The following is a 72,089-nucleotide window of genomic DNA, read 5'->3' on the forward strand; positions in this document are numbered from 1 at the left end:
TATGTTGCAAAGGATTATGGTGAAGATTCTGGCAGAAGTGGAATTTTTCCTATCGATTTAGCGCATTAGAGTTGTAGGTCTATTTCTGATGCACTAAATCTTGAGTTAGAATTCAAGAGGTTTCATTTGAAAACCTTTGTAATAAGAGATAATTTTGACAGTAAAGGTTTTATTGCCCAGTATGTGAAAAAGATAATGCCTGATCAACATGTGCCCCAGTTGGAGGATTATTGGGAAGATTGCCCAGATGAGTTTGAAGTGAGAAAAAGGAGTTGGTCTAGGTTAACTTTGAAACAGATTCTTGACATGAAATTACAAATGGATACCTCTGTTCTCACTATTGATAATGAAGATGTACTGGATCCAAAATTCATGAGACGGGTACATAATGAACCTCTTCTAGAAGTTGACTGGAGTAGAAAGATTGAATATAGCATACAGGCATGCACTTTTCATATAACTCAAAGAACAAAGAATTGGCGTAGGAGTTGTATATTTCATCCGGTGAAGGCAACCTATTCAAGAAGCAAAAATTGAAAAAGGAAGATTGTAAGAAAAACCAATGTTTTAACTAACATCCCTATTTCTATTGCAGGAAAGAAGCAGCCTAAGATTAAAGAAGAAAAATCTGACTCTGAAGCTGCACATTCCATTGGTGCCCAAGTGACCAGGTCAAGATACAAGAAGAATTTTCAGCCACCTGCCGCCCATCTCATTCTTGATTTGGACGCTGAGGAAGTACATGGCAATATGGCAACCCCTATTTCTGATGCTAACAAGGTCTCAATCGATTCAAGTGCTTCATATCCGATCTAACAAAAACAATGCTATGCTATCGCGTTCAGGAGAGCCTTCCCCATGCAATCTAAGGAACTGACTATGGCTCCTAAATGGTTAAGTGATTCTATTACCAAGAAAAGAAATGTGGTGCCTATTTCAGTGTCGATGGAAGATGTTGTGAGTAAATGTTTGGGAAGATCCATGAAGCCTAAGCAGCTAAAAATGGAGACCATGATCAGTTATGATGAAGGCACAAAATATTGGACCGTAAACATTGCCAAACCTACATCTGATAAGGATGCTACCACTACCTTAGAGGTTGATTATTCTATTGAGCGAGTTGATTTGGGGGTAGGAACCAGAGAAGTTGATGTGAAACATTTGCGGACTTCAACCAAAAGGATTATCTCCCACACTTGCAAGGACGAAAAGGATAAAGCAGAGTTCAAGCAGAATTTAATACAAATGGCTCAATACATTCATGCTCTATAGAGAATTCCACTGCCATTGTCCCAAAGCTCTGTTCCCTTTAGTTCAAAATCCCCTGGTAATTAGAAGTTCTTTGATGATGTTCAACGAAACAAGATGATTGTAGAGATTTTATCTAAGTGGCTTACATTGATTGTGCATCAAGGAACTAATTATATATCTAATTTAGTTCAAATTTTCAAAGATGCTAATGAAGTGATTTGAAAGAAAATGCACAATATTCACCGCTATGGCTTGATGAATTTTCTTGCTGAAAGACAAGTGCCAGGGTTAAATGAAGATATAATGTTTATATGCAAAGAAAGCATAGAGTGGCATAACCAAATCATCGAATAAGGTCATAGTGAATCTGCCATTCTGTGAGGCAAACTAACAACCCTGAGAACAACCATGTAAAAGGATTTGCGCTACGTAGATGTCTAGTTGCTTAAGGAAGATAGCCAGACTTTGGAAGATACAACATAAATGATCAATAAATTTAGCAGCCACATTAAACAAATTAAAGTGGAGAAATCCCTAGCTATGGAAGATTTTACAAAGATTTCCAAAGTGGAGTCAATGCTCACAGTTTGCCTAGATCACTTGGATTCACATAGGGACAAAATATAGATGGTGAAGAGGAAGAAAGAACTCTAGAAGAAAAGGGTAATACACATCAACCTGCAACATGTAACAATAATTCAAGAGTTCTCAAAGGTTCATCGAGAGTGGAGTGCAGAAAAAGAGGTTATGGTGTCTGTCCAGAATAACAACCCGAACAATCTGATTGAGACAGAATCGACAACATGACTAGGTCTGTTGGGAGTTGTTTGCCAGCGAGTCTAGTTGTTTCTTATTTTTCAGTTATACAGTTAGGGTAGTCTCTCATTAACTCTTTTGAGTTAATTTTACCTTTGGTTAAAACTATTGGTCTGACAACCTATTTATAAGTTTTGTAATGACTTTGATGGGGTTCACTAAGTTTTTGAAAAACTATCTTTTTAATTCTTAGCTGAAAGACTCTGTGTATGTGGAAGGTTGATTATAATCTATGAATGAAAATCAAATGATAGTTATCTTTGACTTCAAATCTCTATATTTGATGTTTCAAATTTGATTTCTGTGAGAATCTATTTCAAGAAAGTATCTGTTATAGCTTTCTATGTGTGTAAAAAATTATCAGTGGAATTTATCTTTTAAGCTTTTCATTTTGTTTTAGTGTACATGTGAAGTCTGTTGGCTTTATACAAAGAGTTATATATGAATCAGCGCTTGCATTCATTTGGTGTTGACTCGTGAATGCAATTACCTTTCTGTGCTTTTTGGTGAAAAGTATAATATTGGTTGTGTGTAATTTGGAGCTGATTGAATATCTATTATAGGGAGTTGTACCTTAATTCAGAGGTTAATCAATATAATGATTTTCCAACTATTTGGTAAAGTTTGTCTTTCATTTTTTGAGCTAAAAGAGTATAAAAATTAAATAAATTGTGAGAGACAAATCTGTTTACCAACAAACACATACCTCATGCAAGTGACAGGAAGTAAAATCATGAGTTAAGTAAGAAAGTGGGAAAGTTGTCTTTTCCTTATTTTGATGCTTCCGGGAAGACTACAACAAGAGCTTGGGTTGAAAAGGTGGACACTTATCTATAGTTGAATCCTATGAATAAGGAGGAATCCATTAAATGTGTTTCCATACACGTTGATGGAGTTTCTCATGAGTGGTTTCATCACGGTATGGTTACTATGGGACATGGGCAGATTACTTCTTATGTAGAGTTTACAGTGTTGTTGATTGAGAGGTTTGACACAAAGGATCCTGAGTTGCATTTCAAATAATTAGCACAACTTAGACAGTGGGGATAAGTTGATGTTTAGATTTTAAAATTTTAGTGCTTAGCGGTGCTAGTGATAGACATTTTAGAAAGGAGATTTGTTGTCTTATTTGTGGATGGACTATCAAATCCTTTATGGTGTTGGGGCAAGGGTCATAATCTTTTGATATTGTAGGGGGCCATCAAAAAGGTAAAAGATTTAGCTCCTTCCTCTTACAAGTGAAAATTAAATCTAAGGACTCCCACTACAAAAGAGATAAAGTTAAGAAAATATATCATAAGGATTCACATTAGCCACATGAAGGTAATAAGAAAATTGACAATGATTAGTTGAATGAACTTAGAAGGAAGAAATTATGTTCCCATTGTAGGGAGCCTTGGGATCCTTCACACAAATGTCCCCTTAAGGCTAAGGCTAAGCAGATTGAGTATTTTTCAGCTAAGGAGACAACCTCTAAGATTTTAGATAGTTCATCATCTACATGAGACAATGATAATAAATTAGCTTCTACTGAGAATAGAAATGATGATAGGGTGATTGCATGCTTATTTGAAAATCATAATCCAATTACCTTTAAGGTGCGAGCTGTAATTTAGGAGTAGCGAGTTATATCTTTGACCCATACTGGTGCAACTAATAATTTTATTGATGCTCAGGTCATGGAGAAATAGGGATTATAGACAAAGGATCATGATGGGTTCAGAATGGTTGTGGCTAGTGGACATAAGATCCTATGTACACTAGAAAATTTGTAATTTTCATATTAGGATTCTTGATTACGAGTTGGTTGAAGATTTCTATGTTGTAGACATGGTAGACTATGATGTCATACTAGGCATGACTTGGATGACTTCTTTGGTTGAGTTTACATTTAATTTGGAGAAGGTTGAAATGAGATTTGAGCATCAAGGCAGGAAAGTGGTACTTCTTGGTTTGTCAAATGGTGGTCTTAGGATAGTATTGTTGGTAATAGACACTTAGTTGGTTGGTTTCATTGATGACAACATGGTATTGTGTTTTGGCTTCATGTTTTGGTTCATTTGTGTACTAGCAGGGACTTTAGAGACACTACATTGGCATCGACACTGGCAGGACAAAAGGATTTCTTTGGTTATCAACAATGCAAGCCGACATAGTTTAGAATATGGTTATCGATATTGGAGGCCTGCATCTCCTGGATCTGGTCCATTAGAAATTGTTTTTAATATTTATGCATTCATGTTATCTAGCCAACATGTAATTTGATATTGTAATTATCTATGTAAGTCAACATAAGGCATGATAAGTTATATAGGGTATATAGGTCAGTTTGATAGATCATTTTGTGATCATCATCATACAAATATTTAATTGGAAGGAAATAATATAGGATATGGAAAATATATCAGAGAGATCATGTATGTGAGGATATTTATGTAAGGGTTATTCTGGTACAGGTTTAGGGTTTTAGATAGAAACAAACAAATATTAAACTGGAACTGTATTCTGGCATAGAAGATGCTACCTTAGTAGTTCAACACTTCTCCAAATTATAGTCTGGACTTATATGTAGTTAGTGAGGCTCCATTTGTGATTGAGCAGTGTGCTCTAGGTTGTAAGCCTTTTTGCAAGTGCAGGCTCCTTATATTTTGTAATATCTCATCATATGGCTAGTGGATTGATATTGCGGGTCACAAATCCCATCGTGGTTTTCCCTCTTTGAGGTTTTCTATGTATAAATCTATGTGTTATGATTCTTATTTATGTGATTGGCCTATTGGTTGCATTAGTTCTTTAAATTTTGTATTTACCGGTATACCGGTTGGTGTATGAATGTTTTAATAAGGCAAAAATTGCTCATTCCGGTATAAAACAGATTCAACTCCCCACTCTCAGTGTTACTGGATTCCAATAATTTGTATTAGAGCCTTGTGCCTTAGAGGAAGTTTATGAGCTTGAGGAAGATCCCGAATCTAGAATCCATGGACATGGCTTTGGAGAAGAAACTTGAGATGACACTTGAAGATTATGATGTTGAAAGGTTGAAGAACTTAAAGGTACAAGATGAATTGAATTCTGCTAAGGAATTCATTCTTGTCCTATAAGAGAGGTTATCTCTTATTAAGGCTAGGAGGAAGGAACTTTTGCAAAGTTAGGATGATGAAGAGAAAGATGCACTTAAGGAACAATGTTAGAAATTGAGTCAGGAGAACATGGTTATGAATATGAAAAATGAAATGCAATCTATAACTATGAGGATGTCTAAGGAGATTGAGGACCGAAAGAAAAAGGAAGAAAATCTTGTTGTATCCTTGAAGAACAAATTTAAAGAATGTGATAGGTTGGTTCATGAGAATGATATGTTGAGAACTAATTTAGTATAATCCCAGAGTAATGAACAAGAAATTGAGAGACAAATAATAATTCTTAGAGAATATTTAACTACTACAAGTGAGTACAAAGAAAAATTCAAGATTATCTCAACACAATTAGATGAGTTATTGAAGAGACAAAGGCAAATTGGAGATTCCAGTTGACTTGGATTTGAGAAAGGATAGAGTTCTGATACTGCTAATGAATATCAACACCATAAGGCACCGGTAAGGCAATTTAATGTTTACAAATTTAATGGTCGATGTTTTGTTTATAATAGCTTTGGTCAAATGGCTAGACAATGTAGAAATCGAGAAAATAAAAACCCTAATTCTACTCCCAGTAAATGTTCTAAATGCAATACGTAGGTTCATAAGATAGAAGATTACAAAATGAATATTGAATGATATGCATGTGGAAAGTTTGGACATATGGCTAATCAGTGTAGCTCAAGCAATTTCACCAGTTTTAGTAAAGGTACAATGTAACATGTTATACATGTAATGAGGTTGGACATATTACGAAATTCTGTAGAAGAAGAAATCCACCGGTTGGTAATGGAGGATCAAATGAGAAAGGGAAAGAGAAGGTTAGTAAAATCCAACAAAATAATACTTAGAGATGGGTTAGGAAGAGTGAAGACCAATCATCGGATGGAAATGCACTAGTTACTTATTTGGCATAGGAGGTTGCTCCTACACTGGTAGGTAGCTCACCTGATAACTGAGGTAGATGCCTTAGGGGTAGGCAAAATTCATGAAGATGCTGCATATGCCCCGAGAAGAGGTTTTGGAAGATGTTCCAGACATTGGATATTTTTATCTTGCATGGATATGTTATGTTCAAGATCTCGTATCTTTCACCAACAGTCATTTATGTCACTAGAAGATTAGGGTTTTTCATGGAGGATAAAAGGTCGAATTCATTTCATTATTGATCACCTTGCATTCAACGCGATTTTAGAGATTAAAAGCGACTAAGAGTGATCAAAGTCATTTCAGAGAAATCAAATTTCTTCTTGAGAAATTTCACCGACGACTGGAAGAATTTGTTAAGGATTTTTACTGAAAGCAATCAACAGGTATTTATTTTAAAATATGGAAGTGGGATCATCATCTATTCCTATCTTTGTTGCTAACCGGACTATAGTAGAGGTCAAGGATCGCCCTAGGCCAATTTTCAAGCAATATCCGCATGTAGCTACCCTGGAGGATTTGGTTAGAGCATTTTTCCATGTTTCAGAGGGAGTTGTCTATGTTGAAGATGTTAGGGCATACTTACACTATCAAATTGAGGACTTGGGAACATCTGAAATAAAGGGCATGTACATGAGTGAGCTGATGAGAGAATCTTGAAAGATCAAATCAACATACAAGAACCTTGAATACTTAGGGTTTACCAACATTCTGGACATTCTAGAATTTGAAGATGAGATAATCAAGTATGTTTTGAGCATAGTACGTGGGGAGTTTATCTAGTTAGATAGACCTTACAAGATCACCAAGGATGTCTTCAGGGAAATCACTGGTTTAACATCAGTTTGGAAACATCTAGACAAGAAGGTTTTGAATTATTATTTCAACACAATCACCAACACAGCATATGACATGAGATCTATGAGAATAAGAACTATTACCAACATGGACATCAGATTTGGTAGCATGATCATCAGGTATAAGGTAACTCAGTCAAACCGACTGAACTCTATTTCTAGTTCCTACATTTTAGCTGCACACAAAATGATGAGAGAGAATGTGAAATTGGATATATGTAGTTGGATGTTAGATGAGTTATTAATAAACCTAGGAAAGATTAAGGGAGAAAAGAAGGGAACCTTCCAATATGGCAACTTAATAGTCTGATTAATGTAATTTTTTATGAATGATACACCCGGTTTTGGTAAAAGACAATGGGAATTTGACATCCCAGGTAGGGAGACAATTGAAACAGTCAATTGCTACTTTAGGAAGTCAAAGAGATGATAAAGTATGGGGATATTTTAAGGGATTTCAGAAATCTATGAAGTCTAGGCAAAGGGTTCCTAAGCATATTGTAGAAAAATATTCAATTGACATATGCTTCATGGTGAAGAAGAATGAAACACTTATGGAAGCGGTTAAGCCCCAAAATATTTGGATTGAAGAAATGGGCTATGAAGTGGATGCATAGATTCTTGAGGCTTATGCAAAAATGTTTATTGATGCACCTATTGATGAGGCAGAGAAGCCCTGTGGTACTGCAAAGTAAAAATCACAAGAGGTTGAAACATAGTTCAACCAGAAGAAGAGAGAGAAGCAGGAAGGAAAAGAAAGAAAATATGTTGAGAAAGTCTCATAGGACATCAAAGCATTAATTGATGTTGTCTCGAAGAAAGGAAGGAAGAGGAAGAATCCAGAAGTACACATTGAGCCTATTACAGTAGAGTCTGAATTTGAGGATGACACACCCTTGGAATTCAAGAGGGTTGTAAGGAAGAAAAAAGAGGAATGAAAAGTAAAAGCTAAAAAGAAACCGGTTAGGAAGGTTACATTCAAAATAATGGCACAAAAGAAAGCACCAAAGGAAACACCTTCAGCTACATCCGATACTGTAAAGAGGAAGAAAAAGAGTGACATCGATCTGGTAAATCAATTTGGTAATGTTACTATCATTCCACCTAGAACTTGTGTAGAGTTAGTAGATGAAATCACTAAGGATGGCATGTTAAAGGATGTATAGTTTTTTTATGAAAAATTAGAGGATGATGAACAAAGAGAGGTAGAGGAAGCAGTCTTATTATATTTGGATATTTATAAGAAAGCCTTAATAGAAATTGAAAACCAAATATTGACAGAATTGTATAATGTGTTAGGTGCTAGAAGACTGTCAACAATGCAAGAAGACAAGCATATTAAAATTTGAGAGTTATTATCTGTTTGTGTTACTATTGCTCTAGAGGAAATGGAAAGGACACTTGAGGTGTTAGACATAAAAGTCTTTAATAGAAAACACAGAATAGCCAGTTTGATTCTAGGAAAGGTAAATGAAATAATAAAGGACACTCAAAAGGTATGGGTTAAGTTATTTGGAGAGAACAGAGGTTTCTTTACTTCACCAGAATCAAAGATAGACACTGTAAACACCCCTGTTGAAGGAAACAGAAAGCTGATTATGGGTACTTCACCCTCAGTTTTGAAAAATATTAAGATAGTAGAAATCAAGTCCCCGATTGATATGAATGTATAGAAAAATATTGAGATACGGGCTAACACAAACAGTGAAAAAGTTGATGATGTATAGGATACTAATATTAAGGATAACAGTCCTCTGAATACAAATGTACAAATTGAGGTTACAATTCCTATAGAGGAATTGTAAGGATAGTAGTGCATGGAAAACTCTCTCCTAAAGTCAATTCTAAGGGGATTTGCAAGCAATGAAGTATTTTAATTTTAGTTTGCAATACATTAAGATAAAACATCAATAGAAGATTAAGATTAACCAGACAAAATAGCACTAGAGAAAGATATCAGATATACATGGGAAAACCCTCATGAGTAAAAAATCCACCACCAAAAAAGAGATCCCTTTATTCAGTAAACAACACGGTTATAATAAAGTACTCAGATCCTTTTTCATGGACTCTATTCTCACCACATGTAGACACCTCTACTCGCCCAGGCTTCTACAACTTCCCTCTTTTCTCTTCGGCTACTACCACAGTATTTATGCACACCCATCTTCTCGTCGGTTACATCTCTGACAACCACCATCTGCCAAACCAATCGGCCTTAGAGCATAACTATCCAATAATAGCCTATTCATTCATGAATTCGTGGAAAACATATTATCCCACACTCATCCAGAAGACTGGTCGGTTCATATTCAAATACAACCAACATAAACATTCCAAGTGTCTGCCTACTATTCTTCGGTCTAGGCAATATCAACCCAATCACCGAAGGCAATTCCATCGGGTATCGAGAAGCCAAACAATCAGCTATCCCAAACGTCTGATCTTTCTCTCTGTACTCTACCATGTGGAACCCCCTTATTGGTTCTAGGTCCCTACTCTGAAATCTTAGCATGACCTCACTATCCACCCAGAATTCTTCTTTGTTACTAGGTCATGATGGATATTCTAATGAGCAATTTCCCATCACGACCTAGAGACCACCGTCAGATCTTCTGCGATCATCATCCAATAATCTACAATCTACTCGACCTTTAACTCACCTAATATGTTCACCTGTTGAGTCCCACCACTTGGTTGCCACGTTGAGAGGGATATTCCAATGAGAAGTTTCCTATCGTGACCTAGTGATCACCGTTGGATCAACCTTGATTACCATCCGATCATCCTGGACTTACTCACCAGTTAACTTCGCTTGAGTTCTCTCTTCCTGGGACCCATCACTTAGTTGCCATGTCTCAAGGGATATTCCAATGAGTAGTTTCCCATCATGGTATAGCGATAGGTGTTAGATCTTTTTGTCCGACCATTAGATCTACTCAACTTGCTCACTTGCTAGTCGATCACAAGAAGAGGATTCTACCAGTCCATTTGCAAGAGCCAAACCGACAACTATTATAATGGGATAGGTTACGCCGATCAACCTAAACATTGGTCAGGATAATTTGAGGCATATTTCTAACAATCTCCCACTTGCCAAGAAATTTATTAGACTTGTCAACCATGTCAAATACTTACAAATTTCACTCAGAACCATGGACTATAGAACCCATCAATGCTTATATACCATTTGATGAGAAATAGTCAAAAAAAAAAAAAAAACATGTGCACCTATGTAGAGCAGTCTCATCTCTTTCATAAATGCTTCCACCTTCTACCATGCCACTACGATAGGACATACATAGAAGCTATCCATTGAGAAAATTACAACTCTATCTCCCGAGCACACAAAACTCATGATCCAAAAACTAACCGAATGGACGAACATTTGTCACAAACATAGCTAGAATATCACTCACAGCAAGTGCTAGCACATCCAGCTACACATAGCCTTAAGATATACCAAACTGAATTTTAGAACATTAACATGTACAACCTATTACTCAACCTTCACATGCAATAGACACCAAGAAGCTTCCACTGCACAAATAATGTCAAAGTTGAAAAATAATCGTTTACAACATCACATAAAAGTGAATAAATCTTTGTACCAAGAGCTTCCCCAATACTATTGCAAACAAGTCTTCACAACACCCTCTATCATGCCCTTCTATAACCACCTCTTAAGTGTCAACTATGTTATAACAGACAAATGCATCTCAATATCACCTATTAAATATTCAAACACATACATCTCTAGCCACAAGAGAAATATAGCATCATCTATTGTTTGCATGTATCCATGAGCACCTGTAACTGATCAACATTTGTCAACCTCCAAATGCATAACCACATTATCATGAAGTATTAAAAAGTATGATCAATGTACTCAAAATTACAAAAACAAAAACTAGATCATTGTCAAACTTTCCAACTATAGAATCAAGAATCTAAACATGACAAACATGATCTAAAACATATCTTTCAAAGCAATTACATGCTTTGTATGAACATAACCATATTATGTCACAACTCTAAATACATCTCAAGAGTGTACCCAAACATAATATAACACATCCTAACTAAGGAAAACAACATCTCTACCACGACTTATGAATCCTCAAGAAGTTAGCATCTTTAGTCACATGAAGATCATCTACTATAAAATGATGAATTTGCATCACTGCCAAAGACCCATGGTACCTAGTCTTACATGGCATCATGACAGAACTAGACACCACCAGATGTCTATCTTGCCAAAACAACTCAGAAGGCATCTCCATCCTCATTTTGTGAAGATGCACAAGATGAAGAATGCAAAGAACTCTTGTTTCCTTTCTTCTTCTTCTCTTTGCAATCCTTCCAAATGTGACCAACCTTCCCATAGTTCTAGCACTTCGCTTTGGACTTCTTTCCAGGAGTAGAACTCTTCTCTAACTTGGATGATTTAGACTTCTTGTTCTCTATCTTGCCATGAATAGCAAGGGCCTCCTTGACCATCTCAGAAGATTTCCTTTGTGTTTCTTCAGACAACAATGAAGCAACCACTTCTTCCATCTTGGAAGTGGTTGTTGTACTCCCAATGGCCATTACTAGATGATCCCATGTTTCAGGCAGAGAACATAACAGAAGCACACATCGATCCTTGTCATCAATCTTAACTCCTATGAAGGTTAGCTGAGCAACCATCATGTTGAAAACTTATAGATGATCTACAACAGATGTGCCCTCATCCATCTTCAAAGAATACAACTTCTTCCTCAAGAACAACTTGTTTACCAAAGATTTCCCCTGATAAATATCTCCAAGTTTCTTCCACAGAAAATGTCTAGTCTTTTCGTCATGAAAATTTAATAAAATAGAGTCTGCCAAATAGAGTCTAATCAATCCACTAGCTTTTCTATCTGCAATATCCTAGTCTTCTTGCCTCATTCCTAAAGATTTTTGTCTAGACACAACAAACCATAGATTTCGATCAACTAGAAAATCTTCCATCTTGAGTTTCCACAACTCAAAGTTTGAACCGTTGAACTTTTCAATCTCCACTCATCTAGAGTTGTTTGCCATCTCAATCTGCAAACAAAATACTTTGCTAGACTCACACTCAAAACAAAATTGACACCAAACAGCCCTACCTGACAAGGATAGCACAACTAAATGATTCTGATACCACTTGTAAGGAAAGAAGTGCATGGAAAATGCTCTCCTAACATCAATCTAAGGGGATTTGCAAGCAAGGAAGTATTTTAATTTCAGTTTGCAATACATTAAGATAAAAAATAGACATAAGATTAAGATTAACCAGACAAAATAGCACTAGAGAAAGACATTAGATATACGTGGGAAAACCCTTATGGGTAAAAAACCCACCACCAAAAAAGAGATCCCTTTATTCAGTAAACAACACAATTACAATAAAGTACTCAGATCCTCTTTTATGGACTCTATTCTCAGAACTCTATTCTCACCACATGCAGACACCTCTACTTGGCCAGGCTTCTACAAATTCCCTCTTTTCTCTTCGGCTACCACCATAGTATTTATGCACACCCATCTCCTTGTCGGTTACATCTTTGGCAACCGCCATCTGCCAAACCAATCAGCCTTGGAGCATAACCGTCTGGTAACAACCTATTAATTCATGAATTCGTGGAAAACATATTATCCCACATTCATTTGGAAGATGGGTCAGTTCGTATTCAAATACAACTAACATAAATATTCCAAGTGTCTACCTACTATTCTTCAGTCTAGGTGACATCAACCCGATCACCCAAGGCGATTCCATCGGGTATTGGGAAGACAAACAATCAGCTATCCTGAATGTTTGATCTTTCTCTCTGCACTCTGCCACGTGGCACCCCCTGATTGGTTCTAGGTTCCTACTTTGATATCTTAGTATGACCTCACTATCCACCAAAAATTCTTCTTTGTCACTAGGTCGTGATGGATATTCTAACGAGCAATTTCCCATTGCAACCTAGCAACCACCATCAGATCTTCTGCAATCATCGTCCGATCATCTATGATATGCTCAACCTTTAACTCACCAGAGTCGTTCACTTCCTGGGTCTCACCACTTGGTCGCTATGTCACGAGGGATATTCCAATGAGCAGTTTCCCATTGTGACCTAGCGATCACCATTGGATCAACCTTGATCATTGTCCGATCATCCTGGACTTGCTCACTAGTTAACTTTGCTTGAGTGCTCTCTTGTTGGGACCCATCACTTAGTCACCACATCATGAGGGATATTTGAATGAGCAGTTTCCCATTGTAGTATAGCGAGAACTTTTGGATCTGAACACTAGTTACGATAATTTGAGGCATATTTCCAATAGGAACCGACAATTACAAAGACTGCACCAAGTGGCAAAGCCACTGGTGCAAATGAGGAAGCTATAAAGGACAAATCATCATAGGAAAAGGAAAGGGAAACCGGTAGGGAATAGGTAGTTGGTCCATCATTGTTGACAATTGACACCTCACACGTTTAAAAGAAAAACATAATCGAGATGAGTCCTACTGGACTCATGATGAATGCAACACAAAAACTAATGAAGGGGGGATCTACAAATAAAGAGATTATTGATCAATCAATCATTATCTTACACAGACTAGTCCCAGAGTGAAAGATTGAAAATGAAGGGAGTCCATCTGGCAAGCTTAAGATAATCACTGAGCATATTTAAAGGATTTTCAATCCTTATAACAAATTTTAAACGAAAAAGCACTAGAGCAGTTCACTCAGGCTAAGAGAGTTTTCTTTGATTAGGTGATTGAATCTGAGAAGAAGAAGATTGATGAAAAGTTGAAACTGATAGATAATTCTTTGAAGCAATGTATGAATCTTTATAGGGTATGTTGTAACACTGATATACTTACAATCAATGTGGATAAGAAGATGAAAGAATTTCAAAAAAAATTTGCAATATATAGCTAATTCTTTTGATGGATTGACATCATTGACTACATCTGTTGATGGTCAAATTTTTATTTTGGAAAACTGAATTTCTGTTCTTGAGAAGGAAAGAGACAAAATTATAAGAAGATCCAAAAGTCTAAGAGGTTTGGTGAGTCCCCGGTTGGATACACTTAGTGTACATAAGAAAGAATGTACTGATATGGTGGGAAAGCCCACACCAACAGAGATAAATGAGAAAGAGTCATTTGCACATATATTAAGTGGACTTGTATCCATTTTCTAACACTTTCAAAACTGGTTGGGATACTTATCTTGAGCTATTGGAGAAGGCTTATCCAGAAAATTTGAAATTCGTTAAGCTTTGGTAAGATGTTTTTGGTATATTCATTGTATAGTTTTTTGGATCTTTGACATCTTTTTTAGAATTTTTTATGGAATTGATGTCAAAGGGGGAGTGATATAGATATGAAAAAAAATAGGAGTTGTATACATTAGGGGGAGATACGGAGATATGGGAGCATGGAGTATTTTTCATTAATGAATATTCAACTCAGAGGGACCAAGCAGGATGACACCGATAGATGAAACCTTGACTAATTTTCACATGAGTGTTGCCATCAATGCCAAACGGGGAGATTATTGGCAATTGACACTAAATTGGTTGGTTTCACTATGTTGTCATTGATGGAAACATTGTATTATGTTTCGGCTTCATGTTTTGGTTCAAATGTGTACCGATAGGCACTTCATAGACACTACACCAACCATGACAGGTTATAAGGATTTCATTGGTTACCGACAATGTAGGCCGACATGGTTTAGAATATGGTTATCAGTATTGGAGGCAGACATCTCTTTGATCTAGCATCGGCAATTGTTTTTAATATTTATGCATTCATGTTATCTAGCCAACATGTAATTTTATATTGTAATTATCTTTGTAAACCGACATAAGGCATGATATGTTGTATAGGGTATATAGCGCAGTTTGATAGATCATTTTTTGATCATCATCATGTGAATATATAATTAGAAGGAGATAATATAGGAGATGTGAAATATATTAGAGAGATCATATATGTGAGGATGTTTATGTAAGGGTTATTTTGGTAAAGGGTTTAGCGTTTCAGACTGGAACAGACAGAGCTTAAACTAGAACTATATTCTGGCATAGAAGATGCTACCTTAGCAGTTCAACACTTCTTCAGATTGTAGTTTGGACTTATATGTAGTCAGTGAGGCTCCATTTGTGATTGAGCAGTGTTCTCTAGGCTGTAAGTTTTCCTACAGGTGCATGCCCCTTATATTTTGTTATATCTCTTCATATGGCCAGTGGATTGATATTGTGGGTCATAAATCTGAACATGGTTTTTCCCCTTTGAGGTTTACCATGTATAAATATTTGTTTTATAATTCTCATTTATGTGATTGGCTTATTGGTTGCTTTACTTCTTTCAATTCTATATGTATCGATATACCGTTTGGTGTATGCATATTTTAATAAGGCTAAAATTGATCATTTTGGTATAACACTGATTCACCCCCCCCCTCTCAGTGTTATTAGAGTCTAACAAGTATCACTTCAACAAATGGAGAGGTTGATTCATCATGATCTGGTGTAGTAGGGGGCTAAGGTTTTAGTGATGCCAAAGGGAACAGGACAACAAAAGCAAGATTATCCACCGTAGGTTCAGTCACTATTAACCAAGCACTCCAAAGTGTTTGGTGATAAACCTCCAGGTAGACCTTTTGATAGGAGCATTAAGTATGTTATATAGTTAGAGGAGGGTACCAAGCCTATTATCACTATACCCTATAGGCATCCAAAAAGGTATAAGTATGAGATCAAGAAGGCTATCAAAGAGATTCTTGAGATGGGGCACATCAGACCTAGCAAGAGTCTGTTTGCTTCTTCAGTGGTGTTGGTTAAAAAGAAAGTCAAAACTTTCAGGATGTGAATTGATTACAAGGAATTAAACAAGAAAATGATTAAAAAGAAATATCAGATTCCCTATATCGATAAACTTATAAATGATTTGCATGGTGCTTGGTACTTCTCCAAAATAGATTTGAGATCTTATTATCATCAAAGTTGGGTTAGGTAGGATGATGTGAAGAAGACAACTTTCAGGTGTCACTATGGACACTTCGAGTTCTTGGTCATGCCCTTTGGCTTGACTCATGCACCAACTACCTTCCAATTGTTAGATACTTAAACAGTCCCAAAGACACGTTAGACACTGATTCACCATCAATGCACATCATAACACATATATTTTTGGTGAGGATACCCAGTAGGGGAAAAACCTCGGTGGGATTTGTGACTCACAATATTTACTCACTGGCCAATATGAATAAATATTACTTATACAATAGGTGCTTGCACATGCAGGAAGGCCAATAGCCTAGAGCTCATTTCTCAATTACAAAAATGAGTCACACTAACTATGAAATTGGATGATTAAATCTAATGACAATGTACTGCTCAAAATAGCATCTGCAATGTTGGACTCATTACCGGTTTAAGCTCTATCTAATACCTCTGCCATAAACCTTTCTTCACACTTCTCTGCTCTTATTTGCTCATAAAATAATTACATCATAAGGCATATACATATATTCGCTCTCATATATTGCTCATATTCATTACCTAATTACATTTTACTTACTTACAAAATGACCTATAAGATCTCATACATATATGAGTCTTTACAATACATCATGTCGGCTATACAATATAATTACAATACAAAACAATATAATTTCCATGTCCGCTCAGACTGCCGGTAAGATCTTCTGTCAGTGTGGAATGGATGCCAGTGAGAATAAGTTTGGTTGTGCCAACCATTGCTGGTGGATGATGTTTATTGCCAGTGTAGCCTGTGAACCATGTCACTAGTTGGTTGCCATCAATGACAACATCAACTATTCTCATCTGAGTGTATAATGCCAACAATCTCCCCCTTTGGCATTGATGGAAAAACTCATGAGAAAAATTCAAAAACTGATATCCAAAAATGAAGTCCAAACCTGATCTAAAAATAAGAGTTCTCCTCATGAGAAAATGACCCCTTCTGTACATTTTGCTCCACAATACTACTCCCCCTTTGACATCAATGACAAAGGATGTCAAAAAGAATAAAAAAATTTAAAATTCTACCTCATAGCTTGTAACCGGTTGTGTACAATCTAAAAGAAATCTGCCAAAATCAGATTAAGACTGCATAAATTTAGTGTTGTCAGAAATAATGGTTTCAGTCTGTTGGATCATCCCGGTTAGATAATGCATTTGTTTCTTCAAATATCTTCTCCTTGAATTGTTTCTCTAGACAGCTCAATCTGCTGAGTTAAAAGGTTGTCCAATCTAAGACCAAGTTTATTTTTCAGCTCCCAGGCCTTCATTCTTATCCTTGCCTTTTCCTTTTCTAATTTCCCAATCTTTTCTTCAAAAACTGCCATTTCTTGATCAAAACCTAAAGTAAGTTCCGAAGAACCTATCATTTTATCTTCTATATCATCAATCTATTTTTGTGTTTTCTTTATCTCTTCATCAATGTCCTCTATTAGGTGGTGGGGCTTGCATGCTTCCTTATACAATTCTTTATATTCCAAAATAGTGGAATTAAGTGTCGGTAACAAAGAATCAATATGCTCAGTACAATCCATAATAGTCTAATCAAAGAATTCACCTTTCTCCTTATTCACCCTTTCCTTCACAGTCTCTTAATTAATTTTATCTATAGTTAGAATATTTAAAGCAATGAATTTGGACAATGTGTCCAATTTACCTAAAGCTCCATCAATATGATCAACTTTACATGTCGATGCAATCATTTTCAAAATAGGTAAAGTATCATCAATGACCTTAAATGCTAAGGTGTTGCAATCTATGATCCTCTTTATGGAATCCAAAAGTACATCTGTCACATTAGCAGGTTTGTAATCCATAGTGGAAGTGCTAGGCAGAGTGTGAGGTTTTGTAGTTGGTTTCTTCTCATCTCCGGATTCCTGCACATTAATCTCTACTGCTATCTTGTTTCCATTATTGACCTTTTCTTTATCCATAGTTTCTTCTTTTTGTTCAATCTGTGTTTCAACTTTGTTTTCATCCTTATCATCAACCTTACTTATTGTCTTGCTAACTACCAGTTCAGCTACACTCCGTTCTTGTCCTTTTTCTACTTTAGTTTGTGCTTTTATTTCTTCTTCTACTGGTTTCTCAATGTTAAGCTGAGTATCATTGGGGATGGTATCTGTTTTCTTAACTTCAGCTGGTATCTCAATGTTCTAAGAGTCAACAGTGTTAACTGGTAACTCAGAGACCTCAACATTTGTAGCTTCAGTTGTCTTAACCTTTGTAGTTTCCTTATCCATGACAATGTTAAAATCCTATGTGTCAACATTCATGGTAAAAAGAATTTCAGATTTTGGATTAGTTTCATCTTGTGTTATTTCTTCTTCCTTCTCTTCTAGTTGACTATTAGTTTGTGTCAGTGCCTCTACAATTATTGGTGGGGTGTCCTGTGTCAGTGGAGGAAGGTTATCCTTGATCGTTATATCAGGTACACTACCAATTTTTCCTTTACCCTTATCCTTCTGATAAACCTTGGTAAATGACTTGTCCATTTTTTATCTATCCTTCTTTTCTTTCTTCTCTCTTTCCACCAAAAATATATCCCATTTATCTATCATTTCATCTGCTATTTCTTTCACTATACCTGCCATAAGGCTAACCTGTCGGTGACCACTCACAAAAACTTTTCTATTTGCTTCTGATATTAAGTCATCAATTTACTATTTGGAATTAACATGATGCACAACAAGTAGAGCATCTACTTTCAATTTCTTATCTAATTCCATAACCGACATTCTTTTAGCTTCTAAGCTTAAGTATAAATTATTTGGCAGATCATTTATAACTTCAATAAGAACTTTCTTGTAGATATCAAGGTGCAAAATAATGCTTTCCTCTATGGTTTCCTTATCTGAATCCTTGAAAGAATTATAAATTTTATTCATATTACTAAGGTTACCTTCTTGTGTGATTTCATTGATCAATGTTTTTGGTGTAAGAGTATCTGGTGCCTTAGGCTCTTGTTTCTTCTTTGGTGTCACTTTCTTCTTCTGACCAATGGGCTCTCTTATAGCGTGTTGTTTCTTCCTTTATGTCCTTGACTTCTTGGGAGATGGAGCAAGTGCCGGTGAGGGTTTTTTTTTCTTCCTATCCACTCTCTTGAATTTAGCTGCCTGGTCACTGTCAGAATCAGAAGAAGTAGCCATAGGGGAAACGTGAGCTACCAGTGTCTTCTCTGATTGACTTTCTGTCACACTAGCAGCAATACCGCTAAGATTCATCAAACCTTTTGTAACATATCTTACCATTTTAGAAGCATCTTTCATAAATTTATCTCTTTTCTTTCTCTACTTCATCATAGCAACATCACTTTCAATGGTTTCAGCATTACCAAATATTTTCTCTATTGGTTCCGGTGAAGCATCGAGGAGTATTTTAGCATATGAGTCCAAGATGTGAGAGTCCACCTCATATCCCATTTCAATAATCCGGACAGTTCTGGGTCTAACTGCCTCCATCCAAATTTCATCTCTCTTCACTACAAAGCATATTTGTTTGTCATATTTATCTACGATGCTCTATGGAATCCTTTCCCTCTATTTTATTCTAGTTTGGAAATTCTTGAAGTAGTCTTTCACCAACTCAACACTGTTAGCTCCCATACCAGTAATTGCCTCCTTTATCTATTTTCCAATAGAAATATCATAGGCAAAATCCTTGTGACCTATACTGGGGATCTCTTTTGAAAAGTAAAGCATTAAACATACTATCAGATTTCCAAATTTGAAGGTTCCTTTCTTATCACCTTTGATCTTATGAAAATTCTCTAAGAGTTCATCCTTTAACCATTCACAAATATCAATCTTTGCATTGTTCAATATCATCTCATGTGCACTATGAATGCATGAACTAGATATCGAATTCAACCTATTTGTATGACCAACTTTATATCCAATGACCATGCTAGCAAATTTAACATTTTTATCCTTTATATCATTGACCCTAAGTGACTGGTTGTCAAATGTAGCTCCAGTTAAGCTCATAACCTCTTTGTTAGGTATTTTCTTCTTCTTGTCAGGTCTAGAACTGATGGAGGGTAAACCAGTAACAGCCCTGATAGCTTCCTTGGTAATCTTAAATACTAAGTCCAACCACATAAATTCTCCTTGAACCCTGCTAAGGACATAGCAGATGGCTTCATCTGAGAATTATCGCATATGGAGGATGTTTATGAAATCTAAATCCTCAACTACCATATGTTCCAGTTTCACTATCCCATTCTTGTTAGTGATTACATTCATATACATGTTTATCAGATCTTCAGACCCTAAATTTTCTATGTAACAATATATGTATGCTCGAGGGTCTTCAACAAACGCGACTCCCTTCGCGATTTTAGAAAATGCACCAATAGAATCATCCAGTTTTTCTATCTTAGGAATGATATTGAAAATGGGTCTAGGTCATTTAATGTTATCCACAATGGTAGGGTTTACTATGAATTTGGTAACAGAAGATGAAGATGCCATTGTGAAAGATAAATACCTTTTAACTATGAAATCCTTGAATTCTCTGAAAAGACCTTTGTTGCTTCACCTTTAGAATGTGTTTGCTCAATTTCACTCTCTTGAATGCTTGGATGCTTGGTGAATTGAAATGAAAGGTTACAATACCTTTATAACCAAAAATTGACTTACAACCACAATAAATGCTTCGCCGGTGAAGTGAAAACTGCACATATCTATCAATAAAGAAGAAATATAACTTCTTACCACCAACCGAGGGTAAATACATGATTTTGAATTTGTTGCCTTACCTGTAAGGATTATTCCTTAGTTAGATGAAGAATCTCTTGCTGGTGCATCATTACCCTATTCTACCGGTGCAGAGACAAATTCATCACTTCTCTGATCTCTCTTCCTAATCCATTGTTTAGAAAATTCTTTCTTGATTTAAGTTACCTTTTCTTTGCCTTTGTTATTGATTCCTTTATTGTTCGCCCGTACATTCTTACTTCTACAAAAAATTTCAATATGCACAATCTTGTTACATGCATAACAAGTTACATTGTTTCTCTAAATAGCCTTTCAATAACCTTGACCGGTTTGAGTTCTGCATTGATTAGATAAATGTCCAAATCTACCACAAACATAGCATTTCACATTAATTCTACAATTGTGTGAGTTATGACCATTTTTATTGCATTTGGAACATTGACCAATGGGTAAGATTGTATTCTAGTTATTCCTAAATCTACAGTGATTTGCTCTATGACCAAATTTGATGCAATTAAAATATTTTCCATTAAATTTATAAGCATTAGGTTGCCTTACCGGTTTGCTATGATCATGATTGTTTGCAGTCCTGGAACTTTCTCCATGTTCAAATCCAAGTCCAATTGTTTCTCCATCAGGTTTCTAACTTTTCAGCATATCATCAAGATTATTTGAACTCTTCTGGAATTTGTCTTAGGATTCATTTGCAGTGGCCAACTCACTTTCCAAAGTGCTAACTTGTCTCAAAAGTTCCTCTCTGTCATGTTGGATGTGAATCAAATTAGTTTTAAGCATATCATTTTCATAACTAATCCTTTGAGATTCATCTAATCTTTCATTTAGTCTTCTAGACAAATCTTCCTCATTCCTCTTTGTATCTTCAATATCCTTGCATAGTCTCATGGTTAAAACTTGCATATCATTCTTCATGTTACTATTCTCTTCTCTCAATTTGCCTGCAATATCTCTAAGAGTTTCTTTTTCTTCATCATCTTGATTTTGCAATTACACATGTAGTTATTTTCTCTTATTCTTTGCTATAACCACATTATCTTGAAGTGCTTTGATAAATTTGTTAATTCCATCAAGTTTCAGACTGTCCTTCCTAAAAAATTTAGTTGCGACAGAATCTCCTCAAGTTGTTAAACTTCTGCAAAAAGAGAACTTAGTTCTGATACCAATTGTTAGGACCGAGAGGCAACTAAGGGGGGGGGGGGGCGGTGAATCAGTTATCTATTTATTTCAACCCAAATATAACTTAATCAAACTTGATACATAATACCGGTAAAACAAACTTAATACCGCTTAATAGATTAACAATTAATATCAATATTGGTGAAACTTAATGTGTGTAACAGAAAGAGAAACAACATCCACAACACAACACAAAGATTTATGCGTGAAAACCCTATAAGAGGAAAAACCACGGTGGGAAACCTTACCCACAATCAGATAATACTATTGTAGATAGTATGTGTATACAAATGGGGTCTGCACATGCAAAAAGGCCAACCGCCTAGAGCTCATTGCTCAATCACAAAATAGGAGTCACACTGACTACAATTGGATGATTAAATACAATGATAATTTATTGCTCAAAGTAGCATCTCCAATGCTGGATTTAGTACTAGTAAAGCTCTGATTATCTCCTTCTCTATGGTCTGCTCATATGATCTTCAATATTCGCACATACCATGTTATGATACCATAACCATATACCTTTTCTTCCTTCTAGCTTCTTGCTTCTTACTTTACATTATCTCACAAATGAGATCTTACATATATACCAAAACCTAAGACCAAATGTGTAGGTGGGCTAATTAAGAATATTACAATAAAATCAATTACAAAAAGTAAGTCAAGATGTGATGCATCATGTCGGCTAAAAAACAATACTAATTGATTAAATAATCTTCATAACATGTCGTGCTGATCTGGAATAGATAACCCATGCCGGTCCATAACCTAGATCAATTTGCCAGTAACAACAAATATGTCAACCCAATTAGACCAATAACCAAATCACCAAAATCAAGTGTCCAAACAATGTCTTTGAGATTCTATGGCAACTAACTTTTTCAAGAAGGAGATTCTGTGAACCATGTTACCAGTTGGTTGCCATCAGTGACAACATCGACTATTCTCATCTGTGTGTATAATACCAACACTAGTCTTGTATGAAGAAGACATTCAGAGATCAATTGAGGAGGTTTGTGTTGATATTCTTTGATAACATATTGATTTACAGTAAGAATTCGGAGGAACACCTGGAACACATAGATATTATGTAGAGCATCCTAAAGTGTGAATCCCTATATGTGAATATGTCTAAATGTGCTTTTGGCATGACAGAGCTGTTGTACTTGGGGCACATCATTAGTGATGAGGGATTTCATGTGGATCCAGATAAGATCAGGGCTATTATGGATTGGCCATCACCGAAGAATGTTTCGTAGCTAAAAGGTTTCCTTGGGCTGTGTGGATTTTACCGCCACTTTGTGAGGGGATTTTCTCAGACTGTTGCACCCCTTGCAAATTTGACTAGGAAAGATGGATTTGAGTGGATAGATAGTGCTCAATAGTGTTTTCGTAGGTTTAAGGAATTAATGAGCACATGTCTAATGTTGGCTATTCCAAATTTCAGTAGGCCCTTTGAGTTGCATTGTGATGCTTTGGGTTAGGGCCTTGGTGCGGTATCGAAGTAGGATAGACACCCCATTAATTTTGAGAGTATAAAATTGAGGAGTCTTGAGGAGAGTTACACTATTTATGACAAGGAAGTGTTAGAGATTATGCAAGCTTTGGCAAAATTCAAATAGTATCTGGTGGGCAGCAAGTTTACCATCAAGACAAATCATAATAGTTTGAGGCATTTCCATGGGAAAAAAGATTTGAAGGACAGGTAGCAGAAATGGGCTACCAAACTGCAGGCTTATGAATTTGATATAGTTTTTGCCAAAGGAAAGAAACACATAGTTGCTGATGCCTTATCTAGGAGACCATATTTGTGTGCATTGGGAGTGTTGGAGGATGATTGGAGGGAACTAATTTCAGTAGAGTATGAGAAAGACAAGTGAGCTACTGGTATCATTGATGGCACTATCAAGGATGATAGGTATACAATGGAAAATGATTTGATCATTTACAAGGAGATGATTTATTTTGTGCTAGGGTCTGCTATGAAGCAGAAGATTTTGAGAGCCTTCCATGACTCACCTTTAGTAGGTCATCCAGGTTTTTTCAAAACATACACATAGGTCCGAGAGAAATTTACTTGGAAAGGGCTCAAGTCTGAGGTTTTACAGTATGTGAGAGAGTGTCCTATATGTTAGCAGAATAAACATGAACACTCTTTCCCAGGTGGTTTATTGCAGCCCCTACCCATTCCTAAGATGACGTGGGATAGTATATCGATGGATTTTATTACGGGCCTACCAAAGGATCAAGGTAGGGATTGTATATATGTAGTGATGGATCAGTTGACAAAATTTGTCCATTTCCTTTCTATTTCATCCACGTACACAACAGTTCAGGCAACAAAGTCATTTTTCAGAGAGGTATTTAGGTTGCATAGTTTGCCACATAACATTATCAGCGACAAGGATAATAGGTTTATGGATAGTTTTTGTTAGGAGCTCTTCAGATTGTGCAGGACAGAGCTCACTCCGAGAACTAGCTATCATCTGCAGACACGAGGTCAGACATAGATTATGAATAAGTGGGTGGAAGGATACCTCCACAATTATATCACAGGGCAGTAGAAGGCGTGGGTAAAGTGGTTGAATTTAGGAGAGTATTGTTACAACATCACTTATCATATGTCCACTCAGATGTCACCTTTCATGGTCCTATATGGTTATGAGGCTCAGAACTTCTTGGATTTGCTTTTCAGGGACAACTGAGTACTGAAGGCTAAGGATCTCTTACAGGAAAGTCAGGATATCATGAGATCACTGAAGGAAAATATTCAGAAGGCTCAAAATCGACAGAAATGATATGCAAATAAACATATAACAGAGAGATATTTTGACGTGGGTGACATGGTTTACCTCATGTTGCAACCATACCGCTAGTCCACTCTTAAAAGGAGTGGTGCAAAAAAGTTGAAGCCACGTTATTACGGCCCATTCAGAGTTATCAAGATGGTTGGAGAAGTGGCCTATGAGCTTGAGTTGCCAGCATATAGTAAGGTACACAATTTTTTTCATGTATCACGCCTCAAGAAGACGTTGGGCCATTATATTGTACCTTCAGTTGAGTTGCCTCCTTTTGATGATGATGGGAAACTAATTTTCATTCTTGGGGCTATTTTGGAGACTAGAGAGCGCACCTTACGAAGATGGGTCATCAGGGAATATTTGGTGAAGTGAAGGAATTTTCTGGTGGAGGATGCTACTTGGGAGAGTGAGCAGATCTTGCAGCATCTAGAGATGAGATTGCTTGAGGACAAACAATTTCAAGGAGAGGGGGACTGTAATGTCCCCTTCTTAGTAGTTATTTAGCGTTATGTCGTTAGCCCATTTTTCCATGGTCTTGAGGGCTAACCAAGATATTTTAGGGACTAATGAGGAAATTCGCCTAGGTGTTTTCAGTTTCAGGATGAATGGAGGTGATTTGATGGATTTTTCGACACACTTACTATTTATAGGAAGTCACCAAGAGCGTAGTGGTAGTGGAAATGGAAAATTTGATATATTTATAATGCCGACTTCTTTGGGTTAACTTACTTCCAGTTAGATTGCCATTTTATGGATTGATGATTTATTTGACTAAATCATTAAATATTCCTCGGTTAAAAAGTAAATATTTAACTTAATGAATTATTTAATGTTGGGAATATAGTCAAGAAAAAGAAAGTTAAAAGTGTCCCTTTCATGTGGGAGACATAAAGGACAATAATATTTGATTCTATCTTTTAATTATCTTGCATTGCTGGAGCCTTGGGATGTGTGCCAAAGTGAAGTAATAAATAGAGCATTTAATGAGGATTTTGGGGATCTTGGGAATTGTGAATTCTGGGAATTGTGAAGTTACTTTTCTAGAGAAATTCTAGAAAAGGAAGAGTTAGAATTTTATTCAGACTAGTTTGAAGATATTGTAGGGTTCGTTGATTTTTGTAAGAAGATGAAACTTAGCAATGAATTTCATGATTTACTTTGAGAGTCTCAGTCGAAGTTTATTCTTGAATAAGGGAAACACAATTGTATACCAAACAAGTGTGGATTTTGGGCAGCAATGAAATTCTGAAAACTAGAGAACATGAACATGGACCAAGTGAAAATAAGTCGAAATATGCATTTTGATAATTTTGCTGACAATAATACAGCTCGAACCTCCACATTCAATGAACATATTTCTAGTTACCCTGCTGGACACAATTGTCTATGATCCGAGTTATGGATTCGGATGACAATACCTGAGTGAGAACCTGCAGTATTGTAAATTCTATTTACAAGAACCAGAAAGCATAGAATTGAAGCAAGCCAAAAAGTGATCTATTCCATTCGAAAATCCAACATATGGAAGTTCATGAGATTCCAAGGGTCACAAAAAACTCTTGAGAATCGAAGTCCAACAGTCGCATTTGTTCATTACATAATAAAATCTAAAAACTATGAAATTTTCAAAAAACTATATGAAATTTTATCCTAACTTCAACTAGATATAACATTCTACTCGGGACTCAAAATTATGAGCCGTTTAACTCATTGTAAAGGTCTCCAAGAGTTGTAGATGAGATTCTGAAATTTCAAGGGCTAAAAAAGCCCTTAAGACCTTCAAAAATGTAAATTACTAATGTATAGACAAACTTAAAAAATATCATTCAAATTTTCTTTTGATCCTTACTTCCCCCTTGGAAAGCAATGGGCCCCATTGCATCAACACATTGAATGAGATGAGGAAAACGTTCTTCAAGCCATTCTTTGGTAAACCACTTTCCTTGTTGACCAATTTGCTCTGCTCGAACCACTTTGTACAAGTAAATGTGCTACTGTTTGAGTGTTTTCACCATGGTGTCCACAATCTGATCACATTGGAATGGGGTAGCTGTATTTGGATTCAATTCTATAGTGGAGATTGTTTCTACCACATCTGCAACATCTAATAGTGGAGGAAAATATGGCTTCAAGAGTTCCACATTGAAGACTGGATGAAGACCTAGAAATGGAGGTAAATTAAGCTCAAAAGCATTATCACCAACTTTCTTGATGATGGTGTATGGCCCATAACACAGAGGATGAAGCTTCCTATTAGCACCCTGTAATTGTTCCTTCTGGATATGCAACCACACCTTGACCCCGACTTGAAAATTATGAGGAGTATGATGTTCATCATGTCTCTCCTTATACTTCTTATTGGTGTGCTCCAAAATTTCATGAACTTGTTGTTGTAGACGATGAATTCTAGTGATGAACTAGGCTGCCTTATCTTCTTCCTTACCAATACATGGAACCAGATCAGGCTGAATAAGTGGTATGGAAACGTCCATGGGTGCAAGTGGCTAATAACCAAGACAAACCTCAAATGGGCTATGGCCAGTTGAACTGTGAACTGCCCTGTTGTAGCTATGCTGAACATATGGAAGACTTTCATCCCATGTGAGGGGATGTTTTGAGTGGTACATTCATAGGATGTGTATGATCATCCGATTCACGACCTCTATTTGGCCATCTGTTTGAGGGTGGAAAGCAGTAGACTTTGTCAATTTTGTGTCCATCTATTCCCAAAGTGTAGACCAGAACTTACTAAGAAACTTGCTGTCTCTATCCGAGATAATGGTATTCGGTAGACCAAAATGAACCCAAATGTATTCAAAGAATAGCTTTGTAGTGTCCTCTGCAGAAATGGTTTTTTTACATGCCACTAAAACTGCCATTTTTGAGAACCTATCTACCACAACCTACACACAATCATGGCCTGTTTTGGTGGTAGGAACACTAGACATAAAGTCCATAGAAACTGAGTGTCAAGGTTTTTCAGGAATAGGAACTGGTGAGTACAACCCAAGTTTACAATTGGCAGGCTTAGCAATAGCACATGCGGTACAAGCTTGAATATATGAAATAACATCATTCTATAATTTTGGCCAATAGAAATACTTCTGAAGTATAGTAGTAGTCTTACCTATACCAAAGTGACCAGCAACCTTACTATAGTAAGCTTCCCATATCAACTTTTTACGTTCTGCATTAGGCACACAGATCTGGCCAAGGTGACAAAGCATTTCATCTTGCAAATAGAAATCATTCACTTGTTGTCCCTTCACTAATTGAGTATAAACATCTACAAGTTCAACATCGTTCTCATACAAGAAAGCCCAGGCTTCAGTTTGATGACCACATGAGTTCAAAACCATACTTATGGCTACAATTGGAGGCCTACTCAAACAGTTTGCTACTTTGTTAGTACTTCCCTTCTTGTGGCAAATATTGAGGTGAAATTGTTGAAGATATGTTGACCATCGTTGATGTCAATCATTCTACAACTTCCCATGTGTTTGCAAAAAATGAAGGGGTTTGTGATCTGTGTGGATGACAGTCTCCTTACCCAGAATGTGATATTTCCACTGCTTACAGGTTTGAACAATAGCATATAGTTCCTTGTCCTAAGTAGCATATCGATGCACTATATCAGAAAAAGTTTGACTTTGATATGCAACTGGATGACAATGCTTCATGAGGACTGCCCCTAGAGCATATTCTGATGCATCTGTTTGTATTTCAAATGATTGTTGCAAGTCAGGAAGAGATAAAACTGGTGCAGAACATAACCTTCATTTTAGCCCCTCAAATGCTTCTTGTTGAGCACTTGTCCATTTAAACATTGCTAGTGTCCCAACCCCTCAATGACTGATTTCGAGGCCAAGACAGATGGGAAAATATCAACACAAATCTACGATAAAAGTTTGCCAACCCAAGGAAACTTCGTAACTTTGTGAGATTTCTAAGAGACGACCAGTCCTTAATCACTTGTATCTTCTCCACATCAACATGGACACCTTCATTGTCAATAACATATCCTAAGTATCTGATTCTCTACATACCAAAGGAGCACTTTTCTTTGTTTCCATAAAGCCCATGATCTTGTAAGGTTGAGAGAATTTTTTCCACATGTTGCAAATGTTCCTCCCAAGTTATGCTGAGGATGAGTATGTCAACAAGATATACCACCACAAAGGAATCAGTGAATGGTCTAAGTATATCATTCATCATTCTCATGAATGTCGTTGGAGCATTTGTTAGATCGAAAGGCATCACTAGCCATTCAAACAATCCCTCTTTAGATTTTAAAGTTGTCTTCCACACATCGGTTGATTGAATTGGCACTTGATGGTACCCTGATTCCAAATCAATTTTGGTGAAGAATCATACCCCTCTAAGCCGGTCCAAGAGGTCATCTATCCAGGGAAGTGGATACCTATTTTTGACTGAAATTTTATTCAAGGCCCTATTATCAATACAAAGTCTCCAAGTTCCATCCTTTTTCTTTGCTAGAACAATGGGGCTGCCATAGGGTGATGCACTTGGATGAATATGTCCCTTCTCAATCAATTCTTGTATTTGCCTCTTAATCTCATTATTCTCTAATACTGACCTACAGTAGACTGGTTCATTAGGTAATGGAGTTCTTGGTATCAAATCAATAATATGTCTCACTTGGCAGTGTGTAGGTACCCCAGTTGGTAACTTAAACAGATTTTCATATTTCATCAAAATTTGATCCATTTGATATTTTTCTATAGTGTTGTGGTGTTTGTGATGGTATGGGAATTATAAACTGATTTTATTTGTTCTTCAACACAAATCATCAATAAAATGAATGTTCCTATTTTGGCAACCAACCTCTTACATTGCTTGGCACTAATCAAAGAGGTAGTGTATGCAGGGCTTACCTCTGGTATTCAGTATTTCTGCTCTCCTAATTTGATAGTCACACTGCGAGGCCTGGACTCATAAACACCATGTCACTGGTACATATATGGTTGTCCCAACAGAACATCACAAACATCTAAGGGAGCCACATCACAGATTACCTCATCTTTGAAAGGCTTTATGGAGTATGAAAGGTGACACTGCTGGTGCACTTGGATATCTCTTCCTTGACTAACCCATCCCATTGAATAGGGTTGTGGGTGGGTTGTTGTTTTCAGATTCAGTCTCTTCACAATCTCTGTTGATATTAGGTTTTTTTGACTTCCGCTATCAACGATAAAGTGTAGGGCTTTTCCTCTGACCCACCTTTGTGAGCTGAACAATCTCTCCTCATCCTCTCGGGACAATATTCTTGCATTAGCTACCGTGGCATATGGATCAGCCTCAATGACTTGTTCATGATTTCGTTTTGTGCAAGTTTCTGCTACCTTAGATTGTGCCTTGTCTTCATGCGTCTCCATCATTAAGCTTTTTTATGGTTCTCCAATCTTTTGTATTATGCGAGGGGTTCTTATGGAATTCACACCACATATTGTTTTCTTGTGTCTTCTTCATACTCCATGTTTTTTTTGTTGGTGAATTGGGATAGGGGTCCTTAGAGGTTTGTTTCCATGTAGTTTTGCCACCTTCACCCTTCCATCTGTTGTTTCCGAAATTATCCCTCCTTCCTTTCTGTTTGAATTTCTCCTCAATTTTGGTAGCAAATTTATATGCACTAGGTAAAGTCTCTATGTTTAGGAATTCCATTTCTGTTTGGATATACTTGTGGAGTCCACTCTGATATTTCTAAACTCGGTGCTTCTCATAATCTTTGATGCCAAGCTTTGCTGCTAAGGCGTGAAACATATTAGTATATTCCTGAATAGTTTGGTCCTTCTTTTGTCGAAGCAATTGCCCCTACATATATTTTTGTTCATATGTATCAATAGGAAAATATTCTTCCTTTATGTGCTCCATGAACTCTCCCCATGTGGGTTTTTGATCAAAAATAAAAGTGCTGCCATTTTCTGCTGCCTTGGATGCTAACTTTGCTTCCCACGAATCTTTCACATGATTTTCAGCTTTGAGGAGAGCAAAAGTTATCTTCTCTTCATCTGAAAACTGATTGACAGAGAAATATCTTTCCAGTTTTGAAACCCAATCATCAACAACATCTGCATCGATCTTTCCTTGAAATGTGGGTATATCAAAATTCACTTGCACCTTGAATGGTGTGTTTGCTTGTGACCCATGACTTTCTAGCATTTGCTTGAACTGCTCCATCATTTCTTAACTTTGTTTTGTTAGTGCATCTACAACTAATGCTTTAATGTCATCGTCAGTCTACAACTTAGCCATCTGCGATCGTGTGCATCTCAAAGGAAGGTAGTCTGAAGGATTCCTTGTTTCCAACCCCCATCTTTGATATGTTGATCGTGTGTGATATGACATACATGAGCGAACTTGCTCTGATACCACTGATCCGAACTATGGATTCAGATGACAATACCTGAGTGAGAACCTATGGTATTGTAAATTTTGTTTACAAGAACCAGAAAGCATAGAATTGAAGCAAGCCAAAAAGTAATCTATTCCTTTCAAAAATCCAACATATAGAAGTTCATGGGATTCCAAGGGTCACAAAAACCTCTTGAGAATCGAAGTCCAATAGTCATATTTGTTCATTACATAATAAAATCTAAAAGCTATGAAATTTTCGAAAAAAACTATATGAAATTTTATCCTAACTTCAACTAGACATAACTTTCTGCTAGGACTTGAAATTACTAGCCGTTTGACTCGTTGGAAAGGTCTCCAAGAGTTGTAGATGAGATTTTGAAAGAGCATGCCTATCGCCACTTTCAAGGGCTAAAAATGCCCTTAAGACCTTAAAAAATGCAAATTACTAACGTATAGACAAACTAAAAAAATATAATTCAAATTTTCTTCTGATGAGTGTACTTCTGAACGAATTGAACTGGACCATCTAGGCGTTGAAAAGGGCGATATAAGGAACTGCTTTCTGCAGTTACCAGGCTAGACGTTATGTGCATCCATTTATTTCTGCAAATCTTTCAGTCGGCTGGGCGTGAAAAGGAGAATATCCATCATTGGCTGGCGTCACCATTGCAGCTGGTGCAGAACACTCGACTGAGCAATAATTGCTGTTGCTGAGCGACGGACTTGGTGCGACGTTGCATCTGCAGTAGGGTGCGCAACTAAGACTGAGTATTGGCTCGTGTTTGGGCATATATCCTCGGCTGGGCGTGTACAAGTGTCTGGACTGCAAGCTGGATGGCCAGCATTTCTGTGGACTTAATGACTTTAGAGATTTCAAGGAACAGGTTCCATGTGTTCGAACTTATACTTCGGTATTTGTTTTAAGAAATATTAAGTTCTCTCTGAAGTTTGATTAAAAAGAATTTGTGTCATTAATTCTGGAATGTATTACAGTGGTTAAGTGTGTAAAGAAAAAAATCTTAGTATGATTGTTGAATGCTTTAATATAATTATCCTATAACCCTTGAGAGTGAGCATTATAAACAAAACAAACCATCATAAACAAATATCAAACCTTTGATAAATTACAACCAACTGTTTGACAAAATTACCACAGCTGATTGTCTGGAAAGAAACAAAACAGGGCAGCATATTACACCTATGCCCTATTCTTTATAAGCTAATATATAAAGACTTTTAAGATGCTTATTCAATTACTCAAGTAATTGAGAGGATCAATTACATTGATAGATCTTTTTCCCTTCTAATAATTGCCCTCTAATAATTGCCCTCTTATAAGTAGAAAAAGGTTTGAACAAATCTTTAATCTGAGAAAATCTAAACCATAAGTGAAATTTTTGATCTACGAATTAATCACAAAACATTGATACATGGAATCAATAAATGAAGTGGACTTTCAATTATGAAGATGGACAATGAAATTATTATCTCTCATGTTTTATTGAGTTGAAAGATGCCATTCGCTTTTATCTTCTAGATAATTTAGTACAGGTCGTTTTGGTGAAGTTTGTGGAAATGCATGAGAAAAGGTAAGAAATATTTATCAATCTAAAATATCTAGTCTAAGACTACAATATCAAATATGCAGAGACATTAAATTTCCATCATAATATATTGATTCAACTCTGTAAACATTGTTTATAGATTAGTCCCTAATTAATAGTAAATTAGCAAATAAGATTTGTTGAATTCAGAAAGCATACGTACTATATATGCTACGGACTAAAACCATATGTACTTAACATATTTTAAATCCACTGAAGTATTAGATGATTACAGATTGAAAAGAGCTACATGATTACGGAAGAGCTACATAGTGAAGAGCTAAATATCATCAAAGAGCTGCACGTAATCATGTATCCCTTTTCATTCTGTACATATATTCAAATACGTAGTTCTTTATATAAACTATCTTTTAATTTACCCTAACCCTGTTGAGATTTTCAGAATGTTAAAGGCAGACACACAACGTTACTGTTTATATATCGCTTGATTTTGCTGAAATGCAATCGTTTATGAGTAAGAGAACCAGTGTACGCAATGTTTAAAGTTTTAAAAGAAGATTAAACTCCAGTTATGTAAGACACAAAAAGAGCCCTAATCTGATTACTCACTAGCATTAGAACATAGAGTTCAGATCTTCAGAATCAATCCAGATCAATCGTAGGGAAACCATGTTACCATAGTAAACAAAGTCAAGTGTAATTTATTGAGAAGATCTGTTAAAAAAATGAGTTAAGTGGCTGTTAAGCGGTAACAAGTCATGCGAATCTTAAGTTATAGGCAATGTAACAAATTTTAAACGAAAGATTCAAAATCAAGAACATGACTGGAAAATTAAAAGCCATTTGAACAAAAATAAAAACTGGGTCATGGTTAAAGTTTACTTGAAGAAGTTTGATGATATAGCTGGTTCCATATACTCTATGCACGACTGCGAATCTTTGTGGATCATCTTGAGGAAAATAAGGTGCCAAAATGCATTCTTCAGAACATTTCTTGCGTTGCAGTCTACAGGCCGCACAGGACAGAATTTTTCTTTTCCTTTTCGCCATATCTAGTGGTGATAGAAACCGAGTACAACTATATTTTATAATTGCAGTTCGGACATCTTACAGTGTGAAAGTTTTGAGCAAAAAAGTCGTGTTCAAAATCTTCTGGAAACGCGTGGAAAATGAATGAATTTTGACATAAATGTTCTTGGTAGTTCAACGATGCGAAGTCGGATATTCTTTCCATTTGTATAAATGTTTTGGAGTGTAATGAAAGACAAATTATTAAAGACATTGACATCAGGGTGAAATGTGCGGCACAACTTTATACGATTCGTCAGAAAAGGTAGGCGACGGAGTCAGTGTTTGCACAGAAAAACAACGAATTACTATATTTGAACTGAAAATTGAACGTTGTATGGGGGAGATGATTCAGTAGTAATTTATGAATCAAGAGTAGTAATAGTATGGCATCCGACGTTTCAATTAAAATATTTATAGTAGTCAATAATTGAAAGTTAAATCTCTAGTAAAGTATTTCACCTGCATGTGTGGTTTATTCTTTAGGGTGAAGAAAACATATCATTGTTTTTTAAATTCGGGAAAACTTATTCAACAAAAAGTCTTTCAAGTTAAAATACATAGTTTTAAATTACTTATATAATTTAATGTTTATAATTATTATTCGTTTGAGAAGGGTTCAAAAGTTAAGTAGTTTAAAGTTACACATCTTAGTGCTCCTCACTCTTAGTGCCTAAGTTGTCCCTCTCAACTAGATGACCTATCAAATACATCTTCTCCTATGCTTGCTCTTACATTCAGATGTCTCAAGTCCAATTATTCTAGGTATCTATACAAACAACAAATTGTGTAAGTATCCGTATCGAACATCAAAATAAATATATTCCATGATTCAGTCATGTCATCATAGATTTCATCCAAAGATTGCAACTTCAATTCTGAATCAAGGAATACAAGCTCTATTAATTCAAATTTAGAACCAAGAACCAAATTGAATGCATTCATTTTCAAAATCAGAACAATTATAAAAAGGAAATTTTACATGCATCATATTCGCAAGGAAATAAATTACAGATTTCTTCAAGTACACATCAAATATCCTATCCAACATGTAGAGCTTCATCAAATATCCTCTACATGTTCTTAACTTTTCCACAATTCTTCAAGTTGGTAGTTTCTATGTTAGCATCATGAATCCATGTGCATCATATTCAGATACTCTCCTACATAAATAATTTGTGTATAACATTACAAATTTATCACCTTCTCAACTTTTCTGATTTTGTAACTTGAAAAATATAAAAGAGATTAAAATAAATTTAAAAAACATGCTTATATACATACACAATTATGGGGGGAATCTACAAACTCAGATTTTTTTACAAGTTTTTGTTATCATGAAAATTTACATATTTTTTGATGAAGGGTAATTCCTTTACAAACCCAAACATACAACAAAAATAGAAAAACAAACAAAGAAGAAAAGAAAGGAACAATTTCTTTCTATTATCCTGATGAAATGACATTACAACATTCAAAAAATAACATACTACAACCACATCGACATTCTCATTACAATGATTTGTAAGCCAAAGCAACAATCTACACTACTAGAACTTTGTTCTTAACCTCTGCCCACCTTCTTTATCTAGAATGTACAACTATGTTAAAATGTTCTTAAAAGTGAAATCCCTATTTTGTAACCCCCATTCAACTTCTTTATTTAGAAAGTATAACTGCCTTAGAATGTTCTAGAAAGTGAAATCCCCCATTTTTTAGCACCAAAAGTTTAACTAACCACTTTCCCACTTAAGAAAATATTTTATTGAATTTCTAGTATTTAACCTTTAGGAGAGATAACTTTGAAACTAATTATCATATTTTTAGTCATCATATATCATTGGAAAGTTTATGAGGAGACCTATGACAATAGGGTGAGCTGATGAATACTCCTATCAACGTTTGAGCCCATCTGAGGCCTCTAAGGCAAAGAAAATAACATTTGAAGTCATATTGGAGAAGTTTTAAAAAATTAAAATGTCTCTTAAATGCCACAAGGGATTGTGATGATTTGATCACCATTGGATTCATTTCACCCCCAGCAAGTCTGTGTAAGATTTCATGCAAAATTAATAACTTACTAAAAAATAGTAACCCTATGAAAAATAGCCCTTATTGAAAACTTAAACAACTTTTTGGGAGATTCAAAATTTCCCTTACGCCGTGGATCCTCCTACCTCACTTTTAAACATATTTTGATAGATATATATTACATTCACATTCAAAGTTTCATATTTAAAAGTATATAAATATGCTTAATACAAGAGCAATCAAGAGCACATGCAACCCTACATATCTAGAAATATTATTTTTATTTTTATTTAATATTTTTTTAGGTTTTTATTTTGGTGTCATAAGCAAGAATTTATTTCAATATTTCCTTTCTTTTATCTCTATCAAATATTTGTAAAATTGGAAGGCTAATTTGTTATGTTGAAACTTTTATTAAAGTTGTATTTTATGTATTATTCTCCATTGTTGAAAGAGGATATATCCCAAACCCAGGAAATAATATAGCATTAAATGCATACTTTGAAGTCATTGAAATTTGAATATTTTCATCCATTTTGAGTATGGATAGCCCAAGCACCTAGTGAAGGAGAGAGTGAAGGAAAAGGACATGGAAAGATGGTGAGATATGTATCACATACTTCATCTGCCCATCAGAGGAGAGATGGTGAGATATCGAGATGATCGCACTTCTACCGATTACAGGAGGGAGCAGATATACTGCATTGGGAGAGAGAGTCCCAATGAGATGAAAGGCCACATTATGATTAGTTGGCTTTTACCTCCTACTAGTGAGGTTCCACTAGTGAGACAACTAATGATCGCTACCATTGCATTAGCCATGTTCCCTAATGGGCACGACACACATATTCATGGAAGTCTCACTTATGTGGTGAGAGCCATGGAGAGACATCAAAGGGTATTCTCTTGGGGGTGGAGCATGCTAGCCCACCTCTATCATGATCTAGGAGAGTACATTTTTGGACAGGGATGCAGCCTAATGACCTGCACACTACTATAAATTTGGATACTTGAGCACATCACATGCACTAAACCTATTGGGGTTCCATTGGTTTGGTTCCGGAGTAGCCTAGGGTTTTTGCATATCCTCTTACCCGTGTGTGGTGGTTCAGAGACATGCTACTTGGAGAATGACCTTTGATAGTTTGACAGTGGAGGTTATCAGATGGAGACCATACCTCGGGATGTACATGTGGGTGGGGTATACATAGGCAGTTGTTTTGCATGCAGAGGAACCGTCTACTGGAGGGATGGTATAGCCACATTATAGTCCCATTCTACTTCGAATGAGTTCAGTGGCATTTTGGTTTTGAGCAGTGTGTCCCTACAGATGTGCCTATTTATATCCAACACTCATGTGTGACTCCTAGGCTATGATCCATTCCAAGGCCTACCAGTGATGAGATTGATATCACATATTCAGATGGTTCAGATTGGGATATCACGATCGACTATAGAGATGATGTGGGTGCACACTGACGATATATCACATGGTGGGGTAGGGCATATCCTAGAGCTATCTTTCCAGCAGACTTCCCTAGAGGGAAGCCCAGACCATGGAGACACGCAAGTGGCGAGGAAGACCCTGATACATTTGAGGAGCTTGGTGAGGAGGACATAGATGATCAGGATGATGATGTAGGACAACAGGAGGTTGGTGGTGTAGGAGAGAGAGATCAGGATGGTGATGATGAGGGGAATGGAGAGGAGGAGGAGGAGGAGGATGAGGAAGGCAAGCAGAATGAGGAGGACGAGGAGGATAAGTCAAATGCAGTTCGTAAGATCACTTTGGGGATGACACCATAGCCTTAGCTCTACCAAGAATTCCATCATGAGGGGAGAAGGACCTCATAAGGGGTCCTGATTCTAGTCCCCACCGTCTCGTGCCCACTATGCAGAGTCATTATGACCGTGGAGAGCCTAGCGGGTCCCAGTCACAGGAGGTCCCTTTTCATGACCCTTATTGGCGAGAGGGAGATCTTGGTAAGGTGTTTTATGATTGTACCTATAGTCATATAAATGTGTCCATTTAATAAAATGAATATTTACTATTTATTTGATTAATAAACCCACTAGCCAACAATTAATTAAATTAATATTTAATTAATTCATCCTTAAACATTCTCCTATTAATTAAATAAATTATTCAATTTATTTTAATTAATTCATTAAACCAAATTCACAATCAATTAAATGAATAAATCCTATTTATTTAATTTAACCCCCTTTCCTCTTTTAAATAAATTATTAAAATATTTATTTAAATCATTTAATCCCCCCCCCCCCACTTGCATTCTCCTACAAATACAAGTTGCAACCATAATTGAAATAAATTAATTTAATTTTAGTTTAAATCCTATTTTCCCTCACCCACCAAACCCACTTGCAATCCTAAATCCCCTTCTAGACCATTCTAACCACTTTCTAATCATTCCTAATTAGCCTAATCCATCTCCTAAATATTGTCACATCCCTAAGCAACTTGAAGTCACTTCTCAAAGCCTCAAAAGTCTTTGAAAAACATTTAATGCTTTATGTGTTCAACAAGCTAACCCCTTAAGTCTTCCAAACAACTAATGGCTCTTACATAACCATTTGTGGTTAAATCCACTTGCCCCCATGGTTATAGACTTTACCTATAACTCAACCCTCATTTGACCCATGGGTCTCTTCAAGCATTTATTGCTTTGACCATGGTTATCCTCACTAACTCTTGCACAAGAGTTTATCCATTGGATAAAGGCATTATTTACTGGATAATGGCTTTATTCACTCAACTCAACATTAACCTTACCTCCCAAGTTAACCCTAAAGTCATGTCAAGCATTAAATGCTTATTCCCTCTCCTCTCAACCCATCTCTTGTTGACATTTGTCATCCTCGGATTGGATTGAAATCCCTCACATGGATCATAAACCCATCAATCTTGACCCTTGTTGAGATTTCTCAATCTCAACCATCCATTGATCCATTTTACCTACAAATAGAGCTCATTTCTTCATAATCCAAATCTTGAAAACTTGTATGCATCTAACTTATAGTGAATTTAAGAGAGCGTTTAGCATAATCATCCATATTTGTTATTTTGGGCTAAAATTAATATCATATAATTAGATAACATATCATTTTAGCTTGTTCACATTTGCATTCTCATAATCATCCATTTTACAATCTTGAACCTCCATAAGACATCCAGAATAGTGGAAAAAGCTATTGAGAGCTACACTCATTTGGGAACTTGTAGAGGAGAGGAACAAGGGAGGAAATGCTACAAGCATTGTGGAAGGCATTTGGAGATGTCTTGTTGCATTTATATTCTTTGTTAAATGCTCTATTTTTCTTTTAGTGTCTTTCTTGATATGCTTGCCTAAGATAGCATTTGATCTTTGATTCGCTAACACTAACACTTGTTTCTTGCTTGTTGTTTGTGTTTGTCATCCTAATGTATCCCTTTTGCAGAGCATCATTTGGTGAACCCGACGCAAATCGAACACGCAACCTCTCGATATCTTTTTTTTTTCAAAACTAGTAATTGTTACATGTTCTAATTGACACACGGGTCATGCTTTAATGCCTTCATTCATGCTTTAGCGCCTTTGAAAGTGGGTACTTTAGCGCTATTGTTCCTAATAATAGCTCTATTATCTCTCAACTGGCACTATTGTCCGTCTTTTAGCGCTATTGACCATTAAATAGCACTATCGTATCTATTTTTAGCGCTTTCAACACTATGTTTGACAGAATTAATTCTGTCTAACAAAGTTCTTTTAGTGCTTTTGTCTCTTTTGTTAGCGTGTTTGCATTTCTTTTGGCGCTTTTGATTATTATTTATCACTTTCGTGTTAAATAGCACTTATGTTTTCACACAGAGTAGCGCTATTGTAATAGAGAGTTGTAAAAAAGGCTTTTTGTAACCAAAAAATTAGGATTTAGGCTTGTAGAAGCCCACAATAATCATTTTCGCTAATTGTTTATCTCTTTGTGCTGGTTTTTAAATTAGATTAGGAAGTAGATTTACTTTTATTACTAAGTTTTAAAAAGTTGGCTTAAAAATGAATTCACTTTTTATTTTTGTTTAAATAAACTTCACATTTTTTTTTGGGTATAAAATGAATTACACATTTTGATTGGGCTCATAAAAAAAATCTCATTTGTCAAAAGTAAAAGGAACCACAATTTCAAAACCCAACAAAATTTCTTTTTGGCAAGATAAGAGCAAAATCTTTATTTTGGTGCTTAAAATCAACAAATTTCATTTCTTGCATCAACTTAAACAAATCACAATCCACATTTCATTTTGGGCAAGCATAAAAAGAACAAGCCATTTTTTCCTTCAAGTCAAAGCAATTTTACTTCAAAAAAATATGTGTTCTCAATTCAGTTGACCAGGATTTCAAATTGTTAGACTACAAAACATTTTGCCTTTGAAGTTAAAAAGAACACCATGATTGCTGGAGCAACATCTCTAAATAGTTAGATCACATTGCAATGAAAATCAGTTAAAAAGAACAAGTGTTTTTAGTGATTGGCACGCTTGTGCAAAGTTTTTCGAGTGGTCCTATTTCTAACACACACTATCCTCTCCCTTGGCTTTCGTGGTCCTAGGTGCAAGAGAAAAGTATTAGTAACACTCAAAATTTTATCTTTTTAAGAGAGGCCTGCCAAGAGAAACATCACTCTTGGGAACGACCTCGCACAATAAATCCTTCGAGCTGCTATAAAAATTAGGTGTGAGCAAAAGTTGTAGCCTTTAGTATAGCTGTTCCTATAGTGTAACTTTTCGAAAGGACAAATGGGCCCCATCACAAGTTACAAGGCGCTTAAGTGAGTTACTACAGAATGAACTTATGTCCAAAAACATCGAACATTACTACACACTTTTTATATAGAAACCCACCCATTCTATTGATTGAGGGTATTTGTGATAAATTCAATGCAAGAGCATAGATGGTTTTGCTCCCAAGATACTCACCATACATATATCCTTGAGTAGAAACATAGCTTTTTGAAAGGCTACTTGTAGCTTGATGAAAGTGGTGACTCCCCCATTATAGGGATCATCTATTTGCTATGCTCATGCAAGACTTAGTATATCACATCCTTACCTGCCACGATGGGATTCATAAGGTATGTAACCAAAGTTGAAGAAATATCAAGATGTTGGCAATCTACACTCTTATGAGAATATTTGATGTTGTCATTGATGGCAACCAACTGGTAACCAACTGGCAATCATCTATCAATCCACCGGCAGTTACCAGCACTAGCAATAGACTTCTACCTTCACCGACAACAACAATAATGCATACCGACACTCAAGCTGACATGGAATAAACTTTTGTTCATTGTTTTATATTGTAATTATCTTTTGTAAAAGCCGACATGGCATATTGTAAAAGACTCATATATATGTATGAGATCTTATAGGTAATTTTGAGAGACGATATGATAGAGAGAGTGGATATACATTATATTTTTGTATAAGGTGATATTGTTGACAACAAAGGTTTTTGGTAATAGTGTGAGCTTAAACTGGTACTGAACCTGGCATAGTTGATGTTGATCTAAAGCAGTACATTGTATTGGATTTTCATAATCCATTTTGTAAGTCAGTGAGACTTTTGTTTTGTAATTGAGCAGTGAGCTCTAGGCTACTAGCCTTCCTGCATGTGCAGGCCCCTTATTGTAAGTAATATTTATTCATTGGCTAGTGAGTGAATATTGTGGGTCACAAATCCCATAGAGGTTTTTCCCACACTGGGTTTCCTTGTTAAATATCTTGTGTTATGGTGTGTTTTCTATGCTATCTCTGTTATTCTTATTTACCGGCGCACTGTTTTGGGATACAAAGTTCTTAATAAGTTTAAATATTCTGTTAACTGGTTAGACACTGATTCACCCCCCCTCTTAGTGTCTTTGGGATTGTCATTGATTCTAACAATTGGTATTAGAACCTGGTCCTCTATTTTTAAAAGCCTAACAACTTGAGGAAGATTTTGACATTGGTACAGATGAAGAACTTAAGGAAACAATTGGAAGGAGCTCTTGTAGATTATGATGCAGAAAAAGTGAAGAACATCAGATTGGAGGATGAACTTAAAACTGCTCAAGAATTCATTTTGGCACTTCAAAATAACCTGGTTATTGCAAAGAATAAGAGAAGAGAACTTCATATGCAAATGTAGAATGAGGATGATGAAAAAGAAACTCTTAGAGAACTTGCAAACAAGTTGAGACAAGAAAACAGTATTATGAAGAATGAAATGCAAGGTGTGACTATGAGGTTTTGTAAAGACATTGAAGACAGGAAGAAGAATGAAGAAGACTTGACTAGGAGACACAATGATGCTGGAAATGAAAATCTAAGACTTAGTCATAAAAATGATATGTTGAAGACAGATCTGATTCACATGCAACATGATAAAACTGAGCTTATGAGACAAAAGGAAATTCTGGAAAATGAGTTGGCTACTACAAATCAACACAAAGAGAAATTCAAGAAAAGTTCAGAGGAGCATGATGACATGGTGAAAAGTCAGAAACCTAATGGAGATACAAATGGACTTGGATTTGAAGTTGGAGAATGTTCCGGAACTACAAACAATTTAGATCAAAACAAACCGGTAAGACAACCTAGTTCTTATAAGTTTAATGGAAAATGTCTTAATTGCAACAAATATGGCCATAGATCAAATCAATGTAGATTTAGAAACAATCAGAATATTATGCACTCGCCGGTCAATGTTCCAAATGCAACAAAGTTGGCCATAATTCAGAAAATTGCAGAATGAATGTGAAATGCTATGTCTATGGAAGATATGGACACTTAACTAATCAATGCAGAACACAAACTGACATAGGATATGGAAAGGCTATTTAGAGGAATAATGTTACTTGTTATGCTTCTAACAAAATTGGACATATTGCTAAATTTTGTAGAAGCAAGACTTCACCGACAAACAATAAAGGATCGAGTTTGAAAGGCAAAGAAAAGGTAGATGAGGTAAAGCAAGATTTTTTAAAACAATGGATTAGGAAAAGAGATCAGAATGTTGATGAAACTATCTCTATACTAGTAGAATAGAGTAACCCTCCACTGGAAGGATATTCTTCATCCAACTGAGAAGTAACCCTTTGGGGGTACTACAGCAAGTTGAAAATCATGCAGATTACCCTCGGTCGATGGTGAGAAGATAGATTTCTTCTTTACCGACAAATGTGTTAAGTTTTCACTTAACCGACAAGCATTTAACGTAGTTGGTATGAGAAATGATCTTATAAATCAGCTAATTTCCTTCACTTTTCACTCACCAAGCATTCAAATTAGCAGAGAGAGTGAAAACAAAGTGAAGGCATTCAAGGTGAAGGTGCAAAGTGATTTCTTCAAGCATTCAGAATATTTTCAGGCAGCTAAAGGTATTTTTTAATGGCTTCTTCTTCTGCTCCTGAGTTTATTCTGAACCCTACTATTGTGGAAAACATGAAACGCCCTAGGCTTGTATTTAAGATAATTCCTGAGATTGCCAAACAAGGTGACTCTATAGGGGCATTTTCGAAAATTCCTAAAGGTGTAGTATTTGCAGAAGACCCTAAGATTAATATACATTGCAATATAGAAGAACTAGGCTCTGAAGAATTGATGAAAATGGAGTTGTTAAACCTGAACACAAGATTATAGAAACTCTAGGTTTTGTGGAGATACTGAACATTCCTCAATTTCTAGAGGAAGTAGTAAGAATTGTTTTGAGTGGAGCACATGGAGAATTCTTATAGTTGGATTTTGTTTGCAAAATAACCCGACAAGCAATTAGGGCAGTAACTGGTTTACCCTCAATCGATAGCAAACCTAATAAAACAAAGAAGATTCCTAACAACAAAGTAATGAACCTAACAAGAGCAAAATTTGACAATAGATCACTGAGAGTGAATGATATCAAGGACATAAATGTGAGATTTGTAAGTGTGGTGCTAGGATACAATACCACACATGCTAATAGGCTAAACTCAGTTTCTAGTCTTTGTATAAACAATGCTTATGAGATGGTTAACAACAATGCAATGATAGATGTGTGTGAATGGCTAAAAGATGAACTTATTGACAATTTGAAAAAGATTAAAGGAGATAAGAAAGGGACTTTCCACTTTGGAAATATTTTGGTATGCTTGATGTTGTATTTCACTAAGGAAATCCCTGGTACAGGACCTAAAGACTTTGGATATGATATACCGGTAGGAAGAGAATTACATGAAGCTTTTACTGGCATGGGAACTGCAAAGGATAACAATATAATTGAATACTTAAAAACTTTCCAAGCTAAATTGAAAACTAGAGAAAGACTACCACAGAGTATAGTGGACAAATATGACAAAGAGATTTGTTTTGTTATCGAGAAAGATGAGACATGGATGGAAGTTGTACTCCCTCAAACTGTCTAGGTGACTGAAATGGGATATGAGGTAGATCTTAACATTCTTGAGACATATGCAAAAGCTTTACTAGATGCACCGAGAGAACCATCGGAACAAGTTTTTGGTAGTGCTGAGATTATTGAAAGTGGTGTAAAAGTATTGAAGCAAAGAAAGAAAAGAGAAAATTATATTAGAGACGCATCCAAGAAAGTGAAGGAAATCAAGGAAAATGTTATGAACATTAGTGGCATATCAGCTAGTGATCTTGAAGGACTTCAACCAGAGGCACACATTTCACCGGTTGGCACATCTATTGCCAATGAGAAACCAACAAAGTTTAAAAGAGTTGAAAGGAGGAAGAGAAAACCTTCACCGGTACCCTCTCCTTCACCTAAGAGAACAAGGACTTTGAGGAAGAAACAATAGGCAGTAAGGGAACCACAAAAGAAATTAACACAAAAGAAGAAACAACAACCTGCTACTCCTTCTTTAAATGATTTATTGAATGATATAACTAATGATGGAAATTTGGCTAATGTACACAAACTGTATAACACATTTAATGATTCTGATAGGGAAAGCATTGAAAATAGTATTATTTTACATCTGGACATATATAAAAGGGTTTTAATTGAAGTTGTGGATGACTTACCTAATGAACTATATAGGAGATTGGAAGCAAAAAGGATTGCAGTGATGGAATTTGATAAGAAACTAAAAGTTGAAAAACTTCTAACTGTACATCCTATAAACTCAAAAGAGGAAACTGATGAATTAATTTTTGAGGCTAACCGATCTTTTTTTGCCAGCGGTCACCAACAAGTAAATTTAATGGCAGGAAGAGTAAAAGAGATTGCAGATGAGACTACTGATAACTGGGATATATTTTTTGTGGAGAAGGAAAAACAAGAGGAAATGAACCGACCAAAGAAGACATTTAAAGTGTATCAGAAGGATAAGGACAAGGGCAAAGGAAAAGTTGGTGGTATTCCAAACATCAAGATTAATGACAATATACTTCCACCTTTGGATACTGCACCGGTACACACAGATGATCCATCGGTTATTAACACTGAAGGTGTTACACATGATGAACAAATCCTAAATCTAAGATACTCTTCACCATGAATGTGGATACTCAGAAAGTAAATATTGTTGTAGATAAGGATAGTGTACAGGTTAAGGAAGACAATATTGATAGTGGCAACATGGCTGAGAAATCGGTAGAGACTGTTGAGGTTGAGATCCCAACCGAAATAGAGCAACCATTAGATACTGGGAAACCTACTGAAGGAATAGATACTGGCATAGGGCCACCAGAGACTGAGATACCGACAGTTGAACATACTAAGAAACCTACTGAGGTTGAGGTACACACTGAGGCAGAGAAACCGATAATCACTTAGACATCAAAATAGTCCGAGAAACCCTTGCAAGTTGAGATGCAAACCCAGACTGATCCACTGACGGAAAACAGAAGTAAAATGGTTACAATTGATGGAAGCATAGAGGTAATAAAGGCAATTGGCCAGACATGTGACACATCATCAAGTGAATTCAGACCTACCAATGTTATAGAGGTACTTTTGGATTCAATCAAAAAGATAATGGATTGCAATGCATTGGCCTACAAGGCAATTGATAACAATGTACCCATTCTTAAATTGATTCCACCAAATTGTAACATAGATCATATTAAGGATTCCTTAGGTAAATTGGACACATTGTCCAAATTTATTGCTAACAATGGAATAACCATTGATAAAGTGAATGAGGATACAATAAAGAAAAGAGTTGAAAAGGAGAAGGACAAATTCTTTGATGACACCATAAAGAAGTGCACATAACACCTGAATACATTATTACAGGCACTGAATTCTACTATTTTTGAGTACAAAGAGCTATATAGGGAAACATGCAAACCTCACATTCTGATAGAGGACATAGACAAGGAGATCAGTAAAATACACAAAGAAATTGGCGACATAGCTGATAATATAATTGGTTCATCCAACTACATATCAGTTTTTGAGCAAGAAATGACAGGTTTTGAAGAAAAACTTGAGAAACTTGAGAAAGAAAAGGCAAGGATAAGGTCTAATGTCAAAGAACTTAAAAATAAACTTGGTCCTAAGTTGGAAAATCTTATATCTCAGAGAATAGAAATATCTAAGGAATTACTTCAAGGAGAATGATCACCAGAAGATCACATGCATTATCTCACTGACACAATCCAACAGACTGAGGCAACTTTGAATGACAACAAAAGGTTTATGTAGAGTCTGAATTTGGTTTTGGCAGATATCATTTAGATTGTATCCAACCAGTTACAGACTTTGAGGTGAAATTTTTGCACTCATTTGACAATTTTTGACAACCTTTGTCATTGATGTCAAAGGGGGAGTAGTGGAGAGAAAATGCTTATTCAGAGGAGATCATTTGCTCAAGGGGAGCACATCTTTTTTGAAACTTTTTGGACTTCAGTTTTTGGAACAGTTTTGGATTTTTCTCATGAGTGTTGCCATCAATGCCAAAGGGGGAGATTGTTGGCATTCTACACTCTTATGAGAATAGTTGATGTTGTCATTGATGGAAACCGACTGGAAACCAACTTGAAATCATTTGTCAACCCACTGATAGTTATCGGCACTAGCAATATACTTCTACATTCATCAGCAGACACTTCACTGGTAGCGACAATAATGCATACCGACACTCAAGCCGACATGGAATAAACTTTTTTTCATTGTTTTATATTGTAATTATCTTTTGTAAAATCTAACATGGCAAATTGTAAAAGACTCATATATATGTATGAGATCTTATAGGTGATTTTTAGAGATGATATGATAGAGAGAGTGGATATAGATGATATTTTAATATAAGGTGATATGGTTGACATTGAAGGTTTTTGGTAATAGACTGAGCTTAAGCCAATACTGAACCTGACATAGTTGATGTTGATCTGAAGCAGTACATTGTATTAGATTTTGATAACCCATTTTCTAAGTCAGTGAGACTTCTATTTTGTGATTGAGTAGTGAGCTCTAGGTTGCTAGCCTTCCTGCATGTGGAGGCCACTCATTGTAAGTAATATTTATTCATTGGCCAATGTGTGAATATTGTGGGTCAAAAATCCCACTGAGGTTTTTCCCACACTGGGTTTCCTTGTTAAATATCTTGTGTTATGGTGTGTTTTCTATGTTGTCTCTGTTATTCTTATTTGTTGCATTAATTCTTATTTACCGGTACAATGTTTTGGGATACAAAGTTCTTAATAAGTTTAAATATTTTGTTAACCAGTTAGACATTGATTCACCCCCCCCTCTCAATGTCTTTGGGACTATCATTGATTCTAACAAAAGATGTGGGATGAAATTATCACAAGTGGCCATTTGACCTTAAGGATAAACTATGTTTGAAGTGTCTTCGTTTTGTGTCAAGACCAATGATAAACTGAGCCGACTTCAAGCTTTTTGGAAAAATATACACAAAAAACATTTGAAAAGGGGCAAAAAGTTCAAATATTGGGTTGATTTAGACCCACACTTATTTGTGCCTTTTGAGGCAACATTATTGTGTTTGTGTGCTTGCTTTGTTTTCTTGTCAAAGAAAATCAAAACCAATTCAAAAATAAGTATTCATCCAACACCAATTTTCAAAACCAAACATTTGGCAAAAATCAAAACAAAGTGCAAACAAAATATCAAACTATATGACCATCCTTCACATTTTGATAAGGAAGAATCTTCATCAACATATCAATCTAAAGAAAAAACCATTGAGCTCAAAAGATTTCATCAAAAGAAGGAAATTTTTCTATCTCAATAGATAAATTTGTGTCTCACATAGAGCCTTCTTGCATCACAAGCGTCTATATCTTCAAGGAAAATCCAATGAGTTTGATCAAGAGTCTTTGAACCATGGAGCTTTTACTCAATATAGAGCTTTGAGTTATCATAAAAACAAAGGAGGCAAAATCAATCTTGCCTTCTTTCCAAACATCTGCATTACATATAACATAGCTCGGGAAGAACCACCGACCCCTGAGAGAGAAGAGGAAGATTTTGTCCCATATGTAACACAAAGTTTTTATTGAAGTTAATATTCCACCCATTCTCACATTCATACATCATCAATCCATTCCAACTCTCGAAACATAAAGAGGTTTTATCCTCAATTCTTTTTAGATATTGCTTGAATCAAAACAAACACATCACTTTTTAGAGTGTCTCTACATCTAGGATAAACTCATCCTAAGAGGCATTTCTATGCAGGCTAAAACTAGTCTATGAGTGCATCCTATCATTACTAGGTAGCTTGGTCTGTAACACATCTCAGACTTTTCTATACCTTAACATCTCAAAACATTGTCAACAAACACAACAAGCAATTCATAGAAGGACTTTGGTAACATCAACCTTTAGTGTTAGAGATCCATATGCTAAACACTTCACCAAAAATTTATCTCTCATTCCATCACCAAATCATCATCATTTTCACCAAACTTCAACAACAACTTTCAAACAAAATGCCCCAAACTAGATCAAGGACTAGACAACTAGAAATCAAAGAGGAAGAGGAGGAAAATCTCAATGAATTCCAAGAAGCCCTAGGAGGAAATGCAAATGAGGAAAATCCTAGTACTCCCACTCCTGAAGCAATAGAAAGGGCACAACATAACCCTCTCTTCAATCAAATTTTTGATGAAATCCTCAAAAACAACGCTGATGCTCATTTTTTAAGACTTGCTCAAGAGGGAGCCAAACTACCCTCTGATTTTGATATTGCACAATTATGGCGAGCATCAGAACACCATAGTCATAATGAGGGTGGAAGAGGTCGAGATAACTTTAGATATGAACTCAATCAAGGAAATCCCCCACCTCCTCCTCCTAACGACATAGACATGTTGAGGCAACAAGTCGAGAATCTAGCCCAATAACTCCACAGTGGTGTGAAAACTACCCAGTTTTCACTTAATGATATTTGTCCCTATCCCTTTGATAGGAATCTACATATGCCACCTTTTCCACGAGGGTTTGAAACACCTACGTTCAAAAATTATTGGGGAAAAGGAGATCCTAGAGATCATGTCAGGGAATTTCACTTAGCTTGCCTAGAAGTGGCATATGAAGACATATCTAATGCGCCTCTTTCCTCAGAGTTTGGGAGGGACAACCACGCAATGGTTTTCTCGAATAGCAGGTGACATTAGAACATTCGAGGAACTTATCCAAAAATTTGTTGCACATTATTCACACAACATAGAATGCGACGTTACCATGGCAGATCTATGTAATACCAAGCAAAAACCATGGGAACTATTTTCAGATTTCTTGCAATGGTGGAAACAACTATCTAGTAGATGTTCTCTGTATCTACCAGAACGAGAGCTAGTGGAAATATTTATTTCCAACTTGAACGATGAAATGGAATTCCACCTAGAGATGAAGGGCACAGAATCCTTTGCTGACATGATCACCCAAGGGTTAAAATGTGAATAGGCCTTCATCAAAAAGGGACTTATCAAGATATACAATGAACCAAAAGATGGCCCTCGCCCATGCTTTAATAGTGATAAACCCAACTTATGGAGTAAAAACAAAAACATCATCAACAACGGTGTTGTAGATTCTGTAGATGTATAAAAATGACCATTTTCCCAAATGAATATTTTATGTTCATTCATCTATTTAGTTAAATCTAATTTAATTAAATTACTTGCATTCCTCTATTTAATTAAGTAAATTATTCAATTTATTTAGTTAAATTCATAAGACCCCTTTCACATCATTTAATTGAATAAATCAATATATTTAATTAAACCCCTTTCTAGCTACTTTTAATTAAATTTACATTTAATTAATAGTCCACCCCAAATTGAATAAATCTAATTTATTCAATTTCTCAACTTGCAACCAAATTGAAATAAAGCAATTTATTTTAATAAATTCTATTTTCCCTCACCCACTAGCATTTTCCTACATCTCCCACTTGCCTCCTAAACCCCTTTCTAACCTTCTTCTAGATTCCTCTAATCACTTCTCAATTAGCCTAACCCATCTGTTGAATATTGTCACATCCCTAAACAAAGGGAAGTCACTTCTCAAACCTCCAAACTCTTCCAAACCATTAATGGTTAACTCAACCCTCTTACATGGTTAGAGACGTTTTGCCTAACTTAACCTCCATCTAACCCAAGGGTCTCATCAAGCATTTATTGCTTTGACCATGGTTATCCTTAAACCTTTGCACAAGAGTTTATCCTCTGGGTAAAATCTTTATCCAATGGGTAATCTTAACTTAACCTTAACCCTTAACCCCTGGGGTAACCATGAGGTCTTCTTAAGCATTTAATGCTTCCTACCTCTCCTCTCAACCCAGTCTTATGTTGATAATTGTCACCATTTCATTGGTACCAATTGAAAACATGGATTCCCAACTTTCAAACTTAGCCCTTGATTGCCTCTTTCAATCCTGACCATCCATTGCCGTATTTTTGCTATAAATAGAGCTCTCATCCCTCCATTTTCATATATCCCAAGTCTTTAGCATCACACTTATACTCAAATCCATTCAAGCTTTCATATTTTATATGCTCATCATTTAGCCTCTTTTTAAATAGGAATTAATCTAAATATGCAATTTTAGAGTATGTTCCTTATCATTTAGCTTAAATCATAAACTAATAGAGTATGCTAGGATAGTCTTATTTGCTAACCTTGTCATCTTATAACTAGTTTATTGCATTTGTAGCATCATGCATAGCTTAGGATGCATCTCATCTTAAAATCAACAAAAGCATCCCTCTTTCTTGCATTTGCCATCCCTAAACCATTTTGCTCAGTGATCTGAGAGAAAAAAGATTGGTTTTTTGGGACCGTGCAAGATAGAGAACCATGGAACCAACCTTGGCAAGCTGAGCCATACTTCATGACTCCATAGCTTGCACCAAGAAGTCCTGTGGGTGTGTGAGAAAGGCTCCATAGAGAGTGCACAATCTGTGGTCCAATTTGTGAGGAAAAATCCCCCTTCTAAAAACAACATGGTTGCTCCTCCACAAAATCAAGGACACAATACACCGCAAGAGGAACCAAGACGACGGTAGCAAAATTATAAACCAAAACATCAATACACACCCTTAGGAGAACCTATTGAAATAATGTTATGATAATTGGTCTCTTCAAATCTGGTGACCTTACCAAAGACATCTAATTACCAACCTCAAGTCAAACCTCCGTGGTGGAGGGATAATGAACATTGCGAATTCCATCAAGGGAAAGGGCATGAAACAAGTAATTGTCATAGATTGAAAGATCTTATTCAAGATCTTATTGACTGAGGAGAGATTGAAATTGAAGAACACGACCCAAAAACCTTAAATAATGATCATCTCATGTTTAAAAATCTGATTCCACCACAAGATCAAAAGGGTCCTTCCACTTTAGGGTGAAACATAGATACAGCTGATTATTCATGAGTTGCTTATAATTACACTATGAATCTCCTATATGATGCCAATAAAAAAATTGCAACCATTACAATCAAAGATCCAAACCACACCTGAAATGTTGTTACACGGTGTAGCAAGATCACCATTAAAGCAGCTCCACAAGACACAACATCCATCCCAAAGCAGTATAATCTTATGGAACAATTAGATAAGATGCCCACACTTATATCCATCTTAGAGCTTTTGCGACTATCACTGTCTCATAAAACAATCTTGGATCAAGCTCTCCAAGAGGCGTCAGTCCCTGCCAATCTAAATACATATCAATTTAAAGCTATGGTTGGTAATCTGAGGTCATCACCATGTCTCACTTTCTCTAAAAGTGACAATACATCCTTCCAACAACTGCATAATGCCTCACTCCATATTGAAGGATTTATCAACCAACACAGGATCAAGTGAGTCTTGATTGACAATGGAGCAGGCCTAAATATATGTACATTACAATTGGTTAGAGCACTGGGATATGTAGTTGAATCAGTGGACCCCTGCAAAAAGATAATAATAAAAGCCTATGATGATGCAGAGAATTCTTCAAAAAGAGTAGTTGTGTTACCAATCCGAGTGGGCCCAGTGGTGAAGTACATCATATGTCAAGTTTTGGACCTTCCTCTACCATAAAATTTGTTGTTAGGACAACCTTGGATACACACCATGCAAGTCATTCCATTGACCTATCACCAGTGTATCAAGTTTCCTCATAATGGTGTAGAAATTACAATCCTTGGTGATGCAAATCCATTTGCATATTGTAATAATATCAACCATCAGCTAGAGATTATCTTTCCCAACAATAGAGAAGCTATCCCATCTACATCACATGTTAGTCCAGCCTCTCTTACCAGTTCAAACACCACTATACCCAAGCAAGAGAAGTTAAAAATTAAAATGGCAAAGGAAGGTCTTAGGGAGTACAATCTAAGCCAACTCTTTTGTGTTGGACAACTACCCACTTCCTCTAGTAATCATGGTAAGCCTCAAAGGCTACTTCAAGCACCACTGGTCAAGCCAGCATGCACTTTGGTGCCTTTTATCCTTGGAAAGAGCCAAGAAGAGGAGACCAGAGATGAGGACTTAGTAGAATGGATCTATAAAGACCCTATCACCATGGAAATCCCACAAGATAAGCTTCTCATAGATCAATATGGCAAAGGCCTTACCATTATGTAAATAATGGGCTATGATGGTTAGAGTGGTTTGGGACCTTGCAAGCAAGGATGACATGGGCCATTGCAGCCTGAATTAAATCCTAAAGATAACTCTGGATTAGGCTTTCAAAAGGAGACTCTTCCTAAGCTTAGATTCAAAGGGAAACCCAACAAACCTCTATATCGGTCTAATACTCTAGAGAAGTCACCCTTGATTATACCAGCAACACCAAGAACTACACCAACTACCCAAATGAGGCTAAGAATCCCAACAATACCATCCATAGCACCAATCATCCCACCAATCAAACCAACAACCCCATTAGCAGTAGCAATGACATCAACAACACCATTAGAAGTATCGGAACCCCCAACAATATTGACAACACTGATAATTCCATTAGAAACAATAGATTCAACAACAGCGATACTCCCAATATCGAATTCACTGATCCTAATAATCATCCCCATAGCACCAATCATTCCATATCCAAAGGTTCATCAGTCGATTACACCTGTGTTGTTCAAGTCAAAAGATATCCCAGTTTGGTATGGTAATCAGATGCTAGAAAATTACTTAGAGACCGACTCACACAAGTGGGAATTTCATTCCATAGATCTCAATACTTCAGATGAGGAAGACACATCTCCACCTCCACCTCGCAAATAAATCCATGTTTATGGAGAAGCATAGATTAAAACCTCTTGGGTTCCTGAAATGGAAAGACCTTCCACAGACCCTTCATCACATCCTGTGCCTAATTCTGACAGGAAGAGTACCATCAATGACCTTCACCACAATGTCTTAACCCTCACTGACACATCTTATGAACTTAACCTGATCGATGAGGTAATTCCCATTATCCATCCTGAACTCATCGAATGGAACCAACCAAATGCCCCATGCCTTTGACCAATTCCAAAATGATGAGGTGATCATTGACTTTTTGGAACTACAGGATAACATACCAAGCGGGGATCAAAAAGTTGGATTTTCCATTGAACTTAATAGCACAGCATACTTTGGGGCAAATGCCAAACCTTTCAGCTACAAAAATATTACAATAAAACATGGATCTTCCAATGGAAACCACACTGTGGCACTATTTGATCCCAAAAAAGTAAAAAGAAAGAGTATCCAATGGTGAAAACCTCTTTGAGGCACCTGAGGATGAAAGGTTTGACATTCTCCCTTCTAGTACAAATCAAGAATGATCAATGATCCTCATCGAGGAAACAAAAGAATTCAATGTGGGGACCCCTGAGACTCCTCACCACATACATCTGGCATATCTTTTGAATCTAGAGGAACAACCTAAGTTTGTAGAATTCTTCCAGAAGCATCAAATCAACTTCGCATGGTCATATGCCATCATGCCTAGTCTTGATCCTGATTTGGTCATGCATCACCTCACTGTAGCAGAAGGAGCTAAGCCTATGAAATAGAAGCTTTGCAAGATGCACCCCCAAATTGTGATACTAGTCAAAGAAGAACTTAAGAAACTCCTCGATGTTCATTTTATTAGACCAATTGATTATGCAAATTGGATATCCAACATTGTACCTGTCAGAAAACTAAATGGGGGCATCTATATCTATACTGACTTCAGAGATCTAAACAAGGCATGTACTAAGGATGACTTCCCCCTACCAAACATTGACATGATCATGGACCTAATAGCAGGACAAGCCATGCTTTCTCTCATGGATGGTTTTTCAGGGTACAAACAAATAAAGATAGCACCTGAGGATCAACATAAGATGGACTTCACATGTCCATGGGGAACATACCATTAGAATATGATGCCTTTTGGTCTAAAGAATGCAGGGCCGACTTATCAAAGAGAAATGACAACCATCTTTCATGATATGATGCATACCATAATGGAGGATTATGTCGATGACTTATTGGCAAAATCATTAACAAGAGAAGGTCATCTTGCAATATTAGATAAAATATTTGACAGACTCGAACAATATCACATTCGACTCAACCCAAAGAAATGTGTCTTTGGAGTAACCTTAGGGAAGATTCTAGGATACATTGTCTCAAGAAAAGGCATTGAGCTCGACCCAGCAAAAGTCAAAGTGATCATGGACATGCCACCTTCAAGGAACATCAGTTAGCTAAGGACATTACAAGGGCAGCTACAATCCATCCAAAGATTCATTGTACAACTAGCAAATAAGTGTCACCCATTTACACACCTGTTACACAAAAATATCTGCTTTCAATGGGATGCCAGATGCCAGTAAGCATTCCAGATGCTTAAGGACTATCATGAGTACACCGATGTTGATCCCACCAGATCCAAGTAGACTATATTGCTCTATATTTTAGTAACTAATACAGCATTGGGAGTACTACTAGCACAACACAATGCAAAAGGGAAAGAGTGTGTTGTATACTATATCTCTTGCACACTAGTTGACTATGAACTCAATTACACACCTATTGAGCGATCTTGCCTAGCAGTAATCTTGGCAGCCACTAAACTGAGGCACTACCTATTAACACATAAAGTACAACTCATTAAAAAGATCGATCCACTAAATTACTTACTCAACAAAGAAACATTGATAGACCGCTTGGCCGAATGGGTGATGATTCTGAGTGAATTTGAAATTTAGTATGTGGACCAAAAATATATCAAGGGAAAAGTTATTGCAGATCAGTTAGCCGATGCACTCCTCATAGGTGATCATCCTCTTATTTCCAATTTTCCAGATGAAGAGATATTCATGATCACAACACACAATGATGGAAACTCTACTTTGATGGTTCATATACTAGGCATGGCTCAAGGATAGGCATTCTATTTATCACACCTCAAGGTGACAACATCTTGAAGTCTTACAGGCCAACTTTTCCATGTACAAACAACATAGCAGAATATGAGGCCTTGATCACCAGACTCAAACTAGCCATACAATGGAAACTAAAAGAGGTACAGATATATAGCGACTCCCAACTAGTCATCTGACAAGTCACAAACCAATATCAGACCAAGGATGATAAACTCATGCCATACAAGCAAATGGTGGACAGTCTAAAAGCATCATTTACAACTATCACCTTTGAGAAGATACCCAGAGATCAGAATCAAATTGCTAATGCCATGGCTACCATTGCATCTCTCCTAGATCTTCCACAAAATTCAACATGCTATGAGTTCTTGGTAGAACAAATTTGGATTCCCGTTTATGATATCCCCGAATCTGAGATGATATGTCACCTTCTTGGTTTTGGAATCCCCATGGTATAGTGAGTTCTACACATACCTATGTGATCACACACTTCCTCCTAACCAATCTAATAACCAACGCAAAACCTTCATCCGACAGACCGCTCGATACACCATCATTGTTGAAACCCTATACCAACGCAGTCTTGATGGTACTCTCCTTCAATGTTTGGAACCTGATGAGACAACAAAGGCCTTCGAAGAGGTACATGAAGGAATTTGTGGGACTCACTTCAAGAGGTCCTTCCTTAGCAAAGAATATCATGCGCACTGGATGCTATTGGTCATCCATGAAAAAATACTCCTACTATTTTGTCACCAAATGCACGAAATGCCAAGTTCATGGAGACCTGATATATGCACCAGTAGAGGAATTGCAACCAATCACAACACCATGGCCCTTTCGCTAATGGGGACTTGACCTTGTGGGTAAAATTCATCCATCTTCATCCAATGGCCACAAATTCATCATTACCACCATCGAATACTTCACAAAGTGGATCGAAGTTGTTACACTTACCCAAGTCACTGGCATGAAGATCGCCTCATTCATCCTTAATTACATCATTTTCCAATATGGTGTACCCATGTCCATCATCACAGATAATGGGCTTCCTTTCAAAAATCATGATGTCTATGAGCTTTGTGAGAAGTTTCACATCCAACACCACTTTTTCACTCCCTATTACCCACAAGGCACTGGTCAAGTCGAAGCATCGAACAATAATATATTAAGAATACTCAAGAAGATAGTCAATGATGCTGGCCAGGATTGGCACATTCAATTAAATATAGCACTATGGGCATATCGAACTAGCATTCGAACCCCTACAGGTGCAACTCCCTATTCACTGGTCTATGGCACAGAAGCCATGCTTTCTGTCGAGGTCGAGATACCATCTCTATAGGTTTCCTTGCATAATCTGATAGATGATGAAGCATACCAAGTCTCCCTTCATCAAGATTTGGAACTACTTGATGAAAGGCGACAAGCTGCATACAATCACCTCAAATCCTATCAGCAGCGCATGAGCAGAAGTTATAATCATCAAGTTAAACCTCGTACATTTGAAGTAGGTGATCTCGTTCTTAGAGAGAATCCTCATAACCAACCAAAGTGAGAACATCAAGGAAAGTTTGAATCAAATTGGTTGGGTCAATATGTTATCACTGTTGTATTTGGGTCCAGGGCATATCAACTAGCTACTTCAGAAGGGGAACTGATAGCAGATCCGATCAATAACATGCACCTCAAACGGTTTCATACATAGATGTACAGAGCATCAGGCTCAAATACATATCGAAAAAACACCAAAAACATTTAGATAAATGTCGTCACGAAAATTTAAAAAAATCAAAATAGTAAAGCAAAAAATCATGCATCCAAATGGTGAACAACCACTCTGGTGGCACCTTGGGTAGGTACAATGGTGAAAACCTAGCAAACAGGTGCCACTTGTAAAGGCTATGGCTCTGTTGTCTTTCATACTTGTTGCGATCACATTCATTGCATCCACTCATCCATCTGTCCAACCATGGCTCGTTATTCATCTGCAATCAAAGATAGTACTTCATGTGTCTTGCATCCCGCTTTTTCATAATCATGTCTAAACTGGGGGAAATGCCCTTAACCTATTGGTGGAAGTGGATTCTACATTACTTGTGATTCATTGAGTTCTTCATTCAAAATTGTCTCACAAAACTCAAAAACATTAAAAAATTGTCTCACAAAATTCAAAAACACTCGAAAATTGTCTCACAAAATCCAAAAACATTCAAAACACTCACAAAATCCAAAAATATCATAAAACTTCAAAAATGAATCAAAACATGGCAACACATTGTATATACACATTGCAATAGACACCAAACAAACATTTTGAGCTACTCAAATGATGATCACTTATCAAATCAACCGACCAATCAAAGCATCTACAGACAAACTGTCTTAACAAGGATGTATCCCTCCTTACCAAAACAAAGACATGATAAAATTTTCTTTGACAAGAAAATTTTGTTTAAGATATCAAGTACTTGGTCCATTTGATAAGTTATTTATTCATTTATATCAAGTTCCTACACTACTCAGAGATATCCACAAGTGATTAGAATAGCCAGGATGGTTCTTAAGAATCATTTTGTTTATTGTCTGTGAATTATTCCAATGAAGTTCTGGGGCATGTACTAATGGTGTCTACGTGGGAAGTTCACTAAGCTACGTGATCATATACAAAAATCTAGTGATGGATCACTTTGGCTTGGTGACTACAACATATACCTTGACCATATGAGCATGAACCATTATGGAGGGTTCATATTCTTTATCTATGTTGCTTTCTTACAGGTATAATGCTCCAGACTTGGTTCTTGCTACTGCGTCCAGGATTGATACTACCATGCTCAATGATGAAAAATAAAAGAACTATGGATTGTCATTTCATCTCATCTGTTTATATTGGATTTCGTTACATATCACCCATCCATTTTCTCATTCATTATTCATATTTATAGTTTTATATGCAAGTGTGAACAAGTTTAAATATGAGAAACTATTTAAATATGAATTGGTCTTGGATACAATCATGACGGAGTTCTTTGATACATCGTCAGTGCATCATGCAAATTCTCACCAAACTTGCATTCATCTATCATGAACGCATGGCATCATCATTCCATTACATTTAGTTGCATTTAAATGCATCTAGTTCATTATTATTTACTTGCATATAGGTTCATTACATCCATTTTTGATATTCATTTAAGTGAATTTAATATCATTTAGTTGCATTCATTATCATGTACTTAGATTAGCATCCTTAAATCATTCAAAATCATTCATCATCATTTAAGTTTGTTTACAATACATTCATTTAGATTCAATTAGATTCATTTAGTTGCATTCATTTTCATTTATTTATCTACCCATTAGTTAAGTACATTCATCTATCCATTCAGTATATTCTTATACTCATTCATTTCATTCTCATCTTAAAAGGTTTCATCTAGGATTCATTAAGATGCATTCATTATCCTTTTAATTGAATTCAGGTGTAGTTATTCATTATCCCTTAGTTGCATTTATTCAAATTATCATTTCACTTTCATTATCACTTAGTCATATTTTTTAAGTCATTTAGAATCATAAACATTTGTCTCAACATTTGTTTATTCATTTTACAAAGTACATTCATTTAAGATCATCACATAGACATTTGAATCCCCATTTGTTTATCCATTTTTGCATCCATTTACCATCTATGAAGATTTACATTAAACCATTCAATTCATTACATTTCATCATATCAAGACACACAGCTGCATATCATCCTATCATCAACATAAACACAAGTACTATCTAACTCCTAAGCAACATCATTCATTCACCATTGTGCATACATCATCATCATGGCATTACATACATAAAGCATTATGAACAACACATCATACATGTATTAGCCTGCATCCACATGATTAGCATCATATTCTTAAAAAGCGTCATATTCATAAAACATGCATATAGACATCATACAATCATCATCAAATGCATACAAAAATCATTTCATCAACATATACATCTAGCAAGTAAAAACATCCATCTAAGAATCAATCATAAATCATCATCTTGCATAAACCCATACATATCACCAACATGCATATCATCACAAAATATGGGATCTCCTCATATATCACATCATATATCACCTCACAAAAACATACATATATCAGAGTACAGTGATGTCAAAAATATCGGCTACCAAGAGCCATCCAAGTCATAGTCCAAAATGACAATGTAATAGAATACATCAATCTCTCTCAAATGGCACTCTGACCAGATGCTGCACCACCATCACCGCCTGCTCCACCACTACCCCCTGCACCACACACACTATCTCATCATGGAGGACCCATCACACCACCACTGTTCTGCATCCTTTAAGAGAACTCTGATCTCGCCTGATGCATCTGTGAATAACTCAGTGCTCGTTGATTGGATGGCATTGCCTACTCATATAAACCCCTCCAATACTCTATCTCAGCCTGAGCTTGTCGTATCTCCCTCATCACCTCCCTAGTAGGAGCATGTGCTCCTGCTACAACTCATCCTCTCTCTTGCAGCTCCCTCAATCTCTCCACTACATCATCTCTCTCTCACAGCACTACAGTCAACTCTAACTCTCATGCAAACAACTGAACATCTCTAGCTGCAACCTCTGCCTCCATCTCCTCCACCCATGCCTTGACTGCTATAAGATGAGACTGCATATATACTATAATATGCTCCCATGCATCTCCCATCCCCATCGGATACTCTCCCTCTCCTGTATCCATAGGTGCCTATCCCTTGGCCATCTCCTTGCCACCTAATCTGACTCCTCCCTGCATTAAAGGACCTTGTGACAGTTGCAATAGCTGACCGCCTCTCCCTCTCTATTGTAACCATCCACCTCCAAATCCTCCTCTTCCTCCCAAACCACCACCACCCCCTCCTCCTCCTCTTCCTCCCAAACCACCACTCCCTCCTCCTCCTCGTCCTGCCAAACCACCACCATCACCACCCCCTCCTCCTCCTCCTCCAAAACCACCACCTTCACCACCACCACCTCCTCCTCTATCACCTCTACCTCCTCCTCCTACTCCTTTGCCTCTTCTCCTCCGTCATTGTCTCTTGTAATGCTCAAAAGATGGTACCGGCTCAGCTAGATCTGAAATGCGTAGAATTGGATGCACAGTATGATACTATGTGTACTCCTTTGTCACCCCTGCATCTACAATCCTCAGCCTCATATGCCTTGGTCTCTCCTGGTAAGTCCAGAACTTGGCTAAGGCCTGATCCTATGGTAATACTGGCCCCCACTGGAATCTCTCTTGTACCGCCCGTGCATACTCTAGTGATCCACTCGGCAATCCCTGCCTCTGATCGAACTGCCTCATCACTCTGCTAGGTATGTGTCTCTCCACATTGTCGGATATCCTACCAATCAAGTACCATGTCATAAATACATAAGGCAAGGCCTCTACATCATCATCCCAAGGCTCATAGTCAATATAGGGCCTCCATATCACTATATCTAAATCATCTAATTCCCGTCACCACCATTCTAACTTCCCCAGGTGGGGATGACTCATCATACCTCCATACATATACACATAGGGCTGATCTACTACCCTAAATCTCAAACTCACAAGTCGTGTCACAGGTAGGTGCTCCCATGTGCAGATATGCAATAGAGTGATCCCAATTCCTAACGAACTCATCTCCCAGTATACCACCTCATTAAGCTCCCAGTATAGATGTGATAGAATGCACGATCCCCATGCAAAGTGAGTCAGCTCAGTCACTATCTGCTCTATAACTTGGCCCCAAACCATGACAAGTCCATGTGATCATCAATCGGGAAATAGGAGGCCCCCAACAATCCCTGATAAGACAACTAGAAGTAGCTCATATAACGCAACTATCTCCTCCCACACTACTGAGCCATCATGAATAAATAGATCCTCATCAAATATCCGTTGCACAGCTATTATCCTCCATGCTCGGTCATATGTCACTAGATCCCCTTGGATAGGGATGTGTAAGATCCACCACACATCCTCTAGTGTCACAGTCATCTCTCCCATAGCCAAGTGGAACATGCAAGTCTCACTATGCCACCACTTCGCTAAAGATGTCATCAGGCCGCTATTCATCTTAATCATGGGCATGTACATCACATCATAAAGTCCTGTCACTATAATGCAATCAATCCTAGCCTCCGTCAACCAATCTCTCAATTGTTGTGTGGCTTGATGTCGCTCTCGCATCTATAAGACTGGAAGATCCTCCTACACATGCACATCAATATCATCATCAGTTGTTTTGTTTCAAACTTTCTCAAGTTTAAACCTAGACTATCAATAGATACTTTTATCAAGTATCTTTGGGTCTCAACAGGTAAGCGATCATGGCAAACCTAGACTACAATAGCCATTTATCATAATGACCTAGTCTCAACGAGGCTACTATGATTCAAAACAACTTATCCATCCATCCACCCAACATCAGCATCAAGAGATTATTTTTCTAAACACTGGGGCATCTATTTTTCAGACAATAGCGTTATTCAGCTAACAAATGCGCTACAACAACTACACACTAGTGCTAAAAAATCAATAGCGCTAAAACAACTACACAATAACACCATTCTAGGGCAATATCACTACAAGATTGACTCGATCACACTACAACTACACTAGCGCTAAAATAACTACAGGACTGCACTAAACCTTGCAATAGCCCTGTAGTGGCACAAAAGTGCTAGTTTCAGTGACAACAGCGCCAAAACAATGTTTTAGCACTATTGTCTTGACTCAACTTGGAAGCTTGAAAAAACACATCAAAAATACATGAAAAACAAAAATTCAAATTTGTGTACCACTGATCCATAGTCATCTGGTCGTTGGAATCGATGAACTCGCTCTAGCTGATGATGTGTTATCGGTATTGGCATCATGACTATTTCTCTCTCTTTCAAAGAAGTCACTATCAGAGCTCTGAATCGCTGTGGAGATGGATGCAAATGACCTTGTTTTTACCCCTTCATCCCCATATATACCCTCAACCCTAACCCTAATTTTACCCCGCTCACCATCGTGGTCCCCGTGAACTTCCAGGGCCTCCCATTTCTCCATTTTACTCCCAATTTCTTCTATTCTTTCACCATTATTGCTATTTCCTTCTCTTCTACCACCCCGCCAATTCTCGTTCTTTTTTGAGAGATTGCCGATTTTTTGAAATTTGTCGGCCCATCTCTCAAAGGAGCATACCACCCATTAAATTAACATTTATGGGGCATATTTCTTCACACCTATTTTTCTTTCTTTGAAATGATGTGATAAACCACACCGTCTCAAAGAGGGGCAAATGTAGTCACATAAATCTATCCATTTAATTAAATGAATATTTACTATTTATTTGATTAATAAATCCACTAGCTAACAATTAATTAAATTAACATTTAATTAATTCATCCTCAAACATTCTCCTATTGATTAAATAAATTATTCAATTTATTTTAGATAATTCATTAAACCAAATTCACAATCAATTAAATGAATAAATCTTATTTATTTAATTTAACCCCTTTTCCTCTTTTAAATGAATAATTATAATATTTATTTAAATCATTTAATCCCCCCCACTTCCATTCTCCTAAAAATGCAAGTTGCAACCATAATTGAAATAAATTAATTTTATTTTAATTTAAATCCTATTTTCCCTCACCCACCAAACCCACTTGCAATCCTAAATCCCCTTCTAGACCCTTCTAATTACTTTCTAATCATTCCTAATTATCTTAATCCATCTCCTAAATATTGTCACATCCATAAGCAACTTGAAGTCACTTCTCAAAGCCTCAAAATTCTTTGAAAAGCATTTAATGCTTTATGTGCTCAACAAGCTAATCCCTAAAGACTTCCAAACCACTAATGGCTCTTACATGACCATTAATGGCTCTTACATAACCATTTATGGTTAAATCCACTTGCCCCCATGGTTAGAGACTTTACGTCTAACTCAACCCTCATTTGACCCACGGGTCTCTTTAAGCATTTATTGCTTTGACCATGGCCATCCTCACTAACTCTTGCACAAGAGTTTATCCATTGGATAAAGACATTATTTATTGGATAATGGCTTTATTTATTCAACTCAACATTAACCTTACCTCCCAAGTTAACCCTCAAGTCATGTCAAGCATTTAATGCTTAGTCCCTCTCCTCTCAACCCATCTCTTGTTGACATTTGTCATCCTGGGATTGGATTGAAAGCCCTCACATGGATCATAAACCCACCAATCCTGACCCTTGTTGAGATTGCTCAATCTCAACCATCCATTGCTCCATTTTACCATTAAATAGAGCTCATTTCTTCATAATCCAGATCCTGAAAAACTTGTATGCATCTAACTTATAGTGAATTTTAAAGAGCATTTAGCATAATCATCCATATTTGTCATTTTGGGCTAAAATTAGTATTAGTAATATTCATTTTATCTTGTTCACATTTGCATTCTCATAATCATCCATTTTACAATCTTGAACCTCCATAAGACATCCAGAATAGTGCAAAAAGCTACTAAGAGCTACACTCATTTGGAAACTTGGAGAGGAGAGGAACAAGGAGGAGAAGCTACGAGCATGGTGGAAGGCATTTGGAGATCCCTTATTGCATTTATTTTCTTTGTTAAATGATCTATTTTGCTTTTAGTGTCTTTCTTGATATGCTTGCTTAGGATAGTATTTGATCTTTGATTTGCTAACACTAACACTTGTTTCTTGCTTGTTGTTTGTGTTTGTCATCCTAATGTATCCTTTTTGTAGAGCATCAATACCATTTATGAATCTTTAATTATTTAGATATAGATTGTTATTAATGAAAACCTCTTTCTATATTTGCACTTGGTGTTCAGGAGTTGTGCTCCCTTATCCAGAATACAGTGATAGACCACACACATTCCTATCTCCTCGCAAATAGTGCATAGATGATGGAGGTGTTGGCAATAGACACTCATTGAATTCGTTTTGGTTTCATTGATGGCAACAAGATCTGATGGAAGTCACAAACTGGTACTCGGAGACATATACTAGCAGATAGATGCATTGGAAGCATTTAGGCCTACACCGGCACCGACACCGACATCAATACTTCAAGGAAGCCGACATCAAGGAAGATTTATTTATTAAATCATTTTGTAATTATTGTTGAGGCCGACATTAAATATATTTTGTAAATGCATTGGAAGCCGACATAAGGCATATCATGTGTAATAGGTATATAAGTCAGTCTGCTAGGTCAATTTAATATGATGGAATTATGATGGAATAGAGATAGACATATATAGGTATAGCAGAACTGTGAGATACGAAATATATGTATGGAGATAATATTTATATGTGAACATTATATCATGCAATGATCTATAGATAGCTTGGAAAGCATTCTTGGAGGAGAAGTAATATCGGTAATAGTTCAAGTTTGTGAATCGATATAGAGAAGAACTAGAACTGGAACTCTATTTGGCATAGCAGATGCATTGTTGAGTTCATTTTCAGTAATTTACTTTGGCAGAAAGCTTGTAGTTAGTGAGGCTCTTTAGTGATGAGCAGTATGTTCTAGGCAGTGTGCCTTTCTGCAAGTGTAGGCACCTATTTTATGTAATATCTTTTCATATGGCCAGTGAACTTATATTGTGGGTCACAAATCCCACCATGGTTTTTCCTCATTAAGGTTTTTGATGTATAAATTATGTGTGTTATGGTGTTCATTTATGTGGATGTTTTATTTGCTTCTTGTTATATGCTTATTTGTTTACCGGTACATACATGCATGGTTTAGAAAGTTAAAAATTGTTCATTCCGGAAGAACACTAATTCACCCCCCTCTCTTAGTGTTCTCAGATCCCAACAAGAGGATTTATGGGAAGCATGAGGACCTATTCACCTTTTTCTGGGTGGAGTAAGAGGTTTGGCGAGAGAGGGAGAGTACCTTGTTAGAGAGGCTACAATAGACAGAGCGTGATCTAGCAGTAGCTTAGGCAGAGGAAGCCACATATCATGAGATCATGATGGAGAGGGAGTGTAGGAGCTCCTCATTGAGTTACTCGTGCTCCACATCATGATACACACCCATGGGTCCACCGCCATGGCAATATCAAGAGGGGATATCTAGTCACCATCCTCCACCTGCTAGTCCTAGGGATAGGAGATGACTATGTTGTAATGTGTGATACTTCTGATGTACGGTGATATACATGTTATGACATTCATCGATATACATTTATTTAAGCCTATGTTTTGTCTCTAACATGTTATTTTAATTCTTGAAACAATGTATGCATTGTTTTGATTAAAAGTAATATATTTGGTAATGAACATTTATGTCTAATTTAATTTCCATGTGATTCATTTCTCAATGCTTAATGATTAAACTGATACATATATGATTTAATTAAATGAATAAGTATTTTATTAAATACTACCTTGGTGATGTAAAGGAAAATGTGTTAAGCTTAAGAATTATATGACTAATGTGATTTAATTAAGCCTAAGTAAATACAACATGATATAATCCTACTCAACATATAAGAAATTGTATAACATGGTATCACATATAAAATGTAAATATATTACAATTTACATAAATTAATCCAAGACAAGCAATAAAGTGAAGAAACATTCTTGTCAAGAATGAAGTAATATAGACTAAATAATACAACATCATTTAATACCACATACTTTAATTAAGATAAGCTAACATATTATCCAATTTTTGAAGAAAGAAAAGACACAAGGAGAGAGAATAAACTATAAAGAGATAGATAGATTGAAAGAGAGAGATAGACAGAAACTAGTAATAATATCTACAAAGGTGCATAACAATTATGGGTTCTTTGAGAGGCATACCTTCCACATCTTCTATCTTGTAAGTACCTAATCCATAGACTTCGACAACGATGTATGGTCCAAGCCAATTACGGCTGAATTTTCCTTTTTCCTCAGGTAAGGCATTCACGTTACGTTGATTCTCATAAAGTACTAAATCACATACTGAGAAGGAATATTGAATGACTTTATCATTGTAACTTCATTGTAAAGTTTTATGATATGCTTGAATATGCTAAAGAGAATTTATGTGTCGTTCATCAAGCATCTCAAGTTGTTGGAGCCTTTGTTCTCTATAGAAATCATCATCCACTATACCCTTAAGAGAAACTCTTAAAGATGGAATTTTCAACTCCAAAGGCATAATAGCATCGGAACCATAAACAAGATTATAAGGAGTACAACCCATAGCAATACGTACACTCATTTGGTAGGCCCAAAGAGCATAGATTAACTGACTATGACAATCCTTACCATGCTTCTTCATAGTCTTACAAACAATTTGTTCAATTATTCTATTTGAAGATTCGGCTTGACCATTTGATTGAGGATAGTAAAGTGTAGAAAATTTATGTCGAATATGATATTTCTCGAGAAATTTCTTCACATATTTATTTCTAAATGATGTTCCATTATCTGAAACCAAAGCAAAAGGTATTCTAAATCAAGAAATGTTGTTATCTAAGATGAATTGATAGATTACTTTAGCGGTAGTAGATCGAAGAGGAACTGCTTCTACCCACTTCAGAAAGTAATCAGTAGTGGTTATAATAAAAGTATGTCCTTTAGATGAGGGATGAAATATTTTACCAATGAGATCCAAACCCCATGTAGAAAAAAGCCAATACCCTACTTCAGATCGAAGTTCTTGGGTGGGAGCATGGATCAAATTGCTGTGTTGCTAACACTGATGACATTTCTTAACAAACACAAAGGAATCCTTTTCCATGGCTTGCCAATAATATCTCATTCAAAGAAATATCTGAACTAAGGATCTACCCCCAAAATGTCCCCCACAACCACCTAAATATGCTTCCTCAAGAGCAATAGGATTTCATCTTTGTTAAGACATTGAAGAAGAAGACCATTATAACCCATCCTATAAAGAAAATTAGAAAGGATAATGTATCTAGCAGCCAACTTGCAAATCCTAGCCCTATTATTCTTATTTGTAGAGTCAAGAAAGGTACGATCACTCAAATATCTCATGATATGCGAGTACCACTCATCAGAATCTATAATGCAACAATATGCCACATCACTAGGATTATCAGCAATAGCCGAGGTAGTGAGGTTGTGAATAATTAATTTGAGATCTACCAAGGGGTCCTCTAAAGACACGAGAGGCTACACATGCGATTGCATCAGCATGTTGATTATATTTTTGAGGAATAGGCTCCATCATATAAGAATTAAACTTTTGCAACAACAATATAGCTAAATCTCTATGTTATGATAATTTATCTTTCTTAGCTTAATAAATTCCTATCACTTACCTTATGATTAATTGAGAATCTCCATATATATGTAGATGTTTTACATTTAATGCTAAGGCTACTTTAATTCCACCTATAAGAGCTTCGTATTCAATAATGTTATTGGTACACAAGAAATTAAGACGATATGATAAAGGGATAGGTTTCATTTTAGAAGAAATTAAGAAGACCCCTGCCCCTAATCATGTATGAACCTAGAGCCATCAAAATATAATTCCCAAATCTCATCAACCTCAGTAGAGAGAATTCCTTCATCGGGAAAAGACACTGGGTTAGGTAGGGAAAAGTGTGAAGGAGCCTCAACTAAGTGGTTAGTCAACCCTTCAAATTTTATCACCTTCTCTGAGACAAACTTAAGGTCAAACTTGGTCAACATCATAACCCACTTGGCTAAGCATCCTAAAAGATTAGTTTTCGAGAAAAGATGCTTTAGGGGGTCAAATTTAATGATAACATTGACTTCAACATTCAAAAGGTAATGCCTTAATTTTTTGGTTGCAAAGACTAAAGCAAGGCACTATCTTTCTATCGCAGAATATTGGACTTCGTAATCGAGTAGAGTGTGACTTATATAATAAACCGAACATTATTTACCATCCTTATCATGTTGTGCCAAAAAGGTTGTAAGAGAATGAAGGGAAGTAGTTGTGTATAAAAGAAAGGGTTTGGAAGAGTCAACAGGTTTAAGAATAGGAGGATTGGAAAAATATGTTTTTAAGTCCTCAAACGCTTGATGACAATCCTCATTCCATTGAAATATGATATTATTTTTAAGCAATTGATTAAAAGGAAAGGTATGGTCTGCATGTTGAGAAACAAACCTATGAATAGCTTGAATCTTTCATTGTAAAATTTTTAGTTGGGAAACATTTTTAAGAAGCAACATGTTAACAATGGCATCTATCTTCCTTGTATCCACCTCAATTCCATGATGTGAAACTATGAATCCTAATAGTTTTCCACTATCCACAACAAAAACACACTTTTGGGGATTCAATCTCATGTTATACTTACGAATTCTCTCAAAGACTTGATTAAGGATCTTAACATGATCTATACAAAGAATTGATTTAGCTAAGATGTCATCAATGTAATCTTCTAAGATTTTGTGCATATAATTATGGAAGATAAGGGTCATAGCACGTTTATGGGTAGTGCCTGCATTTTTTAATCCAAAAGGCATCATAACCTAACAAAATGTGCCCCAATGGGTGGTGAAAGAAGTTTTGAATTGATCTTGAGGATTAATGAAGATTTTATTATATCCTTAGAAACCATCCATGAAGGATAATAAACCATGGCCTGCTACAGAATCCACTATAATAAATCATCCTTCAAAGAGTCTTTATTAAGATCTTGAAAATCTGTACACATCTTAATCTTGTTATTAGATTTAACCACAACCACAAGATTTGAAATCCATTGGGAATAATCGATAGGACAAATGAATTTAATAGCCAATAACTTTTCAATCTTAGCCTTATCAAGCAATGCTACTTTAGGATTCATCTTTCTAATCTTCTATTTCATAGGTTTAGCATTAGGAACTAAGACAATATTATGGGTGACAATATTAGGATCGATACCAGACATGTCAGAATATATCCAAGCAAAGATTTCAGGGAATTCATGTAACAATTCATAATATTGTTTTTGTTCTTCTTCATCTAAGAATTTCCCTATCTTAATGAATTTGTCTTCAATACAAGGATCCATCTTGATATGAATAGCGTCACTTATGAGGAGATTAATTTGTTGAGGAGTGTCTTTCAACTAAGGAAATTATTTAACTATAGGACTGTGATTATGGTGATAATGAGGAAGGTTGTCATAGACTCCTAGGAACTCAACAAAGGAATGATCAGTAGGGAAAACATCCAAAGCAGACAATAGAAGAGTCACATCCAATATACTCTGGATATTTTATTGAGAGAGAGGTAGAGATGACATTAACACTAATAGATGGTCTCATAGGAGATTTAGTATGCTCAAAAGGATGATACCTACATCCAAATTTTGTATCATGGAAGTCATTTTCCAAGGGAACCTTTATCCCTTGTTCTTGGGCACTGCAACCATTACCATTATATCCACACTTAGCTAGGATGTGAAAACTAGGACCATAAAGGTTAGCCATTTCTGAAAGAGAAGGATCAAAATCCTCTAGAATAGAAACCAAGGGAGACAAAGTCTGAGAAGCCACCACAAAGTTATTACTCAATGGCTAAGGTAAAGTGTATTACTTTTTTAGGTTCTTCTTCTTCTTTCTTTTCAACCTTGGGTTCTCTAAGGGGAATTTTATATTCTCTTATGAAAGTAGGATTAAAGTCAAGGGATCCCCAATCATCTTCTACACGAAGCTTTTAAGGAGAGAAGCCATCTTCAGTGGTAGAATTGAGTTGAGAAGGCTCTTCCTCAAGAACATTAGGTCTACTTAAGGAATCATTGGGAGATGAACTAGAGGTAGGAGATGGACTTGAGGAAATAAACACACTAGTAGGAGTAGAGGTTTTGGAAGAATCATCTAGGATAGTTTGGGAAGAACTAGTTGAAGAGGATTTGGATGTTGATGTTTCCAGACAAGCCTGGAGATTAGTGTCACCTACCAAGGTATATGTTTTATTTTTGTAAATGAATTAACTTGCCTATGAAATGTAGAGGGAACAACTTGCATTATATGAATCCAAGGTCTCCTTAATAGAAAGTTATATGTCATATTTTCAAGCATGATATGAATAGGTGTAGGTAAAGTAACAGGACCTTCCTTAATAGGTAAGGTCATTATACCTAATGAAGACTTAGCAACATTATCGAAGCCTCAAATAGTAAGAGAATCAGGCTTAATGAGAGATGTATCAACATTGATTTTATGAAACAAGTTAATGCTCCAAAAATTAAGGTCAGAACCATTGTCCAATAGTGTTTGTCTTATTTCACTATCATTTATGATAACCATAATCATTAAAGGGTCATATTGATGTTGGATCTCACTAGTGGGTAACTCATCTTAGGTAAACATTGTTTTATCTTTAGGAGATGTGATAGAATGAATAAAAGAAGGTATATTATTGGATGTCACTATGGGTGAGACATTCAAAGTTTTCAAGGCATCTTGTAACATTCCATAATGGGTTGAAGAAGTTTAAATAAAATCCCAAAGGGATATCTTGGCAGGAGTAGCTTTGAGCTGTTCAATAAGATCATATTCCCTACCAAGAGTTTGTGAAATGCAAGGTGCTTGAGGAAGAGTAGGTTGAGGATTAGGAAGAGAAGTTGATGCAAGAGCATCCCTGGTTCCTAGCAATCTTGCATCAACCAAAAATATTTCCTTTATGTTTTGATTTTTGTTTGTAGTTTCAAAATTTCTTTCTATGTGTTCTAGATTTAGCTCACCAGAACCTATGGAGTTGGATTTTACTTGAAGACTTGATCATCTTCCTTATTCCCAAACCGTGGAGTATTTGGATCATTTTCTAGCAAGTTATCGCTACCAGTTTCTGAGACAGTTTTTCGTTACTAGTTGCCTAGATCTATTTGCATTGGTGATCTTCTTGGATCCCCTTTCATAGCTTGTGGAGCCTTGAGCGTTGATTCTGATATTCCTTGGCATGTGGTTGATCTTTTCCCATGATCTACTCTTCACCCTTTGGATTTTACTAGAGGAATATCTTTGGTGAAGGCTGACCTTATTGGTTTCACACATTAGGTCTTGTTCTTCGGGTTTTGATCCCTTTTTGGGTCGATCGGATCTCCTTGGATCATATAAATCATTGTAATATAACATTAGAATGTAACAAAGAAGATAGAGTGAGCATACAAGATAGATCTTAATATTTGAGGTCCCGATTGTGACGTGTTCTATATTTAAAGCATGTTATAGAAGGCTTGTGAGCCGCTATTTGTAACCCGATTGTTACCAGTTGGTTGTAATTAGTTTTCATCATATAATTCAATCTATTCTGCATCACCTCCATCATGTCTTTTTTATCTATTGTGTTTACTCTTGAAGACCAATCTGGACTGATCTCTTTGAGGTCCCTCCTAACT

The sequence above is a fragment of the Cryptomeria japonica genome, chromosome 7 (assembly GCF_030272615.1).
Source record: "Cryptomeria japonica chromosome 7, Sugi_1.0, whole genome shotgun sequence".
NCBI lineage: Eukaryota > Viridiplantae > Streptophyta > Pinopsida > Cupressales > Cupressaceae > Cryptomeria > Cryptomeria japonica.